General features: G+C 52.3%; 1 protein-coding gene across 1 annotated transcript; it reads right to left on the bottom strand.

Annotated features, from left to right (window-relative positions):
* Window positions 1–9,000: 9,000 nt before the first annotated feature.
* LOC100902985 (metabotropic glutamate receptor-like) lies at window positions 9,001–36,687 on the bottom strand. Its single transcript, XM_018639161.1, has 13 exons — window positions 36,481–36,687; window positions 34,715–34,981; window positions 33,598–33,768; window positions 32,500–32,646; window positions 31,771–31,931; window positions 30,701–31,025; window positions 29,094–29,247; window positions 15,420–15,612; window positions 14,856–15,284; window positions 13,646–13,808; window positions 12,470–12,763; window positions 10,511–10,724; window positions 9,001–9,287 (listed from the first exon to the last, which is right to left on the bottom strand). The coding sequence occupies exons 1-13, from the start codon at window positions 36,685–36,687 to the stop codon at window positions 9,001–9,003; spliced, it is 3,012 nt and encodes a 1,003-aa protein (XP_018494677.1).
* Window positions 36,688–71,554: the final 34,867 nt, after the last annotated feature.

Below are 71,554 nucleotides of genomic sequence, written 5' to 3' on the forward strand. Positions count from 1 at the left end.
GAACCGGCTGAATAGGGGACGTTTCGAGCCTCTCTTGAGCCAAGCTGAGCCCGAGCGCGACTGCATGATGCGATGGAATGTATCGACGAATTTCGAGTGCTCCAGGAGGCGCAACACTAGGTCCTCCCTCCATGCATAGGTGCACGCAGAGGGGTATCCGTTCGCCACCCACTCCCTCAACGAGGATGGGCCCTCATCCCGCGCTCGGTCATTGGACCGCTTCTCCATTCGAACGACCCATCGAACGAACGCCTCTCTGCATCGCTCGGTTTCACAGCTGAAGGCACCCGATGACAGCATATTATCGCAAAGCGAAGAATATTATAGACATCTGATCTGACTTCCATCGCTCGGGGTACCAATATATGCCTTTCTGTAATAGGGATCGGAATTTCCGCCGGTATAATTTTTGCTTTCGACTCTCCGGGAAGCGATTTCCGGCATCCTGCCAGGAGGAACGGAATATGAAAACTTGACGCTCGAACACTCTTCCATGCGGGCCTCCGGAGCTTCCTCGAAATCGACTCAGCGAATCCGGCCTCGGATGTAGATGAAATCCAACAATCGCCTCTGCGATCACAGATAGTCGCATGGTTTTGTTCTGAGTGAGATGAGAGATGACGTTCAGAAGACAGCCGCTCACTCTTCTTATGCGCCGCCGTAAAACGGGATGAAGTCGGACGATGCTGGACATCGCCATATATGATGTCGCACTTAATATTGACGGTAATCCACTCATGGCAAAGCTCGAATAAAATTCTCAAATAGAGACAGAAACATCTGAATTCGAGATCAAGGGTATGGGAGAACTCCCAGCGTGAGAAAATATCTTTCCCCAGGAAATTATCCACTTCGTTCCCTCAAAGGGTTCCATCAGAATCGTAAAGAGTCGACTTGGGCTTCTGCTCTCAGTATTCAACATCTTCACACGGGAAAAGGAGAAGATTTCATCATGGATAAGAAAAAGAAACGGTCTTGCATAAGATCGTGTTTGGGTGTGAAGTGAACCAGAGACGCTTTAGCGAGCCAATAACAATGAGCATCGGAACGATATCCTCTGTTTTGCTCGCAATGTCCTTTCGTGAACGAACTTCGCGCATGAGACGGTATCTTGATGCTGAGCAAGCTCTTACACTTCGATTAAATCATGCTTTGGTTCACGCGGAGTCATTGTTCGGGATTCCAAGGGGATCACGATTCCTTTATATATGACCCTTTACGACAGCTCCGACATTGCCACCGGTCCAGACACAGTGCTCATGTTGGTGAAAGGCTGCAGCTGCGTGGATTTGCGGACCCACGGCACACGTGCTGTTTATCCAATGTCCGAAAAAAGAACTTTTGCCATTAAGTATACTTCGAACTGATTAACGACATTCTTCCGGGCCGCCCCTAACATTCGCACCTCACGAGCTCTTTTCAAAGTCACAAGCGTTGACGTTCCTTCGTTCGAGGTCTTTCGTGGTGAACAATGCAAGCTCCCTGAATGCACCTGAAGCACGAACTAGCCGATCACGTAAATTGAATGTTGTCCGCCTTACCGATCGCCGCCAATAGTGGGTTTGGCGTCGGATCGTTCCCCTCAATCGGATTCCCTTAATTCCCTCGCGTCGATTCCGCTACCTCGTACACCCGACAAACCGTTGGAGCGTCGATTGGTGTCGGATGGGTGCCGGTGACTTTTTTGATTTTTCTTCCAAAAGCAGCGATGTTTCGAAGCATGGCAGGCGCAGAAAGAAAGCGGGAACCGTCGGAAATTCGTGGAAGAAAATTCCCTCGACGGATGAATCGCCTATTCAAAAAGAATCTTCCAAAAATTTCAGAACCACTGCTTCCTATATGAGTTGATGTCCCATGAGTGAGTGAGCGAGTGAGAGAACTGCTATGAGGCGTCGTTGTTGATGTTGTTGTGACTTTTCATTGTTAATGGAGTGGTAATTTAGAAAATTGAATTGACCGCCTGCGGAGACATCCATGCACTTGATGTGATTTGGGTTAATAATCGAACGTCCTCATCCATCAGAGAGCCCTCATCCTACCGACGACGGCGACAACGATGCTTTGAAGAACGTATTGTGCCGGACTTGCAGTCACGACTCTGCAAGAATGCGTCGTTACTCAGATCGGGACGAATCCCGTAGATCAAGGCGACGACGACGAATCAGCACCACCAGACGACATACGCGGTGACATTTCGAGGAATCACGGGTGAAGCCGACTATGGTCAATCTGACAGCGGACGCAGGCAGGTGACGAATCATAAGGGCCTCCGACTATTCGGTCATGCATCCCCAAGCGAAGAACATTTGACGAGGAACGGACCCTCTCTGACGACCTTTCCGGTGATTAGGGACACATAGTTGATAACCAGATTGGGCTTCGTTGTGCCGTCATCGCATGAACGCCTGCGTTATGTTTATTCTCGTTCGAAACTCGGAAATGGTCGAAAAAATGAAGGATGTGTTGACAGCAAATTCATTCGGGGAATCTACCACCTCATGTGGGCTTCCCAATCGAGAAGATTCTTTGAAGAATGTTCCCTAGACGCGCTCTGATTGTCCCGGAACAACGTTTTCACGCCGCTTTTTCTCCACTGTTTTCAATTTTACGCATCGCCAATATTGAGATCCGTTGTCGAATCCGGCGGCTCCAGTGCTGGCACAGATCCACATGGCAGTCTTCTGGGCTCTTGGAAGCGACGGACCTTTTCTTCTCCCAATCAGAGAATCTTGATAGATAAGTTCATCCGAAACAGCTCGCCGCCGCGCTGCTGCTCAGTAGCGCAGTTTGTGCCGAGAACTGATTTCCAGCCGCAATCATGAGCGACCGAAAGGAGGACCGATGGTCAACGAGAGAGTCCTAGACCCTTCTCATGTGGAGGACATGTTCCGTTTTTCTCTCGTCATAGACTCGGAATACAGTGGAGTCTCGGCAGCGTTTGCGCCCGTCCAGATGGGCCGAGAGCCCGATCGGGAGATTCTCGCATCAAAAGATAACTTCTGGCTTCACCGGAAGGAATTGGGCGGATATTGGAGATATAGGATCTCTTCATCGGAAGTCGTTGGCTTCCTAAGAGCAGCTATAGAAACTGTCACCCCGAAATGCCGAGCAGTCAGGCAGGGGCTTGACTTTAGGGCGAGCTTACTTGCACACCTCGATCATCCCGGCGATGCTCGGTGAATTTGAGAGTCCAATCGTTTTGCGTTTTCTAGCTTGAAGAGCGGGTAGCCCTTGGGAGGGTTCTGGTCGCGGAGCTCGTGGCACCGCCCCAAACGCGAGGAAGCGATGAAAGACCGGGTGGAAATATAAACATCTTTGCTCCGGCAGGAAGCGCTTGAGAGACGGGGCAATCAGTCTCGATAGCGGAATTTGAGCTTCGAAGATGCTGGATCACAGAAGAAGCTGTGCGTATCAGGAGATTATGCGGCGGCTCGGCGGTTCGGTTAGATCTGGGACCGAAATCTTGCGCAGCTTGTCATCGGTCATATTCTCCGGGAGAGCAAATCGCACAGCTTGAGCCTTCCGAGCTTTGAGGCGGGCTACGTTCTCAGGACCGGTCTCGTGCATCCGTCCAGCGAGAAGAGAAGAATTTTATTGTTTACTTTATTCTCTGCGTTGGGGAAGCTGTCGCGTCTTTGGGCTTTGTCAAAAACTCGCCCAAACACCGAGAGCTGATCCGCCATAAGTCTAAGAGAGAGCAAAACAGAAAGCGCCGCAACTCTAAGATGATTGTCTTTTCGTGTTAGGATCAAGTGCGCTTGTGATTGGTTTCCGCTGGCAGAGTTCAAGAAAGGTAACGCGCCAAGAAAAACTGAAAAGTACTTCAGTCGCTCACGAAGTCTTCACTCGATTCTGTCTCGACACAAAAGTTCAGTCGCCGGGCAATCGCGGTGTGAAGATCTGTGAGCGGCGGGAGCGAGACCGAGCAATTGTAGACCTGTTGGCAGAAGGAAACCTCTTTGCATGAGGAGCCGTTGCTGGGGCTATCCGAATCGGATGTGCGAAAAGAGTTTTCAGAAAGCTTGATCAATCGAATCGGAATCTTCGGTGGATCGGTTTATGATATATGCCATGACTCCGTCGGCTAGAGAAGAGTCTCCCTCGCTGTTATATGGGGGTGAAACATGTGCTCTTCCGCGTGTGCTCTCGGGACGGAAACTTGGGCTATTCTGAGTGGAACGGAGAATGAAATGGACGACCTCGAGGTGAGATCCGAGACGAGCGAATATCCAGCGTATTCTCAGTTGTCCCGATCGTCGCTCGTCATCTCATGTCTCGGACGCCATACCATACAGCAGCCGCAAACATCTTGGCAGCTCGATTTTCACGACATATGATCGCGAATGGTTCGGAGCGTCAACAACGGAGACGGCGCTCACGATTCCCCAAATAGATTGCCGGAATAATTATTTTCCGTTTAATTTACTACATCGTTCATGCGTCTGATGGCAATATGGGCCGAGTTACGGTCGTACGAGCAGGCCCGGTCGGCCGCTGGCCTTGCCTGGGGCGAGCGTGAAGAGCTCGCGCGGCGTCGCTCCCCTTCGTCTGCCACAGAGCTGGCTTCTTTTGTCGTGGCGCACGAAGTGATTCCCGAGGTAGTCCGCGCCCAACGATTCCCGTATGTAAGGCCAACAGAATGGCTCCTGGAAGAGAATCGTTGGCATCGTCCAACATCGTCGGAATCCATGCGTTTTCCTGTCTGTGCGCAGGGGTTCCATTGCGACCTGTCGCATCGGATTCAGGCGGTGCTGCATCCGTCCGGATTTCGGTTCCGGGAAGTGTCTAACGTGATTCGATGAATCTTTTTTGACCAATCGTTCGAACGGAGACATCTTCGTTGATTCGATCAATAAATTTGAATCACAGCGTTTGCCCGAGCGGTCCATCTGCTGTAAAATATTTGCTCGTAAAATACATGAATCGCGCCTGTGAAATTTGGTCGTTTGATCCGACCCGGTAGCTGCGAATGAAATTCCGCGGCCGGTTGGACAATCAAGATTCATTCCCTAAGAATTGAACACTGGATGAGGCCAGCACCACGCTTCGGGAGGATGGGCTCCATGCCCTTGGCGGGTTCCCCATGCCGAGAAAATCGACTCCCTCTGTCATGAGCTCACTCAGGAGGATAGACTCCCGTAAGGATAAATGTCCCAGAACGCTTTTCACCGGCCGCGCGATGTCGTGAACTAGAGGAAGCATGATGGAATCCAATTGTGCAATCCGAGCCGAGCAAGGGTGGCATATGTATGCTCGATGCAGCCGAACAATGAGGTTTGCAGTTCTTGTTCTCAAAGGAACTCGGTGTTCCGCGAGTAGGTGTTTTCCACATGCAAATGAGGAGGGACGGCTTTCGGTTTTAGAGTTTTATTATACAACAACCCTGACATTTGCTTAAATCTACGTTTGGTAATTCACCGAACTTTTCTCGTATATGTTTTCTGATGTTTGATCATCGCGACGTGTCTGTCTACACACCAGCGTTCCCGAGGATCTCTTATTCAGAACATTTATTCCGTATTTCGCTTGCTTCCTTCCTCCTTCTTCCTTTCATTCCTCCCTGGGAATTCCCGAATCGACGTGCTCCTGCGTGGTGATGAGAACCTCGACTCGAGCCTGCGATCAGCTGTTAGTCGATGGGGTTCGGAGCTTGCTGCGCGTCCGAAAACCGCCAAGTCGACCTCGCCTCTCGATCAGAAGCTTCACGCTTCAATTATGAATCTAGTGCTAGACGTCAACGTATTCTGTAGAAGGCGTACAATACCGAGGCGTACTTCGCAGCGATCTAGATTTATGGTACCCAGTTCTCCTTGAAGTTCCTGACGACTATATCCTATTTTTCCTCTACGAGCTCCAGACACTTGAGTTCTAGGATCCCCTCGCATCGGATCTCAATTTGTACCTCACTAAACCTATCTCAGCAGCAATCTTCATCACGCTAGATCTTATCTGATGAATAAAACGTAATGGAGGACATAGTTGCCGGCAAAACAGAAATCAACCCGACGTTCTCGGGTCGCATCGTACTTGAAGGTTCACGCATCAGTTTCCATCTAGTAATGTAGCAATAACAGTGTACATGTCACAAGGAATGGCACGTCCGTGAGACTCGGCGTTTTTGGTGAAACAGCCAACCTATATATGCATCCCGCGGCAGGATAACTCCGAGACCCGTCGAAAGTACTCAAATCGAATACCAATCGAGTACGGAGATTTACAAAACAATCGGTCCCCATCGTGACGCTAGAAGAAATCCATGACACAATGCTCGACCATCTCCAACCTGAGGGTTCGCATTCCGACTTCAGACTCTGACAATGAGCGTATATCTATAGTACGCTTTAGACAGAGATCTCGAGAGAAGCGCCTGACCGGCTCTCGCCGTAGCATCGAGCTCCGTATGGTTTCCCTGTCTAGGCAAACATTCATAGTGTAAGAAGCTGTACCAAGGGACCTCCCTAGATAAATTGACTGTGGCGAGTGTCAAGTTTCATCATAAAACGCAATGACGAGTCACCAGCCTTCGTGGTATCCGTGGCGATATATCCCTATAGTACAAGTCGACTAGATAAAGTCAAGGATGATGGTCAGTCATAATCCTCATTGCCCTAGTCTCGATGGGGATAATCATGATTATAATAATCAATAATTAATCAATAATGAGACTACAATGTTCTACAAGTTCTCACTATTTGTTTCTGTCTTAGCCGACAGCTCCGACGCGAGGTTTCATGATCTCAATATCTGAGGTCGGAACATTCTGACCAGAATCGAAAACTGCTTCTCTTTCACGCTGTGCACTGTCGTCATCTAGATGGGAATTCCGAAGCGACGCGATACCTAAACTGTCCAGACGTTTGACACGAAAGGTTCGAACAACAGAACCACGAAACACCGATGAACCGAATCCTCTCTTATCCAACAGCGCAGCCGAACCAACAGCGTATCCGGACAAAACAACAGATTTCGACTGCTGCTTCCCGGAAGCCTTCGGCACGCGGCGTACTCGAAGCGGGAGCCACCGAACACAGAGCGGGTAAATCGCTTCAAGGGATATAATTGCGCGGAATCGACGGCGTCGCCTCGGAAAAATTTTGGGTCGGAGGAAGTGCAGTGTTAAGTTAAGTGTTCAATGTTGAACAGTTGTGATCAGCGATGTGATCGGTTCTAGTTCGCCATTGAGGAGATGGCATGGCATCTCGATAGAGATGAGCACCCTGCGCGGGCTACTAGAGGTACGATAAGTTGCGCCTGACATCGTCGGTAACTCAGCACTCGACTATGCACGTGAGAGCCAATCTGAAGTTCGCACAATCTGTATGTTTTCGCTCAAATCCTTGAGGCACGTGTATCTGCTCTCTTCGAGTCGTTCGGGACGGGCACGATTCGAGCGGTCAAGCTCCGTCATTGAATCGAGAGGTCGCATTATCAAACCTCAGTTTGGCTTCAATATGCAAGCGACGACGATGGGACCTTACCGAGACGGTTCTCGATCGGAAAAGGCCCGGAACCAAACGAAAACGGTAAACTCAAATCTTTAAGTCTCCTTTTCTACAACTGTTCATGTTCCTCATCATCATCATCATTGTTTCCGTCCCAGCATCATGGCTTGCCGACCAGATGACAGACCACGAGAGGAAGTTTAATCGATTTTTGTTCATTGACTTCGACTACCCGAGGAATTTCAGCGACCAGGTGACTTTTCCTCAGAGTCTCCCTTCCCTTCCGGTCTAGTCTCAACACCTTGTCGACGCTCGAATCGAGGCAAGCAAGCTGACACATTCAAACATACATTAGACTCATATCTAAGAACGCTTCCAATCAGAGACTCTAACAGCGCGAGGAGCATTCGTCTACCTACAATGCCTGCTGTCTTCTTCTCATAGCCAGAGCTTCGATTATAATAATCATCTCTGTCATAACCATCTACCGTCCACATAAACAGCTCCTTCCCTTCTTTCATTCACATTAGGGGACACTGAACTCTGTACAAGTGGGTTTCGGACCCTGGCGAAGACAGATCGGGGTTGTTTCCTGGTGCTACTACGCTAGAGGAACCGGCATAGTCGTTGCTCCCGAACAACGGTAATCAGATGATGTCTCTGGTGGATATATCTGGGTCTTTACCGCATGGGAAAACAATAGAGGTTCTAGTTCTGACGCTCGGCGAATGTACAAATACATCTTACACGTTGAAAATCGCCTCCCCGCGTCGATCAGAGACCGAGTATTTAAGTATATCGTGTTCCTTGGTATGTTCGCATCACCGATGGGCGTGTGAAAATGTGTGTATGTGCGCGTGTGTGTTGTCGAGAATGTAGGTTAATCATCGCCGCGTCCTCTGTGGGATCGCATTCACATTCTTCCGCTCTCGTTCCGGCTGTTTGCTAACACTTATGCACTGACGGCTTCCCTTTTAAGGGCGGCAGGTTCGCTTTGTCTCCGGAAACGGTCAATATCTGTCCGTCAACAAATTTACTTCTCTTATCGTGTTTGCCTATTTCCTTTCGGTATGCTGGGGTAGAACATCTACGGTATAGTAGTAGTAGTAGAGGATATGAATCGGAAGACATGATTTGGGCTCGGCTGTGGTCTCGGGCCTCGTTTGGCCTGAACTGATCAGCTGTTCAGCTTCTAAGTATTAGTTCTTTGTTGTTGAACCTAAGCGACTTCCTTGGGAGGTTTTGTCTCAGTTTCTGTCTACAGGAGTGGGTAAATCACGTTTCAAGGTCTATCAGATGGGGCGATTCGATCACTATGCTCAGAGTCTAGTCACGAGTACGAGAAAGTTAGTCATATGGTTTTCATCCGTTTTCTGTGGAGGATGGCAACGATGGAAGGATGGCGGTTTCTCGATAGCGGTTCACGCTCGCGATTCGACACTTACTGGGGAGGCTGATCCAGGCTCTCGAACGTTAAAGACCCTCTTGCACTCGGCGATCAAATCGCCCCCGTGGTTTAGATAGACACTTCCAACTCCTTGTAAACTACAAGTAAATGCTAAAGACTCTGCAGCGATTCGCAGTCCCCTCCTCCGCGGTCATCGACGGCCTTAATCGTGCTGGCTGAAGCTTCTGGAGGGCTGGAAGTCGCCGGCGGACTTTTCACACTCTCGGTGCTGTTTCCGCGCGTCATGTCGACCATCACGTTCGTGGGCGGCTGAGTGGCGGGAGGTGATGGTATCGTCGCGAGACCACTCGCTGCGCCGCATTCTCCTGCCGTGTGCGAGCTAATCGTTTGAACAGCGACGAGCTTCACTGTCTCTGCGCAGGATTCCGCAGCCGTCCCTGTAAAGATTGGCGTGGTATTGAGCAATGGGGAGAGTCAGCGCACTGGACAGCACCCGGGAGAATCATCAGGGAAAACGGGGAAATTATTCTCCGGGGAAGAAGATGCTCCTCTCAGTGATTCTCCGCCTCATCAACACCGGTCAGCTGATTTTCACGTCGATTTGTTAAACATCTCATTCGCGTGGGTGGGGCAAGTGAAGGCGTTGCATGGCGCATACAAGAAACTCTACATAATTCCAATTCCTCTACCCCCTCCGGAAAAGCCCCGTATCCGCCGCAGGTGTGACGTCATCTACATGTGGGACGCCGCCGATGGAATTCCTATGCAGATCGGATATCCAAGGGACCCGCAGGATCAAGAACCCAAATGAGGTTTTCGATCGAGCTGATAATCAAAATCCGAAAAACTTCGTTAGATGCGAGCTCTCCGCAAATCGTCATCCGCTTCTATGAGCCCGTATTGCGGGAAAAATCCCTCCCGGTCGGTGATGGACGATGAGAATCACTGATAGAGGTTTGCGAAGGTTTCGATAGATAGCAGACCAGATGATCTCAGCGAGAACGCTAAACCGTCAAATGTTGCATTGCGGCTTCGCAAAGGCACGCATGCGAAATCGTTTTCCATTTTTGACCAGATGATGAGCCCGATCCTCTCGACTGGAGTGGTATGTATATGATCCAATCTAGTCGAGACAGAGGTGAGAGAAGATCCGACGGGTTGTTCGGAGGAGAGCTGTTTGTACTAGAGAAGAGAGTTTCCAAGCGTGCCCTATAGGGTTCTGAAGTGCTTTGGTGCTTAGATGGCGGCACGGAACTTACAATCTTCAAAGGAATCGGGGTTCGAGGAGATCTCGACTAATTCGACCGGGTCTGAACAATCTGAGGGAACTTCTTCCGTTGAGAAAGTGGTTGTAGCTGCCAATTTCTCCTTGGCCGAATGTCATTCGATGAGTTCATTACGGTGCATTTCTTTTGAAATCAGCGCGGCCATCTCGGATAATTTCTCTGAGAAGGCATCTTATATTGGCCACTAATTCATTCGGAGCATTGTCGATGCGCAGGCGGAAGCGTCTTAAGTTTGGGGTAGCTCCGAAAACGAGCACGGTACACAGAACGATTCGAATAAGTCAGACGCAATGCGGAATATTTTAGAGAACTGCCTAATCTCACTAATCATCAGGTTGAAGCACTATAGAATCAATCGAGGAATAGGGTCTTACCGGTCGTACATGTCGTGGGCGGCTGGTTGTTCTGGGGAGCGTGTCCCGTCGTGGACGACGTTGGAGCTTTCTTGTACGTTGCGCTGTTCATGGTAAGTTTTCGGACATTTTTGTCTGGATGGAAGAGTATGATGTATATTTTCGGCGAGAACAGACAGAAGAGGGCGACGTACGCCGACAGCGAGATAGCCACGCTGAGAGTCGTGATTTGCACCTTGAGGGGAGAGAAGAAATATTCCTTCATTTCATTGACTCGAGCTCGAGCATGCTAGTGGATATGCATGAGTCACGTCGTTTATCGAATGATTTGGCGACCCTCAACGTCTAGGGAGGTAATTTCAGTTATTTCAGAGAGGTCGGAAGCCTCATCGGGTTCGCCTGTGAGACAGCGGGCGATAGATAAGAATAAGTCAGAATCGGAGTGAATATCCCCCGAGCTGATAAGCCGGCTCCTCGGTGGACATCAACCGAACGGGAAGCGCAAACTCTGGCCGACGACCTGGCGAATTATACAGCAGGCCATCTTATTCTCCTTGCGTGTTTCCGACGGAGCAAAGGGCAGACCGGGGAAGAGAAGCGACTCGAACGAATGGACGAACGTGCGGACGAACGAGCTAACGAACCAGGCATCCTCAGTCTCTGCGTCGAATGTGATCGAGCTTTCTGACTCGGTTGATTCCGAGCCCTAGCGCCTCAACGTGGCGCCTCCGATGAACCTATCAATTCTCCTGTACTGACAACTTGCGGATCTGCGGAGTACTAGCAGTACACACGACAGGTAGATGATTACATTTGATCGAATGCCTGGAGTTAAAAAGACTTTCGCCGGCGCGCCGATGAATTCGTCGCACTGTAATCTCTGTCGTCGACGATGTCTTCCTGGGGGTACCGAACGTCTCCCTTCGCGGGGAAACCATCCGACTTTAAACGGGAGAGCGTCCATGTTTATTGGAAGAGGAAGCCACCGACAGATTTACTATGGCAGCACGACTTTTTCTCGACGGAGACATTTTTCGACGATCAACCTCCATCAGGACCTTCTCTTCTTTCTCTCGTCGGGCCGAGAAAGTGAAAGGACCCATCCGCCTCGGTTTTTCGATATCGACTCCAGAGCCATTCGGGCCAGACGACGTGAGGCCACAGAAACCGAGCAATGTGAGCGCTTCTCAACTTGAAGAGGAAGAACGCTCGTAAGTGAAAAACACTGAACAAGATCCTCACGACAATGAAGGCGCCAAGAAGCCGTCCATTCAAGTGTCGTAAATCTCCGCCAACCGTCGAGGAGACTCTCAGCGACAACCTGTGAAGAGCGAACGCTACGCGGAACCGAGATGGAAGTTGGCCTGTCACGTCTGCCGTTGCTTCTCCCTTAGCCGCTTGCGAGAAAGGAGAAATCCGGGAACTCCAAGAAACTTCCTCGCCACGAAGGCTCCAACTGCGTGGCTGACTGCTCGCCTGCTTGCTGGCTGGCTCGGATGGCTGGCTGGCAGGCAGGCAGGGAGAAAGGCAGGCAGGCGGAGAAAATCACAGGGACCCGCCTGAGCAAGCAGGATGTGTGATGGTCTGGAAAATACCCCGCAAGTTCTCCTAGCCTGTGTCTTCGGGGGATTACCTCGACGGCAGCGGCGAGAGCAGGAACGGAGAAATGGACACCGGGGAGACAAAGGTGTATGAGCTTTGTGATTTCATGGCACATCGCGTCCTGCTTCTCGTTCGCATATGCGAATGGATGGATGAGCGGATACACATCCAGTGAGTCAGATCGACCAAGTGCAGATACCTAAGTAGACAATAGAGTTTCCGTTCTCGACGGTGAGCGCTTGGCTTTCCATCGGATCCTCCCGCTTCCTGAGTCTTTTTTCAACCGGTTGAGGAACTAAGCCGTCGCATCGATCGGGAAGCATCCTGGGGCTGTTGGAGAACGTGCTCTGAATTTCGCTTGAAGCTCCTCCTACTCACCTGGAAGTTGTTCCCGGTGCCGAAATAAAGTGGAACGAATGCTAGCCATATGATACAGGTTGTGTACATGGTGAACCCGATAAACTTGGATTCGTTGAAGTTCTCGGGAATTTTGCGCGTCTTTATGGCGTATACCGTACAAGTCGTAATCAGAAACATATTGTACACAAGAGAGACCAGGAACGATGAGTCGCGTATCTTGCACTTCAAAATGACTTGGTTTCGGCGTCCTTCCGGATATTCGGTTCGAGTTGCCGGCGGTTCAAGTAGAAACCAAATCAATGTCGCGATCACCTGAAATGAATAAAATAATCCTATCTGTGGGTTTTGACCTGAGCCACCCGATGCGAACCCACGCTTGTTGGTCATCGTTCATTTTATATATTCACGCCGAATCGTTCGCTCGCGGATAAATTTCTCAGATTGTATGGAGGTTGATAAGCGCTCTGTATACGGGAATGACACGCATCCGGAGCCCCACAGTCTCCGATGAGGCTATCGTCCACCCCCTGCGACGATGGTCTGACTAAATTGGATGCGAACTTAGATGATTCCTTGGCCGGAATCCACAGCGGGCCCACCAATGCAAAATGCAAATTTCAGTCATCAACCCACGAGATCCGTTTCCATCGGATTAGTCGCTCTCGCAATAGCCCGCAAACCGTCGCATCGGACCTCCTACCTCCTATATCGACACTTCCCGAAGCTTGAATGGAAACAGGAGCGCATAGAGGTATCGACGTGGGGCTGCTGAGAAATGCGGCGATTCTACTCCGATCGACGGGAGATACGCGGAGCGATAAGGCCCAGGGGAGCAGCTCCCCGGATGTCGAGGGAGGATTCACCTTCAGTCGGGGAGCTCCGCGCGGTCTCCTTCGTATTTCAAGTACTTGTTGATCAAATACTCTTCTTGGAAAAGCTCAGAAAGGAACAATGACGTCTCCTTTCTACAAGTCGGGCCTCGTGAGCGAGAGTACAGGAGAGTATCCGCGAAATTTCCAAAAAAAGATGCATGCCAATCTTTCGCAGCTCGCGGGCTTCCCTTTTCAGCAAGACCCCGGACTTCCGGGGCAGAATATCCTCATCTGAGCGCTGACTGCACGAATAGGCTTCGAGATAGACTCACGAGTCGGATTCCCTCCCTACAGGTTTGATCTGTGGATCTTCGGATCTTACCTGCACGGATATCAGCAAACAGGTGATAATCATCTGGCTCTTTGGTGAGATGAACGAAGGCCTGCGAGCGGAACGTCTGGCAGAGTCGAAGATCCGGCTGATTCGGTTGGTTTTAGTCAGCAAAGATCCGTAAATGATTGAAAACCCTAGGCCGACCCCAAATCTGGAAGACAAGCATACAAAAGATCCTCATTAGCCTCACGTCACAGTCTCCGTCGGGTCACCGCCCCTCATCGTCACCAGAGGCATCAAAGAGAGTCAGCTTGTCGGAAACGAGACAGAAGTTTTGTCGCGAGTGAGCCGTGTAGGTACCGGCCGCTGGGATCGTCTTCCGACCAACTGGCAGAGGTCGGTTGTTATCTTATCAGAAGGCAATCGCGCGTGCACTTGTCCGGCGAACTGGAAGTGATCTTGCTTGTTGTGAACGACATGAAGAAAAATAAGGGAACGAGCAAGCGGCCATTCAGCCCCCGTGCTTGTAGGCAGCGTAGAAGCTAAACGACTTTACTGTCCGTATGAAGGGTCGTTAACGAGCTGCAGCGAGAATGACTATACGCGTGCAGGTGCACAGGGCAACAGCTGCCAACTAATATCGGCCCGTGGAAGGCGAGCCAGTCTCCCCGCTTTTGCGAGACCAGGGGAGAAATGAGTAAGGGGGGTCGGGCCCCACTGTGACTGGGCAGCGGGTTCGACCGCAAGTTTCGCAAACGTTGCATAGTATCACAAACGATTCTCGCAGACCTGTAGCTCGCCACGGCGGGTCTGTACCGCCAATGAAATTTGGTGGATGGCTATTGCGCGAGCGATGGGCTATTTCCGAGTAGATATTAGATGTAGCGGACCAAATCGGCTTGCGCTACTGTTGATCCAGGCCGCCCACCCACGACGAATCGACAGTGCTCGCGGCCCGTGTGCATAGCAGGAGTCGATATGACCATATTCTATGATGATCGCGGAGCCTCGGAATTCCCCTCGGACAATGAGGTAGCGTAGAGGTTGAAGATTCCGAGAATTCATGGGAGACACTTTCAGGACCGAGGATACATCGATTCATCTTCTGGGCTACAAGGAAGCTCCACAGGTATGCTCTCCCGGTGGGTGCATATACGGGGATCGGGCTTGTCGATGGATTTTTATCCTCAATCGAGCTCTGGAGGGAATTAGCTCAATTGATTGGGTAATTCGAGAGCGACCAGACATCATATCATACCTTTGGGCGGCACAGCTGATAGGAGTCGGTTTCAGGAGCAGTACGAACGTCATCAAAAAGCATATTAGAAGTCCGGACAGCAACATGTAGCTGAGCTCGCGTCCGGAAGCTTTGACGATTGGAGTCTCGTTGTTGCGGATGAAAACGGCGATCGTTCCACAAGTCAGGAGGATGCCTACGAGGGCGATCCCGATGGGCACAATTGCGAACAGGCTAGACCACTGCATGTACTGCAGTTCGAGATCGAAACAGGACTTCTTGTCCGTATGCGGCCATCGGGATTCACCACAATCGGCACACGTACTTTCGTTGAGGACATATTCGTGGGGCTCGCAGCGTGTGCATATCCAGCAGCAATGATCGCCAGCTTGGACTTTTTTCACTTCGCCCACGCCACATTCCGCCGAACAAACTGAGACCGGTATTAACCTGCAATCGGTATCGTTGTGTTCCTTAATTTCTCTCCAACGGTATAAAGGACGGTAGGATCGGAAATGCTCATCGACTTTGAGAGAAAACTCTTTGGATGTGATTCCTAAGGACTGCGCCGCTTATAGTTCTCACCTATCATGAGTTTCCTTGCTCCCGAAACGGATCTCTTCAGCATTGAGATGAAGACCTTCGTCTACCGCTAGCCATTTTCCAACACGTTCATAATGAAATTCACCGGTGACGTTACTTCGTCGATAATTGTAGATAATGTAGGGGGCTTGACCGTCGCCTTTCTCATCGAATCGAACGGTCGAATTAACAAGATCTGGAAAGAGAAAAATACTTCTGCTCAATTTTGAATCACGGGTGGGAGATATGAAGCTAGTGTTGAACATTAATTCGTAACCGCAGTCGAAGCGACCGGAGCTATCAATGTCTGAAATCACTCAGTGAAGCCAAGCACATCTCAGGGGCTGGTCTATAACGAGCTTCTTAGAAATTCGAGACGATATTCTGGTCGCGATCTTCCGATCGAAGATTGTCCCCTCCCCGTTCTTGTACTCGGCCCGCCTGAAGTCCTGCACCAGGCCATTGAAGCTGTCTCAGCTTCGAAGAAAGCGATGGCTTCATATCGTCGGACCGCGTCTACTGCGAGATTGAGTCTCGAATTTCATCGAGTGTTCGCGATCCCAGAGTCCAGCCCAGGGTCTGCTGTCTGTCAGTCGAGATCCTCCAGCTCTGGAGGTCTGAGTTCTCCCGGGATTTTTTTCAGAAAGAGCCAGATTTCTCATTCACGGACACGACGCAGAATCGATCGAGTCTCGAGTTGAACCCTCCGTGGAGTAGTCGGACTCGATCCGCCGCTCATCGAGATGTAAATTTCCCTGGATCTTTCCGGGCAAGCGTGAGCCCTCGAACAACTGAGAGCCGCGGCTCGAGCGGTGATAATAACAAGCGCACTACTTCCACCAAGACTCAGATGATGTAGGCGAACACAGATCCCTCGGCTTTGGGGTATGCGACATGAAATTACTCTCCCGAGGGACAAACGAGAAGGATATTTCTTATCCGCACGCCCGCGCGCCCGCCTACTGGCCCGCTAGCGACCCTCCAAGTTCCAACTGCTCGTTTTTTTCACTTTCTCTTCCTCCTCCACGACACAGTGAGATAGGCCACGTAGCACTACGATAACGCTTCGTCAGTCAATAACGACGTGGCTTGTCCGCCTCCCGCTTGTTCTTCGGGAGCCCGCCCGCGTGCCCGCTTCCCAAATTGCGCAGGGGTCCGGCCGTCCCAAATCTTGTAGATTGGGGTTGGTGTTCCCTCGGTGGACCGGTTGATTCTGTCAGTGATTCCCCGAATATGTTGAGGACCTCCTCCTGGCTCCTCAGAGCGAATTGATTCAGCTCCGGCTCAGTTCTGTGTTCTGTCTCAGTCCTCTTCTTGCGACAGCATCGAGGTCTCCTCATAATGTCTGGAGTCTGGATCACTGTCATAGTGTCGGTTGCTCTGTGGCTCTGGTTAGCCGCTGAGAGCCTGTCATGAAATCCACCCTCTCTCTCTCCCTCCCTTCCTCACAGATCCCTTCCAAATCCCATTGATGCTCATCTTTCCTCGCTGCTCAATTACCCTCTTTCGTCATCATCATCATCGTGGTCGTCGTCTTCGTCGACGTCCTTTTCCCCGCCGTCGGTCTCCTTAACCCCGTAACTCGTAACTGTGCTTAAAAGAGCGGTTACAATTCTATTCCCGTGAGAATCCTCTTCCGTCGCTTTCTTCTCGCGCAGCTGGGATACCCGAGGTTCCCGTTCCGGGACTCCAATGCTCATTTCGATCCTCGATCGATATGAGTGTTTCACTCTCGCAAAATTGACTACGTCAACGCATCGTCAGCTCTCGAAAAGCTCGATCCGCTTCTTCAATATAATGTGGAAGCAAAGGATGTTACTCGGCAATATTCATCTTCGAGGACAGGGGATTTCGGAGGCTTTACGTTGCGGAGCCGGGCGAACCCGGCAACGAATTGATCCGACGGCCACCAACAGCTGAGCGGTATAACGCGTCACTGTACGACCTTTGTTGTTCCATAGAGCTGGGAGCATCGCGCTATTGTCCGGAGTTCCGCGCTTCCGTACCCTTCTCAAACAGCGAGCGCATACTAGACAGTTTGCTCGCTCGATTCCCCGCCCAGTCCTCCAGGAAGGCGTTCCCCACCTCCAGTCCTCCAGGAAGGAGTTCCCCACCGATATTCACGGCGCGGAGCCGGAAGAAGATCGGTAGCGAAGCCGACATCAGAGAACTCGAGTGGAGCTCCGGTCCCTCGCAAGCAGAGCTGGGTCGCTTATCGTGCCCGAAATCCTCCTCTCTCGTCCTCCATTGCGATGCCCCCGAAAAATTTCTCGCATCTCTCGAGTCGGAGCAGCTAGATCATCGGTTGAATCTCTCTTTAGCTACGCCAGATGAGGGATATGCTCGGTCGCAGAAATGGCATCCACGTAAGGTGGAAATTCCTCTGCATTGGTCATGGATAAATGCGGATGATCCGCTCAGTTACAGCGGCTGCAACAGGTCCGACATGACTTCGTCTGCGCAAGTTATCTGGGTTTACGAAGGAGAGCTTTCCCAAAGGATTAACTGTATACAGAAGACGTTATGTGTCCTCGTGACCGGAGTTTGAGAGTTGTTCGGCAGTACAACATCCTCTTTCCTTCTATCCATTTAATCTTTGGATGCAGCCTCGTTGGACTACCTCAAGCAACTTGGCCCCGGGATGAGGCCTCGGATTTTACACAACTAGTGTTCAGCTACGGGTTAATCGATCTGACGAGCAGGTAAGTTAACATGGGTCCAGATGAGCTCCTCTTTGCCATAGAAGTAATTCGAAGACCTGCTTCGAGGTGCATTGCGAATACGCGACGACCGAAATACTGAACCCGCAAATGAAAATTACCCGGACGTATCGAGCGTTCCGGGGGCGAATCTGGAGTCATCCGTCCCGTGAATGGAGCAGGATCCCATAGTCCTGAGTTCGGATCCCACACAGCCTATTCCTTATCCCGCGACAGAATCAAGAGCGGGTTCGTGGCGATTCGTGGTCTTCCACAGGCTCAAACCGACTCTCGAGACGGAATCTCGTGCACGGGGAATTGATGACGCTGCCGGTAGGAACCTTTCTCGCGACTTCTGTCTCAATGGGTGCCAGGTGTTGAGCTTATCCAGCACCTTTGCTCGATTCTGATGGAAGCGTGTTTTACGGGCGGCAGAGCCATTTTCTTCCTCATGTAAATGGGGCGATACGTCTCGCTTCGAGGCAGTCGGTCTGTGGATAGGCTGGCACTGGACCGGGTGGGCAGGGGGCTCAGAACGCGACACCTGTACCAAAAGTGCAACTCCACCTCCCACCTTAACCAAGAGCTCAGGAGCTCGCTCTCGGGCTGCTTTTCGCTGAACGTGACCATCAAGACAAGACTAGCGGGGCCCCTCTCGATCGTCGGATGACTTTCCGCAGGACGGGAGGAAAAGGGAGCTATGGTATGTTCAAAACGATGAAGGCGCTCCGAAAAAAGGTGCGAATCGGACCCGCGACAACTTCATCCAGAAATGATTTTACGTTTCCTCTCAGCGAGCTTGCTCTCGCTCATGGCTGAGCTTCATCGGGAGAGAGAGAAGGAGCTTCACAGGAGAGCACTAGAAGAATCGACTCGTATCTCTCCGAGAACGCTGCGAAATTACGAGGAATGTTTCCTACTCGATATTCCGAAAGCTTTCAACATTATTCCGGTTTGTCTCGACCGGCCCGGGGCGCTCAGTACAAGCACGCCTCCGGGATATTCTAAGGAGTCGACGAGGCTTGGACCTTCCAGAGTTCAATACAAATGAGTTTATCGATTAACATCAGGTATCGATCGGCTGGAATATTGATGGACTCCCCTCCTCGAGGCGATGATCCATCACCCTATCGTCGATAGCATACACGAATAAGCACCCTATATCCCCGATCTGGTACGACCCTAATTAATTGAGGAATCGAAACATCCCGGATGAGCTTCTCCGTTAAGGAATAGTATCGGAGGTCGGCACGGGATCAAGAGACGTTGCGCATTGATTTGCGCCTCGAGCGAGCCAGCCAGGGATCCGTCCGCCGTCGTGATCACTGATCACCATCGTCGTTGTCGGCGGCGTCGTCATCGTCGACGTAGCGTTGACCTCTTATTCCAACGCCACCAGGCCTCGGATCAATATCGATCCGACGGAGCTCACTCGAGGCTCCTTATGCCCAGCAGCAGGCGGTTGGATTCTCAAGCTCTGTGTCGGGCTCCGTGTTTTTCTTCGTTTCCCTGCTTTCGGCGATTATCGGTGTTCACGGACCGTTTTCCCGTGGCCGGTCGTTTAGTTAGTTATCCATAGCCAGCCGATCGAGAGGTCTGCTTAGCCATGTCACTGGTCGGCTGTCTGGCCGCCGAGCGGTCCGCCTGCCAGCTTCGGCGATTGCGCGTTCGTTCGCCTTCCGCTTGCCCGATGCAACCGAAATGATATGTTGTCGACCGTATGCTCAGCCTCGGTGATTTGTCGGCGATTGTTCACCTCCCTATAATTCAGTCATCACCGGAAGTTGATTGGCGCTCGCCGAAACCTTTGTTCATAAATCAGTCGTACCATCTGTAGCTTCGCGCCCGGACGCTGAAATAACTGAAGGCTCGGTCTTCGAGGGATTCCCAGCGAGAAAAGAAACGACGTACGAGCTCTTCTCTCCGTCAAGTCAACAACGAGCCGATCCATCCCTTTGCGGAGCCTGCATCGAGAGCATCGTCTGATATGCATACATTTGCAGCCTGTTTTTCCGCACGACGAATATTCCCACTCTCACAACGGTTCCTTTCCCCCATCGAATTCCAATTTTACTTTGAATAAATATCGAAATCCACGAGAGGCTTCGAGTTGGTTTTCCACTGGAGGGGGAATATTATTGAAAGAAACACTTTCAAGATAGCTGTATTAGGGGTATTCCCGAGCGAGTATGTCGGGGCGCTTCTCTCGCCGAACGGAAGAATAAAGCCAGCACAGCTCGACCAGAGAGCGCTCTCTAGATTGTCTCTCCGAGTTGCGCGAGAGAAACGTGGTCGACTCATGCTCGTTGTTCGCTCTGACGTTCCTTCTTTTTTGGAACGAGCCCACCAGAAGAAAATCGATTCCACCTCCTCTCTCTGCCTTCACCGTTCTCCTACTTAGCTTTTGCTGCTGAGCATTTTCCTCAGACTGTCAATGACTGTCTCCCGTTTCGTTTCATGTGACCGCCCGAGCGCCGCACCGTCGAAGGATTCTCTGTCAGTTAATAGATCGATCGAGCTCGGACGGGAATGGTAGCGGTTAGCTCTGCACCTCAGACAGCCAGTGGATGAGAATCAGAATAGGGAACTCGGAAGGTAGATAAGGGGATCGGAGTTGCGATGAGTGCACAACAATGAAAGCACTCGGCCGAGTATTGGAGGAAACAAGAAAGGACGGGAAACGAGGACACGTAGGAATCTATCGAGCTATTCAATAAACTGGTTAGCGGGCCGGTCGGCAGGCAGGCAGGCGGTCGCCTGCTCTCTCGTCCGACATTCCTTGCGAGGCTTGTTGCCGCTTCAAAAGCAATCGATGCTGTTCCACCACTGCCGTGGCTTCATATTATGTGGGAAGCGACGAACTCCTGCAGAGTCGACCTGGATCGCCAACGTACCAACAAGCGTCTCGCACGATCGGAATAGGATCGGAAATAGCCGAGCGGTTCGCTTTGAGACAATAGGTGTTCCCGCAAAACCCAATGCCGCAGGTTTGCTTACTGGTCGTTCGGCCAGCCTCCTAGAAATCTATTGGGAGGCGTTATCGGTGTTGTATCTGTCCCCGTCATATCAATTCGAAGGTCGTTCATACGTAGAGGACTCCTGTGTGAGATATTATTAGCTCCTTCATAGATATTGAGTCTCCCCAAGGGGCTGTAATGTGCTGTCCTCATCGCTTGCTTCCTCCACGTCCGCCGGACAATGGCGGAGGCAAGCAGCCGGCAATCCAGATTTTTCTCAACGTCCGACCGCGATGAACTTTGGCCGCCAAAGATGTGTGTCACACGAATTGACCCGGGCGCTGTGACCCTGGCTCGAAGCCTGATTGATTTGCCATTAGAGATGTCGGTAATCTTGACACGGTCTCACCGTTGGAGTCAGCGCCACATCGCTCGAGTCGCAGGACTCACGAAGAATTACGTGTCTCGATTTCCTCGGCCGGAAAATCTCAAGGGGAAACAGGCGGCGAGGAGGAAAGTCTCACCGACTAGGGGTGAGTTTCGCTTAAATCGGGAGCAGCAATCGAATGGAGTTGCTGGAGCTGAGACTCTCGCCATTAGCGCCTCCGGAAACACCCTTGTGGGTTTTCTCTGAATCCAGAGCGGATCGGGCCCATCAGAGCGCTCTCGTTCCCCCAAGATTCTCCGGGTACCGCACTGTCGAAATACGAGGAATAGCAGTAGTCGGGTCGAGAGTTTTCTTTTCCTCCGGTACAGCGAAGCACGTCTTGTGAGGAGGCATTGCTCGGAATAGCCGATAAATTCTTCTTCCACAGTCGGGGCATCCTTCCCGACAAGTTTGAATGCTCGTGAAACCGAGCCAAGGTCAGAAACGATTCCTTTCGCATCGTCGCTGTGAATGCGTCTGGCGGGGGCGTCATCACTGCCTCCGCTATTATTATTACATATTATTGTTTGTTTATCGAATAATGCCAGAGAGCTTCCCCGGGCAGCTCAATTGTCCTCCGGTGTTTCCTTTGTCCCGACCTCTCGAAACTACCCTGTTTGTCGAACGCTTTCCAATTTTTCTCCTCCCGCTCCTCCTCTCCCTTGAACTCAGCGACCGTGAAACTTCCTTCTCGCGTTTTCTGCCCTCTGACGGAGCCATTCCGCGCAAAATCGACAGCTCCTCTCTCGGTTTCCCAGTCATTCTTTAATGATTTCTGGTCCTTCTCCCCCTCTGGCATCACTCGAGCTCCCGCTCAGAGTTCAGGCTCTCCGGGAGGAAACGCCACAGAGAGAAGAAGGAGAGACAGGGGCCGAGCAACAAGGATCTAGTGACTTAATCGCCGAGCAGAAAATGAGAGAACGCCGAACACAGAACAAACGGGTTGAGGGTATACCTGTCGGGATAGCTCACTGACTGCCGAGCTTGCCGTCGGGTGGCGATCGCCGTCACGGTACGGCGAACCTCTTCTTTTCCGTCGTTGAAAATTAATTCCATCGGATTACGTTGTTACCGCGCCGGAGTAGGAGCCGTCACTGCCAATCCTGCCATGGCAGCGACCGATGAGCGGGACAGGACTTGCCAAAGAATTCAATCAGTGTCGTTCCGTCTTTCACGGTGAACTCTCTTCTGAGAAAATTTGACACAATTGGTCCTCCGCCGAAAATTCGCGCTTCTCATTCAAATTTAGCGGCCAAGGTGACAGCTAATGCGTCTCATTCGTAATTCAGAGTACGTCGATTGATCGGACAAGAACTCGGTCAGGCGCGATCGGGATCCGATGGAGTCATCGTGACAGTCTCAGTTGGGCTTCCGCTCAGGTTTCGATTGATTTTGAAGGTCCCGCTCCTCGGGAGAGACGGTTTTTCGGAGCGAGAGTGGAGAACCTCAAATGAATGAATGAATGTAGTTCTGCCATCTACTGGCTTCGGGGAGCGAGGTCCATGACTCCAGCCGAGTCTCAGGTTTTGTTTGGGCTGATTGAGAACGACCAAGTACAGGAGGCGCAGGGTGGCTTCGAATGGGGCGGAGACAGTCGCGACGTCCGAGTAGAAGACACGCAAGCGGGACCCGAGGTCCAGATCACGCAAACGCTCAGAGGAACACACAAGGGATGGTCGCAACCAGTCGATGCAGCCATGAGCGAGGAATGCCAATGAATGCGCTACGTATTGGAAGCGCTTCTCCCTGCCTCGCTTGTGAATCGTTCGCCGTGTTAGTTCCGTTCTTCGCCAAGCGTTGGGTCAACGGAAGAGGTTCTTGGAGAAACTGACGGGAGCTCGAGTTCCGCATTCGGTGACTCAGCTCGCGACGTCAGCAGAACTAGGTATCCATAAAGTCAATATGAATTGCTCCGACCGCGGAATCCCTGATTAAAAATTCATTGGACCAGATAAGCGCGAATGCAAAGTTGTCGTAGCTTCTAATTTCTCCCCCCTTGAATTCCAGCCACTTCGCTACCGCTGAGAATATTTGCCAGCACACTCCCGCTTTCTTGCTAACGCGGTGTTCCGAAAATCCCCGCGGGCATTTTCCCGAGCTCGAAATGCGAACCAACAAGGATACGGATTCGCTTCCCTGACAATGAGCCCGATCGTCAGACTCGCGATCCAGTATCGTTGGCGAATGATCACCACATCCCCCCTTACATGGTAACTCTTTGAGAAGAGGTGTGTCTCGCCCTATTTAATTGTAAGATGTGAAATATTAAGTCATTGGATTAAATCTCGGAATCCTTCAGAATGATATATCCATATCCGAAATGCTCATCCGGCTAAGAGACAGCGTATCCCAGCAGTAACCGTTCATCTATTTCGCGGTGAGGGGCTGAGTGAAGGGTTTACGTGGGTCGCGACTGCGGCTGACAGAGGGCAGAGGGGGGAATCAATCGTCCGTGAAGTTTCCAACATCCCTCTCTTCGTCAACCTGAAGTGCAAAAAGCGATGCCCCATTCGGGCAATCATCGATGATCGTGGAAATCAACCGGTTGGGATGTGCGTAGTATCTTCGAAAACTCAGATATGTCTCGATGGGGAGCCGCGACTCTGGCTCTCTTATATCGGTCAGCGGGGCACCGTGTATCCTTCCGCCGACTGTCCTCTCGCTATTCTCTGCGAGAACTCTTACGACACGAACACAACCGCTGCCAACAATTGACAGAGGGCACATCACTGCTTCGAACCTTCGAACACAGGAGATCTTGGTGGGTCAAGAGACAGATACATACATCGTAGTCGATGGCCTTGTGTTTGGCGGATCGCGCATTTTTGGTATTCCCTATCCCTGCTTTCCCTTCATCCGCTCACGGTATGCTCATCTCTACGCGGATACGCAGTCGCCGGATCCATCACTGAGGCCGAGGTTGACCTCGCAACCTTGGTGCTCGACTCGCTTTCCCTCATAGATATCGTCGGTTATCCGCGGTTGGGAGCCGAGGCTCCGCGCACACTATGCGAACCGCGAGGAATAAGAGTTTTTGATGATGATGATGGTAGCGATCCTCCCGTCCACCGATTCTCGTCCGTCAGTATCCCCGTCGGCTCGTTCAACCAAGAACCAGCGAACGAGCCAGCCAGCTGGAGATCTTATTGGGTTTCAAATTATGACGGAAACTCGACCCTTCATGGAGCGGTTGATATCCGCATGAAGCACGGGAAAAAGATGAAGACCCCGCGGCTCTCCGGCTCGCCGTCTTTTCCGCAATCTCCCTTCCATCTGCTCTGTCCAACTGTCCTCCACTGCCGTCTCGCAGGCTTCGGTCGCGATTTTCCCATCAGCTCCTGGTCGGCAGCGCGTCTTTTCCTATCTGAGAGCCGTCGTTTCCCCAGCCGTTTCGGATTCGAACTCGTCGAGTGGTTTGAAGCGCAACGGACTGATAGAGAAAAATGGGGCCTGTTTCGTCATGAGCCGATGGAGAAGGATGCAGGCTGACCGACGAAACGAGATACGTGAGTGATGGAATCAAACCCAGAGAAGGCACACGGGACGGGGAAGGGGTTTGCGTTCCGAGCAGCAAAAAGTTGCCCATCGAAGAGAATAATGAGTCTCCGGCCCGGGTCTTGCAGAGAGCGAGTTCTCCAGGCGCGGAGCTCAGCCGTCTCATTATCATCATCATGGTATCGCCATCACAGCTTTTGTCTCGTCCGTGGCATGGGTTCTCCGCCCATTCCCCCTTCTCATGTCGTCATTCGCCTTCTCATGTCTGCGTGGCGTTCCACGCTGGCCGAATCCAGCGTCGGAGACTCGCGGGGATGCGGCATGTGCCCTCGAGTTCATCTTCACTCCATCCATATACTCCCGAGCTCTCCATCGCGGATGATGAACTTGAATCATAGCGAGGTGGAATCGACTGCGGACTGCAATCTACGGGGAGTGTCGAGGGCTCCTGTAGGCCGCCGAATGCCTTCTGTGTTCTTCTCGGCTCAGTCACCGGCTCTCTGTCTGTCGGCGATCCTCGTTCCGCTAAGCGACGCCGGTAATGCAGGCTTTTTGTCTGAAAATGACGCAAAAGCTCCCTGTTGAGCTCATGAGGAGCTTGATAAGTTAGCGAGGTAAGTCATTGATCTCGACCGCCCAAGTAGCCATTATTTCTCGAGCTGTCTTCATTATCCGCCGGTCGTAGAGCTTGACTGAGCGAGTCGGTTCGCCCGTGCGACATCCAGTCGGCGACTAGTCTCGTCTGAGCAGCCCGAGAGCCTGGCTCAACTCCGCATAACCGACGGGAGAACCTCGTTCCTAAGACGATGACGAGTGCAACAAGCGGCCTGTTATGTGGTGTTAATCCGCGCAGAGCTCAGGCTCCCACTCACGAGTCCGTCACAGAGCTATCATAGACCGATTACCATCCGTGGAGGAGGGAAATTGGTTCCATGTTTAGCTGTGGGCGAGCAGGAGACTCGGAATTGTGTATACGGTCGGACGTGCAATAAACTCCACCTTACGACCATCGTCGCAAGACGAGGAGAAAGGAAGGGGGCCGGTTGGGGACGAGAATGCGGAGGTTGCCTCGATCGCGGATTGGCGCGACGTCAAGCTTCTGCTTCTCAGACGCTGTAGCCTCGCCCGGTCGCTGCCTTTCTCCGCTGTCTAGCCCGCTTACATGTCGAATCCAGACAGCGAAATACCGAAACAGCGGATCGACCTCACTCCTCGCGTGGCTGCCGACCGCACGCTTGCACGTCACTCGTAACGTTAGAGAATCGTTCTTGCTCAATAAGGTGGCTCGGATGCAGCATCCCGATCAGCGAGGAATTACGCCCTGTCCCAAGCCTGAGCGATGGCTCCTTGAAGGACCGACTATAAAACCGAAAATTGTTAATCGGAATTCCGCTCTTCTTTCTCTGTATTTTGGGGAGCCTATGCGGCTCTTCGGTGCGAAGGGCGACCCGGGACCCGGATCGCTTCGTCAGGAGCGCGAATTATTGTTCCGGGTGGAAAAACGTAGACGTCCCTCGGTTTTTCCCCGACTGATTCGGTCCTCCCCCAGGAGGAGCCCCCTGTATTTATCGAAGCACCACTGTCGATCTGCCGATTCAGCCAAGGTGCGGAACAGAACCGCGGGTGCTTGTCGCAGAGACTCTCTCCGAGTCAAACACTGAGCAGGGTGATTTTCCCAGAGCGTTCAGAGATGAGTGATGAGGTAATGTCCGCGCTGGTGCGCCTGCGCGAGACGCAGGTCGAACACGGCATATGCGTTTCGCCACGGAGTTTCTTCTTAGAGAGGACGAGTGTCTCTCAACGCGACAAACGACAAATGCGCGCAATCCGTATCGAGTCTCACGATCGATGAAAATCTCAGCCACCGTCCAAGGTTTGAAGCGCGGCATCCGGACTGGCTGGGCAGACTGACACGGGATCGCTGGGGAAGCTTCGATGCATTACACATTCCGGCGATTAATGGATGCTCCACGACGCAATATTCGCCGTAAGAATCGATGCTCCGATAGCTGTCGCGGGCTCGTATCTGATTGTGAGAGTTCCGCCGTTCAGAGTCGTCTGCAGAAGATGTCTCCATCAAGCGATTCAAGAATTATTCACGTCCAGACAGCGGAAAAAGACGAAAAATCCTCCGCCGAATCGGAACAAGCTCGTATCTTTGATTACAAATGCCTCGTCCATCTGAAATCTATGAATGATCACTCCTCGGAGCGATCTCCGTCCTGTCTGTGCGCCGGATGTTTTCCTTCTGCGCCTTGATCTCTTCATTTGAAGGATTTTTCTCGTTTCCCCCTCCCGCTGCTCCTCGACCGCTCGAGATCGCGGAAGCAATTTGGCCCCGTTTTTGATTCGATATTCGGATCAGGAAAACGAGCCGAGTGGAATATCGGCCCTCCTCTCGACCCGGCGTGGAACGAGACGGTTCCTGGATTTTCCTCTGGAATTTCCCGCGCGAGCCACACACACGGGAACTAATGATGGCGCTCGTGAAGAGAAGGCTTAGCGCACGTAGGGAGCAAGTGGTTATGGGCTGAACGAGGCGGCGAGGCGAGTTGGCTTGTATTAGAATTAGCTCGCGTAGAGGGTCGAGTCCCCATGGATGAAAAAGGAGCACGAAAGAGATTTGATGCTCCCGACTCCACTGAGATGACATTCTCCGGGGCAATACAGCGGCTTGGCACGTCTGCTCCTCTTCGCGAAATTGGCTCTCTTGGGAGCTCTCCCTTGATTCTTTTCCAGCAGCTTTGGGTGGCGGTAAACATCATCAAGATACTATCTCACGGAAACAAATTTGGCACAGAGGTGAAAGGGAGCGGCGAACCACTAAATCCCGGGGAGAAAGACTAGCACAAGGAAAGAGCGACGATTTTTCCCCGCAAGAATCGAGAAGGGAAAGATTGTGACGCTTTCAACTGGAACTTTAATTTTCGAGAGGCCAGGAGCGAGGCGACAAATAGAACGGAGGCCCATGCCCATTCCGGTGAGGAAAGCCACCTCCGTTCCGGTCGACTAGCGAAGAATTTGAGGGTCGTTTCGGAGCGGGTCTTTCTAAAACGCTCCATCATCAAGCTTTTTAAGCTAATAAGCTTTATCGTTATCATCGTCGACACAGCGACGCTTCCGCTCACAGGAATAAGCAGAACAGCGGCACGCAGGGTGTGACACCTCTCCTACACAGGGGAGGAAGAGGAACTTTTGAAGCCGAGGTCAAAAAGCGAATCCGGTCGAGGGTATTTATTATGATTATGATTATTATCGTCATTATTATTATTATTATTATTATCATCATCATATCATTTGCGGCAGGCAACGCTCCTGTCGGCAGCATTCGGTTGCTCTTGGCATCGCAACGGAAGAGCTGGATATTAGGTTGTAGGGAACTCAAACGAGTCACTTGTTACCGCGGTCCAATTTGGCGCCTAGCGGACAGCTAGCTCGCATATCATGTCCGCTACGGCGGACCAAGAAGCACGTTCGGACTTTTTCACGGTTCGTAGCACGGCCGGCCATCGACGTATCAACGCTATTTCCCAGTGGGTCCGTCTTTCGAAGGACTGTCCGAGGAAGCAAGCGAGCGGCTTCCGAGCCGGTCGGCCGGGTTTCGAATTCCTTCGTCGTTCTCCCACAGACCTAACTCCGTTCGCCTTCTCCTCGACTACACCGGGGGCCCCAAAATATCAGGGGTCCAGCAAGCGGGTCTGCTCCTCGCTCGGTCACCAACTTCACGTGTTCATCATTCTCAAATATCCCAACTCCAGCCGGGGAGCCGGGAGAGCTCTGGTTCTTTGATTTTCGCGGTGTCTCGGAATCGCGAGTGTCCGATCCGCTTCGGAAACTGGCGGTGACTGAATTGCGTCGCTACCGGACCAACTAGTCCTCTAATGATATGCTAGTTATTCTCGGGCCATTACTCATTTTGTGAAGAACTTCGCGCTCGATCAGACGCTCGCGTGGAATCCAGACGGATCCGCGAGTCAGATTTCCAGAAGGGACACTCGGCTTCTCTCGAGCTCATTCGGAACGCTCGAAGACGACCTTCTCCGGAAATTGAATAGAATCCGATCTCGCAGATGTTCCTGTTGAGATTCGATGAACTTACCAACAAATGTGACGTTGAGTAGAGCTTGGTAGATGAGACCTCCATCGAGTTCCTTGAGCTTTGGACAAATACCTCTTCTCCCTTCGCAGACCTTTTTTCGAACATCATCAATTGCGTGAGCCATGGCGTACACTGCGTCCACCACAAATTGTACCTGTCGCCGGAGAACAAAACGGTGAGCTTCACACGGCCAAGAGAGGAACGAAATAAAGCAGCAACAACAACGAAAATGAGTTCAGGAGCAAGGCGGAAAAGCTTGGACCTACTCAAGCTTGTTCGGCGCCGTCCAAAACTACCGGCAATAGACGAAGTCGCCGGAGCGTCATGGCGCTAGCAACAGCGGTTTGAGAAACTTTTGTTCGAATTGAGGCTATAGGCGTCTGAGGTTGACATCGGAGATCGGGGAGAAATGACGAGGACTTCCGACAGGGATAAAAACATCTTTCACCGATTCGGCTCGAGACTTAATTTGAACCAGGTTGAAGGTCACCAAGACAACACCCGGAGCTTGACGGGCGCTCCACTGTTTGAGCTGATGAACCTCCATGTAGATAGATAGGCGGAGGGAGAGTCTTATAGCGAATGAATCTTCGGACCTCGGCGCGTTAAAAAATCCATCGCGCCCTTGTCGATCACAAAATTCACGGTTGATTGTCGGGACTCAGGGGATACTAAGATAGAATAATGGATGGAAACGAAAATGATTCGACCAACCAAAACGAGGTGGCAGAAGAAATCGATGAGAAACCTCCAAAATCCGGACCGCGACATCTGAGGTCCGCATGCTTGGACCACGCGTATCGATGCTCTCGGGGGAGAAATCGCTCCAAGCGGAAATTCGATAGCTCAAGAATCTGATCAGTGAAGCGTTCCATGACAAGAATTTGCCTGTGGTTGGCACGGCTTCTGGTCGTTGGATAACGTGGGGTACGGAGTGAGTGGATGAGAGAGCTCTACGTGACTTAAGAGCGAGGAGATCTCCGTAGAGGCTCCTTAGCCAGTCGCCTCAACCGCAGTGGTGATTCGAGAAAGGGAACTAGGACGACAGCGAGCCAAAGAGACTGAGGAGTCGTAGAAAAAACCTCGCAAGAGAAGGCGACAGGAGCGAGCTGAGTAGGAGTGACGGGGGCGAAGAAGGAGGAGACGGAAGAGGAAGACAAGGAGGGAGAGAGATCGAAGAGAGAGAAGATCGAAACTCGGTGCGCTAGGTACCAGCGAAAGAGAATGGTCGGGCGAGAGCGGAGAAGTAAGCAAGAGAAAGGAATTACCTGCGGAGTTTTCTAAGTAATGGAGCCGCAGGGGAAGGGGGAGAGGGAGCTTGAGTCATTATCGAGTCACTGGTTAAACCGAGTCATTAGACAGTCAGCGATAAAGCAGTGGTGCAAACTTTCCGCGCTAAAGAACATCCGCGATTCTGCTGGCCTTTTTTCCGTTGATGCTATGCTCCGAACGACTGCGAGGTCAGAACAGCGGTCGTTACCACAGCTCGGCACCGCTACTCGGCCGCTCGGCTCCTTGGCTACTCGACCAACATCCATGATGGACAAAGTTCATCAACGAAAGACCCACGGCTCGAAAGCTCGTTGGGGAGAAGTCGTGCTCCGCACCTTGTTCTCCTGCTTGTATCCGTCCTTGGTGGAGCTGATGTTGAGATTTTGGGAACACGTCGGCAACGAGGAATTGTCTTTCTCCGTCCGTGACGAGTCGTTTCGGATTTTGCATTCGAAGACAGCTTCCCAGTAGTCTCGGAACCAGGGATTTCTGTCATTATTTTCCACAGTGAGGCCGAGCATATATGAATCGAATTCGTCTATCCGTCGGGATTCCAGTTCTATCGTTATGGCACCTTCCGCCGCTTCTTGCATGTCTTCATTGAGCTTTCGCGCACCCCAACCGTCAGAGGCGATCCAATAAAAGTCGAAATCATTTTTTCTGTAACAGAGACAGCGTTTTGTTAATATGTGAATTCCTGTCACTGAACGATTTTCCGTCGAGCAGACAATTTTGTGGGAGAGAGTGGGGAGCTCCGGTGGTCGCGATGTGACGTTGCATGAATTCGTCGCATTCAGCGGCGAGATTCCTCTTTCCAGGGGATCCTAATTCCTGGACCTCAGTAATGATGGCTGCTTTCGAGCATTGGGTGAGCTCACTCCAGGACCTCATTCACACGGATGTCGAAAGGTTCGAGGGAGTCCCATCCTCATCTCTCGAGTCTGGACGTTCCCATCAAGCCGACTCCGCATCTAGCTCGGGATATTTTGGAATCGATCGGAGCCTACGACCGAACAGAATTCGAGTACGCAAGATGATTAGAATTTCGGACGACGGATTCTCCTGCGGCTGCGGTCCAAAAGGTACCTGGTTTCTGCGTCGTAGCGATTCCGAGCGTACTTCGCATATTAAGAGCTGCAAACTTCGCTTGACATCTCAGAACAAGGGGGCATTCCGAACATAATTGATCCGCGTCAATTAATTATCCCGCCGATAGCTCTTGGCTACCACTCATTAGGCTTAGAAGTTCAGACGTTGCTAAGCCGACGGCCATTGAAAACCACCTTCCTTCTCGCGCACACATTGTTTTTTTCTAGGAATGCCGCTCGTATCCGCTAGCGACGAAAGTCCGCGCCGAGCGACGGGATCGACAGCTCCCGGGAAGAGAGAATGAATTGAGAATGACACTTGCCTTCCATCATAACTGCGTTTGATTTCCTTGGCGGCCCTGAGAATTCCTTCGGCATCTTCTGCTCTCACGAACAAGACGACGCCCTTAGCGTTGGGCTTGTGTTTGAGCCGTGTTAAAACTTGTAGATACTGATGGTCACTGGCTGAATGAGGTATCTGTGAAAGAACGGGAATATAATTACTCCCGTACGCTTCTGGAGGGTCGGCGTCAGCCTTCCCTTTCCCGGACATTCCAAGCGCTCGAAATCAATGAATTTCACATCGACAAGAAGAGGAAAAGTTAGCATCTGGCCATCACTGAATAGAAGGCAGTAGAATGGAAGGATAGCCCACACGCAGGCACCCTGCCCGCTCAGAGTGCTCAACAAGGGAGCGAAGATCACCGAAACCATTCCCCTTGGTGAGGTTGACGTCAGTTTTCGACGAAATCGCCGTCATGCGTTAATCGCTCCCCCTCCCCTCCCCCAGTGCTTCCGCCCCCAGCCCCGTGAAGTATCACAATCCAAGAAGGTTGGACGGTCTGGGGCCCAGCTCCAGAGGGGGAGAAAGGCTCCTCTTTCACGAACACTGCAGTCGGAGATGATTCCCTTTGCAAAACAATTCCTTATCGCGCGGACGGAATTCCGCACTTCAGTTGCTCCCACGAGACTAAGCCGGAGCTCAGAGGTCGCAGTACGCCATAAATCAGCTTCAAATGGTCGAGGACATTCTTGTTTGGGCTCACCTTCTCACTGATTGCGATGCAGATGTTGTGGTGTCTCGCTTCTTTGGTGAATTGCTCCTGACCCGACTCCCCATATTGTCCTTCGGAATACACCAAACTTACGTAGGACCAATTGAATGTTTGTACAACAGCAACCATAGCTAATGCCTGGAAAATGTCGAGGATTGAGAGTCTTTTCTGCGAGAATACCAAACTTAGGAATGAGCTTAGCTGCGACGCCGGAAGGCGGAGCGGTCTTTGTGTCAGGAATCTACTCTCTCCGGAGTTAGAAGGGCTTGAAACGCGCAGATCGCACCGCAGAATGATAGCTTTCAATGGAACTACTGCTGAATCGTCTTTTTCGATCTCTCCTCGAGATTCCCTGTCAGAACGCGGCAATTTGAACCAGCTCGCAGATAGTGGGACGAAGTTTTTTCGCTTGAAAATGTTCTCTGTGCTCAGCGGAGACCCGGATCATGGAAAACCCTGACTTCGGTCAGCCACACGGGGCAGGAGGCACCCAAGGGTTCCTCGAGCTTGACCATATTGCGTCCTTCAAAGGTTTCTGAGCTCCTGCACAGCGGGTTTCAGGAGAGGGGCAGCTAGCTTCCAAAGCGATTAATGCTTGGAGCATCGTTAAGTGCAATGCGAGCAGACCAGGGCAAACATTGTCTGTCGGGGACGAGCCTACCGTGATTTGCACGGGAACGGCCTGTCTCGCCGACAACGTAATTCTATCCGTCCCTCGGGGTGCTCTCGACAGCTGCGCAGGGTCGTCCTATCTCACAGGATCCTGCATTGACGCAATATCTGCTTGTCTCATTTTGATACCCTCGGGCCGCGGGAAAGATTAAAAAAGTGGAGCATATCATTGCACCGCTTCCGGTGGGGACAATTTTCGGAAAACCTCGATTTATTGGGGCTAAAATCGTTCCTGAATTTCTATTCTTTCTTCAGCTACGCTAGGATTCGGTAAGAAGCGATCCTCCGCCCGCAGGGAGCGGAACCTACAATTCGAAGCGATTTTGCTCCGGCGAAGGCATTCGCTTGAGCATATGCGGCTTGAATATCGGGCGGAAGGAGAATGGTCCGATGAACGCAAAGAACGAAAAAACCTACCTGGAATGTATCTGGTGGAACTGTTCGCGCGAAAAAGTCGTATCTTGTTTTATCCGACAGCGCGGTACCGGTGGAGGCTGGACTTATTTGGGGGATTCTGAACAGCCGCAGGAGGTTGGCTACCTGTAAACTCACTTCACTATAGGACCCACCGATCACCCCGCTGATCGCCTGAAATTCGGGAATCATGAGTGTCTCACGTCTGTCTCGCAGATCTCTACTAATCGGAGGTCTTAGGCCACAAAGTCAGAGTATGTGGTAGTTTGTAGCTAAAGGCAGCGTTTTCTCCATGGAGATCGGTCGAGATTCTCTTCAAATTGCTCAAAGCGGTGCCTTTCAGCAGCGTGTCAATCATCGACAACAAAGCCATACGTCCGTCACGCGCGCCTTCCGGAGGTGCGATGAATGTCGATCCAAGGCGAATGTTCTCCCCCGACTACAGACCCTCCCGTTTGCCGAAAGAACACCAGGCTTCCATTTTTCCATGTTTTTTCCCGTCTGTCGAATGTCTAACAAGGATTGTCGATTGATGGGCCTCAGAGCAATTTTCAGAGGGATTCATTTTCAGCATGAAGCAGATTGAGCAGAAAGGTTGAGGTGAAAACTTCGAGGGCTTGTCACGGCGCGTGTTGCCTTCAACGACAACGGGGCGATTGGCACAAGTTCGTTGCGGGGAGCGGCGTGTTTTCGGGAAAGCATCCGGTGATGAACACGACCTGAGAGAGCTCGTCGACGGGCGGATTGAGAGGAGACCGAATCGAAATCAGTTGAACAGGAAGAGCTGCGAGGGGTTCGGGAAGATTCGCGACAAACCGGAAGTCTCCTACGCGATGTAACCGATGACACGATTTCAGCCCGACGGAATATAGGTAGCGCGTATATTGAACTCAATCTCGACTGATTCCGAATATTTTCTCATTTTCAGATCCCCGCATTGAACGCCCCAGGTGAAAATTTCCCTGACCGCAGCGACAAGTGTACCAATCGAGGGAAAAGGACACCTGTCGCAGGATACACCCAAGATCGCAACAGAATGTCGTAGAACGCTGGTAGCCCTAGCAATAAGTGAGCCAGACGATGAAGTGAGTGAGTTAAGTGATGAGGAGTTACTTACGGCACTAGCTTCTGGTTTCAATGTGAGGTTCCCGCCTCCTTCGCAGTAATAGTTGTGCGGATCGGCGGTGTTGATGGAGGCGCGGATAAACTCGAGACTTTGATTCAAGGCATACGAGTCTGAGGAGCATGTGTCCAGGATCGTGGCACCCAGTCTCACACCGTCAAGAAGCGACGGATCGGAGTTGATTTTGTCTATGGCAAACAACATGGCCTCCAACCTCTGGATGCCTCTGTCCTTGTTGATACCGCCACATTTAGCGTGTTCACCCTGCAATGGAGGAACGAATTGCGGACTGACCCTCAGCACTGAGTAGGTAACCTCATTCCCTATGCGGGGGTGCCGCAGCTCGGCGGATTCGTCAATCGAGCTTTGTGTTCATTCGAGATCAGCATATGACGGAGTTCCGACCGGTTTCCGCTGAAGTCTTCAATAGCTGAGCCGAGTTCCGCTGGTCACCGGAGCGAGCTGTGTGTGACCGTCTGTGACGGGATGCGACAATGAAGAGAGTAATCGATAAGCAATTTATATGATAACACGCCCGCTCCGCTGCGGTTGTCGCAAAGAAAGAATGTTTCAAGCATAATTCGCACTAAGCTGTCACGGAAGCCGCAATATCGGGGTCATCCGCGATTTCGGAGTGGATTCGTCCCTTATGGTCAAAGGCGGCGATACTCGCAAGGAGTTGCCAAAGGAAAAAATCCGGAAACGGAGTCCACCCTGGAAGTTCGGCGGACGAGGAGCCGGTCCCTTGATTCAGACCCGCGGTCGTCGAATCGCCAGCAATAGCAAAGCCCAGCTCTAACGGTGATGTCCATATTTTTCCCGCTTACGCCCATGGCGGCTGAACATGGCATTTCACGCAAGTCGTCTCGGGCTCGCGCAAAAGCAATAATTCCGCTCGATACCATATCACAGGGGGCAAAAGTAGAGCGGACGCAAATGTTTCCGAGGCCACTGTGTATGTATCGATGCGTCAGCGTCAAACCCAGAGCAATAAACGTTCACATGGAGGCTAACGTATCACTGTAATAAAATGACGCCTGCCCAGTACAGGTAGCCGAGGGGCGAAAGTAGCGACACCAGCAGTTCCATCGAAATATGAGCATCCCGAGCTTGTTTGAGCCGACGGACATCTCTGTGAGAGCGAAGGGAAACTTCTACTAGGTGGGATTGTTCTCCTTCCTCGAAGTGTTCATGTCGAGTCCGTTCGTCACCCGGGCCTAGCGTCGGACTCAACCTCAAAGGTTACGAGCGACTGCTCACTGTTTACGACCGACCACGATGAAGTCTGTCGGCCCCAAAAGACAGGGCTCCGTTATTCGCCGGCCAGGGCAGGCGTCTGCTGAGCTCTGAACAGACGCGAAAGAAAACAGTTGAATTCAGAGAATGGGACTTCATTCGATATTTCGTCGAGCTGCTCCGGGACTATTATGACCCGTCTCGAATCGAGACTTCTCGGGAATCGTGTTTCGCCAGTACAGGGTCGGCTTCATTTTATATGTAGAGCTCCGAGAGTATTTAAATCGATCCACGATTGAAAAACAATGGCTTCAGCCATTCTTGAAGAGGGTATGATCCCGGCCTCTACATATATATCGCCGAACGCCGGACCAGGAATTTCCCGAAAATTGGAATCTCATGGGACGGCTGCAGAATCTCAGCGGGTTGGTATATTCATTCCAGATTAGGCGCACGGGTCAACAGTCGCACGACCACGTACCAAGCAATAATAGATCGAGGTATATCAACGAAGGTCTACGCCTCACCTTGACGTGTATAGGGAAAAGTCCTCCGAGAATGATGTCCCCTGGAATGTGGGCCTTCATAGCGTGCGCCCCGCCCTGCGAGCTCGGGCCTGTGTCGCCAGACAACAGCAGGGCCCACAGCAGCAGTCGGAGACTCCATGCTAGCCAGACTCCAGGCCGACATCCCGTAGGACTACTCAGAAACGACAGGTTGTAGCTCATCTTCATGTTACCACACGCTCCGATCCGCTAGAGCCTCCACCGCGAACCACCTACGGGAGGGAGGCAGGGGAAGACGGAAAGAAGTTAATTTCGGTTTCAGTCGCTTGATAAGGTACTTCGTAGTAGTCTTCAGATCGCGATCCATCCTCTCGAACTCAGGGGCCCAAATATGAGCCCATCATTGGCAAGATGGGCGGATACAGACTCCAAGAATCCCCATGAGCGGGAAAATTCTCAGGGATGCAGGTGGCGGTCGGCAGAGCTTGCTTCCATGAGGTTCGACTGCTCAGCTCTTCCATCGGTCATTGTTATGCGACGGGGCTTTCTGAAACTACCCCAAGAGCATAGAGACGTCGCTCACCTCCTGGACGTTGGCACGCAGTGCAGGTCGTTCTCAATGTCGTCGTGATTGAGCTTGATTTCGAGTTGGGAACCCGGGCCGCCCACAGCTCCGGCCCCCTCGCTTAGGGGAGTCAGGTCGCCACGAAGGGGGTCGCGAACATCGCCTGCAAACGCATATTGATTCATTAGTTTCACAACTCATATCGAGCCGTCAGTCTACCTATTCTCCGACGCCGACAGCTGAACGCATGCACGAGATTGCCCGTCTTTTGGGACTCTGCTAGAAAGGGAAAGGGAACGTCCGCGATCGGGTGATCCGAAAACTCGATCATCTCCGACGGAGTTCGCACGTTTCCTTCCATATCGCAATGATTCTGCAAGTCTTGTGCTTATGAAGCGGTGACCGACGCGGAGCTCCTTCAATTATTGCTTATGGAGTTTTCAGATTGCCTCCTACGATCGTGGGGCGCGGGAAACAAATTTGTGCGATCAGGTCCCGTGGAGATGATATTGGGCGATTCACCACAGAATCTCTTCGCGCTCCGAGAGTATCGCTGACTACCTCCAGGCTTCTTTATAAGACATCCATGAGACTGCACCATCTACTGCGTTTTCGTCTTAGCGAAAGAACGCCCGGAAAAGCACGAATCCGAGGCTCATTTTCTCGATCCTTTCCTCGTTGACGCGAACGGGTCCACTGATGGATACCGACGGATCGAGTCTCAAATAAACAATTATCCACCATCTATGCATCGATCGATCTGCGAGCGGGTCCGCAAGTGGAGAGGCCCGTCCGGAGGTCCTCCCGGCGATCTATCGAAACGAGTGACAGGTTGTCTCAATGCGCGATCATATGATCTAGATCTCGGACGCGTCTTCCCGTCAGCTTCTCTGAACACGAAAGGTGGCCTCGAAATTCTACCGACAGAGCTCTTCATGAATTTCAATGGCTGAAATTCGAGGTCAATGACTACCCGATTTAGTGACTTTTCCGACGGGGCCTCTCTTGAAATCCGTGATTTCCATCTATCGAGAATGACTCATTCGAGGACGGATAGTCTCCGAGTCGGATCAGAGAGTGAGTTTCGATCGGGATTTGACGAGCGAAAATCGTTTCGGAGAGCTTTCTCCGAAAACCGATGAAAGCCTCGGGCGATATACGCCTTAATCATCTTCAAAATTGTGGAATACTTGAGGGGAAATGAAGGGGGACTATTAGGCGATGGTGAGAAAGAAGAGATTGAAATGCCACAGAGAGAGCTGATTCTCGGTGCTAGTCAATTTGCAAATTCACCAGCGGCACTCTTCTGAAGATACTCTCCCAATCCTCCTCGTCGTGGAAGCGGAGCTCTTGTTGAGCGCCAAGTGAGGAGAGAGCGGTGATAGAATCACGAAGAGAAATATCGGCATCGCCACCGCGTCGTTCTCGATAGAGCCCGGCGCCGTCGTCAATCCCAATTCGAGCGCCTCCGGAACACACACTATCAGTCCATTCGATCGTCTGTAATGGGATATTGAATGAAACAGAAGTCTTCTTCGTCTCCAATAGAGCATCGCTAAGGAGGAATTGCTAGCGAGGAATCGCTAGACCGAGCGTCGATCGTAGGAGTGATTCAATATCGCACCGTCGCGCGCCGGTGTCAGCGCCGACAATTCTGAGAAGTGACTCGAGCCCTCTGCACGGAAATTTCACTTTTCAAAGCCGAACGTTTCGATCGCTCCAAGGCCTTTCGACGACGCTCTCATGCTGTGAATGATTGGGGTAGATCGTGGTATTTACCGTTCTACCAAGCTCGGCGTACCTCCGCCCTCATCGATGATTCACCCCTTGAAACCTTCGCCCCGAGGATTGGGAACAAGAAACTTAGTGTTCCTCGCATATTAGTTCGAGATGATCCTTGGAGGCTTCGGTCTCCGGAGCTCCGAAAATATCGAGAATAGAATCGCTCATGAGCGTTTGCTTCCCCAGCACGATCTCCAGAATTTCCCCGTGGAGGTGCGAGACTCTCGGAGCTGCCTAAGCGTGTGCTACACCGGTTCTTGCAGCCCGTCCTACCTGTCATCTCCGGCGTCAGAGATCGATTGGAGAGCGATAAAAAAAAGGTCAAACTCAGCGAAGTGTACATATAAGGGGTCAACCTCATAAGGAAATTCACGACTCGATGGCGTGTAGAGCGCAGCTCATCACTCTAACCCATATTGACTGGCGACTGGTCTGGGTCTCGACGAAAGTCTAAGCATGCAGAGCAATTATTGGGGTTGAGACATCCTGCCGCGATAGAATTAATAAAGAAATAATTGAAACGTTTCAGTAAAATGCAATATTGGGATCGATACGATCAGACGACGTACTCGAGGGCCTGAACGTTCCGAGCATACTGTGATGCCCGCAAGGAAACTCTCACCGCCAACCCAAGCGGGTGTCAGAAACCCTCTCCATCGGAAGGCTCCGGCGGAAGGAAACCGGTGTAAGGATAGATGCACCCGGGTGACGAATGATGCTCTTCATGATGCTCGGGGCTCGCGCTAGTCTTATCTGGTCGGAATATCTAGGCAGGCAGGCTCCGGGAACAACTTGTGGTCGGAGCAGCTTTCGAAGCTGCCATACAGAATACACATCTGCTAAGCCCACAATTGTAGCAAGTCATCACGAGCCATTTGACCTTATTAGAATCCCTGCGGAGAATCTAATAGGATAGCTCGGAATGGAAGCGTGGAATGGAAGGGAACCAGAGACAGCTCTTGATTAAGCTACATACGGTGGATCACCCGAGCCGAGAAGATCTGGAGCGACATGGGCGCGTGCCGCCTTACTTGCAGCGAAGCCACTAATCGAGGATTTCCGTTTCCCGTGAGAGAATATCGACGCAACCAGAGGGTTGTCTCTGACGATGGCAATTTATAGCTACGTACATACGGACCGACCAGTCAGCTGCCGACTGAAAGAGTCGATCGGCAGTCCACCGACAGCTCGCGACAATGACTTCTCACGCCAATCGTGACGCGTTTATGGTTTTGAGCAACGTCCGATCCGACCGAAGGCATGAACGATTAATCGGTGGAAACATCTTGGACAAATGACGCGCTCGTCGCTGAGGCAATTTGCGCTATTCAGAAACCAAGCTCCTGCTACTCCCGCTGGGAATGGCTTACGTTTCATGATTTGTGATCTACCTACTGCTTTTCGCTCGAGCCTTGAACGGCTAGCAATCTCGGGCGGCGAAGCTTTCGCATCGAGTTCAGATACTTTTTGAGCTCGGGCACCAGTTCCGTGGGACCCGTCTTCGATTTTAACCAATCTAAATAGACCGAGTTTATCTTTCAACATCGTTCTTTTAGCTTTTCCTTTCAGCGCTTTAGCGTGAGCGACGGGGAGGAGGACTCGAAAGACCCTGACGACACGATCCTCTGACTAGCGATGAGCGCTGTTCTTCTAAACTCTCGGACCAACCGAGACAACTCTGTACGCAGGAAAATCCCATGCCGACGTCTCATGGAGAACGTATTATATCAATAGATTCCTCCGGAATGATTTCAAACGAACCGATTTAGAGGCTTTCGTCCCGTATGCAGACCACATGCTCCTGTGCCGATTGAGTACAAATTCGACGACCTTTCCTCAAACCTGTCCGATGAAAGTTCACAAAGATCGTTCACGTCACAGCGCATAACCCACAGTTCGTGTCTCCCACTGCAACCAAGATGCATCCGAATTCCCTCGCACGGCTGCAATCAATGGGTGGGATTCTCCTCCCGAGATTTGGGCACAAAAAGGAGGAAAACGTTCTTCGATCCGAAGCAGCATTAATATCTTTGCTCTCACTCCTTTCCGAGTGTAAAACCGGTGTCTTGTCCAGGCTTGCGCTCACTTGCGCTCTTTTGCGCCTGCTTGACCGGCTATTCGCCTCGCGCTTGCGAAGCGATTGATTCCTCGATTGGTACCTTGGTAAGTGCGTGCTCCTATGTGTTTACCACAGAAAGCCCTCGTCGGGAAGGGTTACTGTGGAGAGTGTTACTCACTTTCAATCGCCAGCCGTTTGTTAGAATCGAACTGTTCTCACACCGCCAGCTGTAGTAAACGCTCGGGACGGTTTTAAAGACTCGCATCAGATCCCGGAGTGGTCCGAAGCGACGGAACGTGCGATCGAACGAACGAACCCACGAAGTCTACTCACGCATGTAATATGGTTAGCTCGTCCGTTGTCTCCTGACAGACATCCGCTGTCTTCGGGACGCATGCACCAACACCCTTTACACTGAATCTGTGACACAGGTGCCTCGGTTGGCAGGCGGATGAACGCGTGGGTTCTTGCGACAACTGTCAAAGTCAATGCTACGGTCCGGCGCAATTGCAGGTCTCGATTGTTGTGAACAAGTTCTGTGTTTGGGATTTCTGCTCGAATTACGCTCAACTTTGGCGCTCGTTCTCGCTCGAACTGTAACAACAGGTCTTGAGTGTCGTCGCTCGGAACACGGTGCCGCTCGCCCGACGATGCGGACGTTGAACTCTATCCGTCCAAGGAGCGAACATGGACCGACGACGTAAGGATAGACCTTCCGACGGACGGAGACTCCGAGACACCAATACTTCAACTGTGTGAGCTCGCAGCAAGCGCCATCGATCGCGGTGGAATCTCGTGAGACGCAGAAAAAAAACGGCCGCCACGGAAACTCGATGAAGCTCGATAGCTGTGGAGTTGAGATTCCGAAACCTTGAGGTGTTTTCATTCGGAACACTTTGATTTGAAGGTTCGACTCCGGATAGCATCGAGAGGCTAAGATCGCGGGATCTGCGAAATGAATTCAGGAAAAATTGCGGACTGCTCGGAACGCTCTTCGGAGCGAGCCGGCGCTCTCACTGGAAGCCGCGGGACAGACGGAATCCCGTTCCGCCCCCGCGCACGAACCTATCTCCTGGTGGTTGCGGGCAGTCATCATTGCTCGAACTGCATCTTCTCTCAACGCCTATCCGAGTTTGCAGTTCATGGAGCCTGGCTCAATTTCCTCTATCCTAATCTAGACGACGGTATCTAAGCATCACTTAATCAACCTAACTGAGCTGGCTGAACGCGACAGGCTCCGCGACATCCAGTGACATTTTTGTCACATTTTCAGCCTCCAAGCAGGCCAAGGGAGGATTTCCAAGGAGTTGTGGCGAGGAAACCGAGGAATGTCGGCAAGAGACGGAGAGCTCGGAGACGCGAGCATACTGACATTGGCAATCAGAATGCTCTCGTCTAGTGCCCCGCGTAGACTCTCCTCGCGTGCACGACGGCGATTCGCGACGACAAGGGAATCTTTCGCTCCAAATGTGATGCCGTCGTCCCAGAAACGGAACTTATCCTATCCTTTAATCATCAGCGCTTGCTTTGCGAATTTTTTCCCATCGGACTAGCGCCCGCAAGGTAGCGCGTCGGTGGAAAGCCATCGATGAGACAAGTAGGCTCCATGAGAGACAAGCAGGGTTCCGCTGTTCGCCTCGAGCAAGCCCCGAGATCAAAGGCTAGCTGTTCAAGATGCGCGAAATTGCTCGCCGGGCTGGCACACTTCTTCCTCCCGCCACGCCGACCCCGGTGTACGGTCGTTGGAAGTTCAGGTCTGGTATTTTCAATCGAAAAATTCGGTGCACAGACGGAATCCCTGAAATTGCCAGCACCAAACCAGAACCGCCTCATTATAATCGTTTAGTACTCATTATCACGTCTAAATATGTTGCCTACTTTGCCGCGAATCTTTCATGACTCTCGACTTCCATTCTCCATTCATGATTGATCAATTTATTTATTATTTATTATATACCCAGACGCTGGTGGCATTCGGTGGAGCCGCGGTGACGGATTCGGGCGAGGAATATTTCCCGTTTTCACCGCCAAACGCTGATTATTTCGGGCACCACTGCAATTCGCAGGAACTCGAGTGATCTCCCTCTGATTAACCCCTAGCGGTATACGCTCTGACTACCGGGCTATGAATAATAATATTTTCTCCATCCGAGGAAAAACGTCTGGTCCCATCGACAAATCGCATGGCCTGATCCAAACGCCGACCCAGGAGCGTATCAATAAAATATGAGGATTTGGCGCGAATCGATCGGCGCTACCTCCGAATTTGATGAAGTGAGGGTTGAAGGGGGAAACCGAGTCAACTCATTTCACCCCCCCCACCGTCCTTGCCGGAAATGTGTGTTACCCGCTGCTGCGGAATTTTCATTACGGTGCCCTGCTAACATCCCTCTGAGATCTCAGAATGCCAGCGAAGATTTCGAGATAGCTGACCGATTTCCGAGCACCTGATGGCTAGTCAGTATCTCCGGAGCATGGGATCATATTCCTCCGATCGAGAATCCGCCGAAGCGGAGGCTGAAGTCGCGGTATCAGACACAGGAATCCGCGTTTCTGTGTCGGAAGGCGAAGTATCATCTACGAAGTGATCCGATACTCGAGAGAGCTATCGCGCAACCACGACTTTTGAAGGAAATAAAGTTAAGGTTTCCTGGAACGCACGCAGACTGGTTGACTCGTCGTCCGCGGAGCAACAAATCCTCTGTTGGTGAACCAGTCGAGATAAGGAAGCTTGCTTATACGCTGAAGCGCTTATACATGCTCTCGATGATATGATGAGCACCTGTGCCTTCTACGGTTCCCTGGCTCCTTCTCCGGGGGACGATTCCGAAGGACCGACTCTGTTGTAGTCGAGGGAGCACAAGATGACACGATTCATCTGCTCCAAATATTCGCGGGGAGCACGAGGCTCCGTAGGAAATGTGCTCTCTCCTTTCGGGAGTCCTCTGATCCGATGATAAAATGATTTTTTTCTCTACCCTCCATTATCATGAGTAATGATCCCTCATAGTGAAATGATCCTAAGCTCCTCAATCGGGACTCGGGACACGAATACCCAACGAAATTAGAGCACCTTTTCGAAACGGAAGAAGTTCGACAGAAAATCGTCTCCTTTCTGGCTCCCTCTGATTTCAATGAACATCTATCGGACGGAGTACGTCATTCGCCAAGGGTAACTGAAGCGATCGACCAGAGAAATCGTTCTGTCAGCGCCCTCCTCGAAGACACTCTTCGTGGCTGGTATCTGCGAGCTCGAAACTTGTCGAATCCGCATCTGCTTTATTACCTCTTAATCTCATGCGAGGTCTACTCTCACATCTTCGGGAGCTCGAAGTCCTAGTTCTCCTCGGAGACATCATTTGGATGTCGAGTGAACTCGCATAAATTACCCGGATGGGCATCTCCGCTTTTAGTTCTTTCCAGCGAGTAAACGGCGCGGCGCAGCCGGGAGGCGCTCCGACCACTTCGGCAGACAGGGATTTCCGACGAGACATCTGGCAGCTCTAGCTTGTCTAGCGAATCATTGCATGGTCGCTCTAAGACTCAGACCCAAGATCTCTCCAGAAGTTTCCTTGGAGGCTGCATCATCCTCCACGACTTTGCTGCTGCAAGCCCGTCGTACCATTGATCACAACAAAGCTGGTGACCTCAAGTCTCGCAGGAACTCCGAATCCGAGTAGAAGAACAAGAATGTGTTTTTCCCGTGATCGCCCCGGCTTCGTCGAAGATCTTTTCCCAGAGGAAGGGTTTCATTCTGTCCGGTCGATGATTCCTGATCATTCTCGCACAATTGAAGTACTCATTGTGGCCAGTTGATTATCGATTCGGGAATATCCAGGGTCTCGGACCCAAGAAGGAAGATTTCCAGCTCTCCAAAAGCAGGTCATCGAGAAATTTTCATCGCCCGGGGCTTAGAGCTCAGAATGATTTGCCAACCTCACACGATTGGCAGCCGCTGCAACAAATCATCCATGGAATAGATCTGTTTTTCCCTCCGTCTCCGAGACAAAGGCAAGGTCAGACCCTCCGAGCTATGTATAGTCGCGCGAGGCTCTTCCCCGATCCATGTCCACGCGATTACGCAATTCGATTCGACGATGGGAAGGGGATGATTTCCTGGATTTGGGTCGAAGTCCGGGGAGCGACGATTGGCTTGCGGAAAAGCATATGGTCGACACCGCTCTAAGCCAACCATTGTGGAATATTTCGAGCATCAATCATGACACCACCGCCGCGCCGTCACGAGAACGATCAGAAACGAACACTTTCGGTGTTTCGAATCGCTGAGAGGTCTGAGGAGAATCAGAATGTCTCTCCAACCTCAGTCCTTGAGCCTTGAGGATCACCCCCGATTTCTCGAGCTCTGGATAGGTGGAGCTATTTGAAAGAATCCTCATGAAGCTATCCGCGAACTGCCAACATCGCCGAAAGTTTCCTCGAAGTCTCCGCTTCCATACGAATCCCTCGGGAACCCCGAAAGCTGAGCCAAAAGTGGGATTCTCCTCGCTGGATCTCTCTCTGCTCGACGGCTTCGTTAGAAGAGTGCTCGATAGAGGAAAAAAAACATTGAGCGCAGTGCAGTCAGGCACCAGGTCGAATCGACAGCAGTCGCCGCCATTTCGTCGACACGGTCAGGCGGATAGAGAATCAGGGGGGCTCAGAGTATCTCTTGGCATGTCTTGCTCCCTCCTCATCGCACCAGCTCCCTCCGACTCCCCAATACGTATTCTGCGAAGACGTCGCCAAACAGAACCCTTTTCGTTTTTCCTCTCTCCTCCTAGCTGTTCTGCTGTCGTTACCCTCGTCGCACTTTACGTCGTAGTCAACAACAGCAGGCGGACGCGTCATTGAGAATCAATAGCTCGAATCACAATGGAGGGGCTGCGGACGGGAGAGGCGATCCTTTGTCGACGATGGACCGTAGTAGTCTCTTCTCCAGCTTTTTATTTTTGTCTTTGGCCACGTTCCCCAGAGAGAACTCGAAATGACGTCAATACCCGCACGTGCTGACCGATGTAGCAGGTCTGGAAGCATGCGTGTTACGCACTTGAGTTTCTGCGTACTTTACGTGCGTGCAAACGTCGTCGTGATTCCGGCTCGGCAGTCGACGGTTCTCCATTGAGCACGAGATCGCTTCTTGCAGACCCTCGCGCGAGCCTCGGCTGCCCCCCAGGTCGATAGGATCTACGCCGTGTGGGCTCGTTAGGATCCTTCGCGAAGAACTCGAGGATCGCTCGCAACACTTAAAAGTTGCGATTCTGTATGTTCGGAGCGAGAAGTCGCCGACCCGCTAATCCGTAACTTCTTCTCAGCACGAGCTCGAGGATTTTTGCGATGAATTTTGTGGAATTAATTCCTCGTTGCGATTCAGCATATCGCGAGCCGACGGAGCGTTTTCTCTCGATGATATGAGCAACGCCTGTTGGCCGGCGAGGAGAGAAGGCGTGCAACGGTTCCATGAATATTATATTCGAGAGTGCTGGTGAGCAAGAAAACGAAAACGCCTTTCACTCGTTCTGCGGCGCCATTCAATTCTCAAAAACTTCTCAGCGTTGGCGACGACGAGGCGATGATTTGATTCCGAGAAACCTCCGGGCGAAGTGTACGGAGCTCGAACGAGGAAACGCTTCCGTCCTCTTTCCGAGGAATGCCAAAGATGTTCGCTCGAATCACCGGGAGACAAATGAGAATATCGCGGCAAAATGTCAGGAAACTCGCGAGAAAGATATCCCCGGAGCGAATTCGATACGAGGGACCGTCTGAGAGCGAGCTGCGGTTTCGGAGCGATCCATCGCGGACGCGCGTCGTTGACGGAATCGACGGGGTCTTCAGATGGTGATTGTGCAAATCTCGCTCTCGGTCCTCTATAAATACGTTCGTCTGCCTGATTGCGTCCCGCCGGCCGACGTTGTCGAAATGTTTTACCTCTTCGTTCTTGGGAGTGCCAAACCGCGCTTCCTTGGTCCGCAGGCCGAGCAGCGCACGAGGGGGGGAGCCGTCCCTCCGGCCGACCGACCAACCGGCCAACCGAGCGAGTCAGCTACGACGAGGAACACAACGTTCGACGCTAGGACCTCGCGGAGCTCCTTCGATGTAGGAAGCCGGCGAGTGAGGAGCAAAAGAGCTTCCCGTCAAATCAGTCGTCAGAGCTGCTGAGTCAGCGCGTAGTAAGAGTTCCTTCCCCGGCCACCGTCGACAACGACGAAACGACGGAGTCATGACAACCTCTTCTTTTCCCTGAGACGCTGGCGCCTCGAATTTCTTCCCGCCATTACCTAAACTTCCCTGACCGATATGCAGCGCCAGAATTCGCTGTTTCCAGAAGACTAGGCAGTTCTTCCCGTTCCCCTCCGGAAGTGTTCCTCCACAATCCAGGACACCTCTCCATCGGGAAGCTTTCGCGGAGAGTCATAATCGTCGCGGCAGATCGAGGAAAACAGTATGATGTAAAATTTAGAGGGTTCTGTGGAACGTCTCGAGCCGCTAGATGAGATTTAAGTACCGCCGACGACGCCCGGCGAAACTGTGCGCGGGAACGGCCGTAGCGGGCGGGACATCCCGGTTCCGTGCAACTTGTCATTAACACGGCTGAATCGTGCGTTGAGATAGAGAGATCGAGGCGGGAGAAAGTGGAGGTTGGCGATGTGGGAGGGGAGAACGATTAGGAGGGAAGGCCGGGGACTTCGATCAGCGCCGTCCAAATTGAGTGGGACGACGGAGAAGATTGGATCGTCGCGACAAGGCAGAAATTCCAAAAAATAACACCGAAAACCATCACCCGCCCCCTCGAGGGTTTTTCGTTGCGTCGCCTTCTCGCCTTTCTCGTCAGGTGACTGCCCCTCGGTTTGAGTGCAGGCGGCGGCGGCGGCGGCTTCCATCGGCATAAGAAGAGCACTTCTTCATCTCTATTGATAATCATAGCAATAAAGACGTCTGGAGCAGCAGCAGCAACAACGATGGTAGCAAGATGGCTACGCAGCAAGGCTTGATTGTTTGCTGGAGGCATTTCCTTCTATTAGGGTCGCCTACTACTAGCACTCACTCAGTACGCTAATGTGTGTTCATCACTGGACGAGAAGAACCGTCCCGGTTTCAAGGCTTACGCCTAAGCCCCGTCCAAAGAGAAGTGGATGAGCTTGAGAGCGCTGGCTCGTCCCGAGGAGCGGAGAGCGGCATACAACATTTTCGGCAGCGTCTTCCTCCTTTGTGATTTATGGTCAACGATACGAGGAGGAACAACGCAAAATAATGAGAAGGAGGAAAAAAGGCGCGGGGAAGTGCGCGGCCAGCATTGGCGTAGCAGAGGGAAACAAGGAATGTTTGCTGCGCTTTCCGAAAACTTTCTAATCTCACTTGACCGTCATTGAAACGGAAGGAGAGCGAAATTTTTGGATCATGGGAGTTTGCGCCGAGCTTCAGTCTCAATCCAATGGCCTTGGGCCGTGGTGGAAAAATCATGAGCTTGCCGGGTGTCCTTCTGATTTCAACAAGATTTCACCGTCCAAAGATCTTTGGCGGAGGAAATAAGTCACAACCAGGGGGTAGTTTCATCCCTGAAGAAAATTATAGGCTTTTTTCACGTCTTCGTGAGTCGAGCTCGTTACGCTGATTCACTCGCACCCACAGGTTACGCTCTCGGTATCCCACACGTCAATCTGAGTGAGTCCCTTGAAAAGCCCTTAGCTCCGTCAAGGACGCCGTAGACTGACGACGGGCAAGGCAATATTCGATTCCGACAAGGACGGGCAATATTCAAAAATGATTGCACTCGCTCTTCGGGGGGTCTCTCGGAGTACAGCATCATAGGTGTTCCCGTCCCAGGTGCAACACTTTCCGCGACTGAATCGAAACATACCGACATTCTGAGAGAGAGAGGAAGGTTATCGTTATCGGATACCAACTCGTAAAATACATACGCGTCATCCACAGTGAGAGGACAATGTATCTCAAGCTCTTCTGAGTGAGAGATGAACTCAACAATGGGGGAGGCCAAAGTTCCAGTCATCAAGGAATGAAGAGATTTCTTCGAACAGTTTCTATGGGAGAATCAAAATTCTCCGAGAATGGAATCATCCCGGAAGGCGTCGATTTCTTGAACTGGGTCGGCTGGCTCCATTGCTCGTCGATACGAGGCACGTACAATTCGCATAGGGTTCCCATCGGGGAAATTTAAACTCGGTGCTGCCCGACGGAGAACGTGAGCCACCGGACAAAGGGTGATGATTTTCAGATGGGTTATGTCGAGAACGAAGTGGTCCACCAGCATGGTTCCCTTCTAAGCCGTTTGGAGGAAAATCAAAGAGCCGTCGCCCCGAGTCCACACAGGTCACCCCGAGAAATAATAAATTGATCAGCGTCTACTAGACGAATGACCGAGGCATCCGCCGTTAGTGTTTTGTATACGCACATCCGCGTCTACCACACGGACGTAATCGCGTGCCACCAGTTGCCGGCGATAATTCGAATCCAACAGTCGGCCGTTTTCTTCCCTCCGAACTCAGCAGCCCCGTTGTTCACGTCGAGTGTATTTCTCGGCTCCGGATCGATCACTGCTCTACCCCTGCCCTGGGTCACTGCTCCATGGGAGACCTCCTCCAGGAGCCGAGGCCAGGACGGAGGAGGGAATGTATGTACACGAGTACATTCGCCACGCGGACGGATATTTCCGGGAATAAGCATGACAACCCCTCCTGTTTCCCCGCGGGAGGATTCCCCAGCATCCCTCACTACCGGGAAGATTGAAAAACAAGGCAATAAGAATTAGCTCCTTCAGATGTGAAGTGTTACGCAATTTTTTCGAGGTGCGTCGAGAGCGTGACGAAGAAACTCATCATAGAGTTAAGGCGCTCTCGTCCACTCGAGGGCGGAGGAAGTCGTCCGTTGGGGGAATTCCCCCTCCTTTGAACCTCGGGGAAAAATCGGGAAGGGTGATTGATTCACTCAGAAGCGATCTTTGAGAACGTCGAGAGTCTTCCACGACTCGGAGCAAAGCTCCTCTCAAGTCATTTCGAGGGGTCCCGTAACGAGCCCCGTGACTGCCAAGCCCATCTGGATACCTGCTCGACCCAATGTCGCGGCGCGCGCCGAGAGCATCTGTCGCCAGCTACCTTCGACGAAGACATCAACTTGTTACAGTATTTGCGTTCCTCTGGGGCCGAACACCAGTGAACGCGGAGTGGGGCATCCACAGGGAAAGCTCAACGTATACCCCCAGATGATCGGAAATTCGAGTTTCGGAGTCTGACGGGCAATCCCGAGAAACGTGGACGAGGGAACAGGGGCACAATGACCTTTGGATATAGCATTGCGTAATGAGCCTATTTTTCGGTGAGGGTTGTCTCGATCACCTCTGGCTTCTCATGAAACGCTTAATGTTAGGAGAATTCCCACAAGACCCTACCGGAGCGATGGTGTTCGAACTCTTTGTTTTCCGGTGTTGAGCCCTCGCGGAACCCGGGGATAGCTCCCCCCTCTCGAATAATTCAAACGCACTCTCTCGAGAGGCTCGCGAACGATTGTGGTGGCGGGGGTCGGGTTCCTGAGATCCGTCCCCTCATCGAACTGCTGTCGGGGCGACGCATTTTGAAATATGCGTTAATTGCATGAAGTGACTCAGCCAGCCAGCCAGCCAGCCTGCACGCAAACATCCGCTCGTCGTGCCCGGAGCCAGCCACTAGGAGCTGGCTGTCGATTCGAGCGGTCCCGAAATTTTCTCAAGAGATCTCTTATCGGATCTGAGGGAAAACCCCGTCTCCTCTCACGGAAGACGCTCCCATAGATGGATGGGAGCCCTCAATCTGCCGACTGCTTGCTTTCGGTCAGCAATCCCGGAGGGACACAGCGAAGACAGGAGCTCCATCAAGGAAAGTCAGCTCCCAAGCTAGTTTGTTGGCGATTACCATGCTTGTTGTGGGGGAATTCTCCGGAGGGAACGAAGCTTGGGAACCCGGAGGGATGGGGGAAAGTTTTCAACTCAACTTGAGGATTAGCCCCGGGCCAAACACCATTCGAATTAGTCAAATTCACCTCATCCGCGAGGGACCAATCGCCCGCCTGATCCGCGAGGGAGCGACCAAATTGTCACTATGTGTTGTGGTGCATAGAGGTACGCTCAGACTCTGCGAGCTCGATGCCGACATCACACGGAAGGAGCATCGATTAGGATGCGAAGAAATGTTCCAAGAAAGATTCAAATGCTCAGGGCCGCCTATCCCAACCTCTGACAACGAGGGTGTACAAGAAATTGCGGTACATGTTCTCCCGCGACGAGAGGCCGTGTTCAAGGCGCAGCAATGACAATTAAAAAATGAAAAATTCAGGAATTGCGTGCTCGACCTAGGCTTCCGTCTGAGAAATTATGTCCTCGTGTCCTTGTTCTCGTTGCTCTCCCAGCAGTGGGTTCGACAAGCTCCGATTGGACCCGAGACTCGACGGTCGGGCGTCTAGGCATCCAGCCCGTACCCATCCGCCCTGTACAGCAGAACGCGAACGGAACCCGCTTCTTCGCCGCGACTGAATGAGCGCCCGGCCGGCCGCCGGTACAAGTGGCTCTGTGTGTATCTTCGTTCCCCATAGGGCACGGGGCGCCGGAGGAATTGCCGAACGGAGGGGGAAAAGAAGTATTTCTTAATTAGACGGTTCGCAAGAGCGGAAACCGTTTTTCAACGGACTTCGAAACCGCCGACTCCGTCGGTAGGGCAGACGAGCAGAGCTCCACGGCGCGGCGTCAAGGGCCAAGGTAACAGTTCCCTTGCTCTAAAGCAGCTAATGGTCTCCGCATCGGTCCGAAAGGACTCTACCTGCGGTTGACAAGCATGTAATCTAAAGACCTATGTCTCCCCGCTGACTCCGCCTGTCCGTGGCGTGGAGGAGCCGTGTCCTTGTTTGCGGCGATTGACTCCGCCATCTGTTGAAGCTCGTGTTTGGGCCTCGCATCAGAGCGGAATCATCAGCTATCTCCTTCGAGCGATCGAGGCACGATCATGGAAAGCAGGAGAGCTCCGGTTCCGAACATCGGAATCGGAGTTCCGTTCAGATTCGACGCATCCGCGAGGATCCTGCTCGAGGAGAGTGATGCTTCGAAGCTTCCGGGCTCATTCCTCGTCTCCATCGTCAGTCGATCACAGAGTAAAGTTGTTGCTTCGAGCTGATTGACTGTGGTGCCGCTTAAGTTGAATGATCCGCTTTTCGATTCACTAACTCCCGTTGAGTCCCTTAATGCTGCTTCCCGCACACTCTTCCGAAATCAACTTGTTCGTTTGCCAGTCGGCCGGGCCGGACAGATTTGCTCTCGCAGCCGCGGCGGGTGAGTGTATGTTTGGTAATGAAGCCAAACGCCGAATCAGCAGCTCTCCAATGAAGGTTCACCGCTTCTTCAACTTCAGGCTTTGCTTGTCGCGAGCGGTTTCTGTTTATTCTTCTCTAGGACACTCTCCTAAGGCTCCTGTCGCTGTTCTTGGCGGGAGGGAATCGGTACTACTCGGGGGAGCGCGGGGATTTCGTAAGCGAAATTCACGAGCGCCGTCCGCGTCACCAAGCAATTCTCCGGTCTCATCCCGATGAAAATGTTCTAAACATATCTGTACAGGGTATATCATCGATCGCTCTCTCCCCGAATCGGTGGTCCGCATCGCCTATTTAGCAGCTTGGACCGTAGATTCGAATCAAAACTTCAAAAATCCTACTTTTTCGTCCCTCCAGGCCCACCACCTCATTGATGCTCACAGAGATTCCCTCTCGGGCTAAATCCCAATTGGAGAAATTCGCAGCGACGTCAGCCTCCGACGGAAATCCTTTGCGAGGAATCTGAGGAGACGCCATCCGAGAGCTCAACTACGGAGCGCTACGGACTTGAGTGCGTTATGTCAACTCTTGTGATGCTGTGCTTTCGTGAATTATGGGAATGACGGCTATCTTCTCCGAGAGACCAATGCTTCCGATGGAAACCTCCACGCGCAAACAATCCGCGGAAAAAGATCGAATTTGCGGAAACAAGAACTCTGAGGCGAGTCGGACCTCTCGGAAGCGAAAAAAATGCTTGGAGGCCGCCTATGAAGTCTAGAAGTCGGAAGACTCGCCAAAAAGCTCCAGACCTCGACCACGTATGCATAGGTATCATACTTACTTACAAAAGAGAGAAAGAGTCGGCACATGGGTAGCAGGAGGAGGGATGCGAAGCGCCGGAAAATAGCCACAGACCGAAGATTGATAAAAATGAGTGGCCTCTCGCGAGGCGGAGTCCCAGCCTCTATGTCCTTGTATGTCTAGTCGCCTCTAGCCGCGTTCACGCCCTGGACAGAGGCTAGAGGGTGTTCGAGGAGGAAAACTGCGGTGCTCACGGCGAACGCTCCCGTCTCTTCTTCCCCTCCTTACTGTTTTCCGTAAAAAGCTTGCGTCGTGTAGCCGCATTTTCAAGCACTCTACCCCGGGGAGGGTTCGACCGAGTGCGCGAAGCTTACCTGGAAGAAAGGAAGATAAATCGTAAGATGCACGTTCGCTTTCAATTTTTCTTGCAGCCGAGAGGCTCCTCCGCGGTCATATGAGATCCGCGCCCTACTCGAAGAGGATACCCACTTCATTATGTCGTAAACGCTTAATCAGAAACTTTTCACGGAGCCTCAGAATTCATGGTCATCCCTGTTAAGTTTCTGTCTCCCATGCTCAGGCGTGAAACTTCTCATGCCCACTGATCTTTCCGATCAGAGTCGAGTTTCGAGTGAGTACCTAAACTTGCGAGCGACACATGCTGCTGATGAGTGCGCGGCGATTGACAAAACGGCGGTCCTCCATCTTGGGAGCATCTTGTCCGGTGGCGCGCTTTGTCTACCGGACACTGAGGAGAATTCCGAGCCGTCGAAGGGTCATCCGAGGCTCAAGCGAGATAGGCCTTCGGAGCCTGAAGTGAGCCGAGGATCATCAGAACTAATGATGAACGAGCGCGGAGCATAGTGGCGGTTGCTTCGCTGCCTGGCTGGTCGACCACCGAGTATCGCAGGAAAGAACTCATGGTCGAATAAGCCGAGGGGAACAAGTTCGCAGCAACAATGTTTCGATCACTTTTTCCCTTTCTGTCTGTTCTCTCATCCCTCCCATGCTCAGTGTCTATGCTCGTTCTCGTTTTCCTTCGTCGTCCATCTATCTCATCAACTCATTGAAACGGAGCCCAAACTGCATCGTCTCGGCTACTCCCCGGTTGGTCTCCTCCTGGGCGCTCGTTTATCCATTCTCCTCCGATCCCATCTCGTTCATCCCCGGTCGACCCTAGCCCGAATCCCTCGCAGTCTCGACCCAGTCGTGGGAGGTCGCGACTCCAGTCGGCCTTTGTTCTCTGGCTCCCTCTTGCCTTCTCTGTCGGCTCCGGACCCTCTGGCCGCGAACGTTTTCTGAGCGAGCGAGTGAGCGAGTGAGTGACTGCATGCATGCTTTGGTAGAGTGACTACGCTTCAAGGGCTCTCTCGTCCTCTTCCCAGATCCCGGAGAGTGAGCTCACAAGCGCCAGTGCACGATGTTAAACGGTTTAGGCTTGACTCGAGTTCGAGACCCGGGATTCGAGATACAGCTGGGGGAGGGTGAGACAACTTGGAGACTGAAATTCAATTTTGTGCGATGAGAGTGGGGGGCGATGTAATTGTTTGATTACGGCAATTGTACTTCTGGACGATGTATGAGACGTCGCATACGACGCGGCGGTCGTTTTCGTACGCGCGCTCGACAGGGTGACCCGGGACAAAAGATGCAGGAAACCCCTCGCTCTGGTTCGATTCAAGTACCGCGAGTCAAGGCCTTCTGTGTTAACGACTTGCAAACGATCATGAAGCTTTTCTGAATCCTTTTCGCGGAATCCCGCAGCGAGCGGCGGCGCAGAGATCTGCCAACGATGTAGCCATACGGGGCTGGTACCAAGACTCATACCGAGACCTTGTCCTAAATCACGAGGGGAGACGAAACTTCAGCGATGATTCGGACCCGTGTCTCATTCGGGTCCTGGGACCTGGCTCGGGAGGTTCCCGGGTCCTCCGGGGCTGGTTGAGGCCCCGCGATGAGACTCACCCACCAAGGCCACAGAAAACACCGGCGCGATTTTCGGAAACCAGCCGCTTATTTCGGTACCGGTTTTTTCGGTCGCGCGAAGTTTGTCCCCATCCGATTCTCCGCGCGAATCGCTCGGGATCCCTCTGCGTAGGACCCGGGAAGCATTCGGTCATCGTCGAACGACGAAATATTCCGGCCGATAGAGAACGAAAGCCCCGTGGTCGCATATCCGCAGCCAGCGCCGCCCCCCGTGTGTCTCCTAGGATCGCTTTGGCTTGACGAGCGCGGAGGTCACTAGCATAAAACGCTCGGCCGATGCGCTCGGCCAGGCGGTGTACGCCGCAGCCGAGACTTTCAAATGTGATAGATTCATGTCCTCCGCGACAAGTCCGCTCGCTTTTGCCAAACTTTTGTCTCTCTATCCCAGCTCTTTTCAGAGAGAACGAATCGTTTGTCGAAGAGAAAAACAGCGTCTACCTCCGAGACCGCATAGCTCTCATGACTTGAAGGAGGCTCTGCACGGTTGTGGGGCAGGCGGGGATCACGCGAAACGCGTCCTTGTGGTTGGATGGCTTCATCGGAGTCACGATGGATCCGCGGCGAATCTCGCTCCGCTGCTCTCTAATGAAACCTCGGAGCGTGTGGGTAGCGATGTTGACGGTGGATCCATGCAGGGACTGGCCGAGTGCTATATTTAGTCAGATGCCAACTGTGTGCTTTCTATTCACAACGAAACGATCTCGTTACCGCAGCGGCAGTCGCACTGGTCAACCTGTCCGAGCACAGGAGCCGACACGCTAATCAAACAGATTATTACATTTCGACAGCGCGGCGTCCGGATTTTTTTCTCCGTAGCGATGGCTGTGTTCACAATATCATGACCTTTTCTCGTGCGGTCGAAATCGATTTCTTCCCCTCGTAAAGTAAGCAGCGTGGGATCTCCCAGATTATTCTTTCTGACTCACCTCTGGCCACTTGGGAAGGTCCCCCCACTGGAGAGGAGGAGAAACCGTGGGAAGGGAGCGGAGTTGTCTTTACTCGCTCGTCATACTCGGCGAGCGACCTCCGTACACGCGAATTGTGGACACCGTCTTCGGCTCGCTCACGCAGACTTTCGGTCCATCTCGCCTCGAATTCCATGATCTCGGATCCAGGGGGGAAAGAGATCATTTCAGAAGGACGTGGATGATCGACCGTGGCGGTGAGTACGTCCCGCCGAGCTTCCAGTCACAGAAATGCAAAAGGGTGAAACGGAGTAGAAGATGAGGACCCGAAAGTTTGTAGATTGAGCGCAGCCCAACTCTGAACTGACGACCGACTCGGCAGACTGCCAGCGGGAGGTTGAGTCACTTCCTACCGGGCTGCCTGTCCCGGCAGTGGAGGCAACTCAAACAGAGGGACTGTTAATGTATATTTGTTCAACACAGTCTAATAAGACGCTAAGTGTGTGCTTCCGACTCGTCCCGTAGACAATTCAAACATACGGTCTTTTCTTCTCCTATCCGATGGTAGACAAATAATGATCATAGTGATGATCAAAGTCTGAAAGAGCCCTCCGAGAAGAGCTAATCTCTCAAAACGAAACACCCTGGAATCGCGACGGGGGGTGCGACGAAGTATTCTTCTGGGAATTCGCGAAATTCTGGATGCGCAAGCCTCGGGATTCCTTTCCCGGAGCGAAAAAAAACAGAGATTTTTCTCATGACGGTTCCATGAAACGCGGGAAAAAATCGACCCCGGACGCCCCCCGATCCCCCCCTATATAATAAAGCAGCTATCTCCGTCCGTCAGTACGCTCTACTGCTAGCGTCCTCGATTCGATGTCGAGGATTTGACAATTGCGACCAATGAGGACACTCATCGACCATAATCGCCGTCAGTTTGCTTCCGTTTCGATGCGCCGTTCTCCGGTAAACCTCGAAAAACAGATACATCGTCCTCTCATTGGCTGCGAACGAGATTGGCTTCTGACTCATGATCAGAAGCGAGATTGCTCAAGAACGATGTGCTATGCCCCCTACAGGTTTTCATTAAGCAGGGGTGATTTATTTACCCGGAGAACGATGTCAACACTTTCACATACCATCCCGCTGTCAGGGTAGGAGTACTCATGAGCTGCTCGTGAAATTAGTTCTCGCATACGTCATGCCGAAATCGAGTAAGATCTCTCGTGGTAATCAGTGACGGCGACAGCTAGAAAGCTACAGAATTCGAAGATATAGAGAAAATCGCTCAGCCGAAGAAACACAAGCCGCAGGATAAGCTGATGTTTCTCAACAGCGACGAACTCGAGCTAATCCAACGGCAACACAGATTGCAGAAGTATATTACTCCAAAGTCATGCGCCAAAGTCTCTCACATGGAGATTCCTATGAATGCCTGTAGATACAGCAACATAAAGATTGGCGCGAAGCGCCCGCACGGCTGGTATTGAATATTTAGTGTCGTTCGACCCGATTCCCCAAACTCGAAAGACACTGTTTCTCGAGGATCCTTGTGTTTTCACGATACCGTCGCAGAACATCGTAAGAAGAGCCCGCTTCTGTGAAACATATTTCCCAAGCCCGGGGGAGTGCCGCGCCGTCATTCTGTTTTCTCAAGGAAGTTCCAATGGCTACAGCCGCACACATTTCATTGGCGCTCATCCAATGAAGAACACAAGAAATTCGATTAACGACTCTGACAAGGAACTCTCGCTTGTTTTCTTCTCAGCATTCATCTCTCTCCATCTATCACTTGCATCGCTCGCAAACTCCCTCCGCTCACTGCTTATATACGCCCTATTAAAAACTTCAGCTCGCTGCGAACTTCATCGCTAGAGGGTCGAGAGTAAACAAAGTGATCGAGTCCATGGCCCGATGGCTTAACAGCGGATACGGTTACATCGACTCATTCTTGATTCCTCTTATCGGGAACTCGTGGAACGAAGAACAGCAGAGAGAACATCCACAAACATCATTCTATCGTTTAACGCGATCGCGAGCCCCGATCGATGCTCCTTGATTATAAACCGAGGATTTGCATTTGATCCGAAGAGCTATTGAACAAGTGGATTCCACTGCGGATCGAAGCTCACGACACTCGCGTTAGTCGCCCATGCTACTGATCAAGCCTCGTAATCAAGCAGGAATCCCGGCACTTCCTCTCGAGCCCGGGTGGATTGGAAAGAAGCATTCGTTGAACCCCCATTCGGCGTAAACCGTCACATTCAAGTGTGTATGAACGAGTCAACAGGGAAACGTTGCTCCGTGTTTCCGAATCGAACCGGAGAGGAAATTTCAAATAAGCAGATACAGTCGCCTCTCCAGACGCTTGGCTCGCAGACACCGTCCGACGGGAAACCTGACGGAAAAACTGATGCGAAATCCGACGGAAAATCCTGCGGAGAATCCGACGAACTCGACGGGGACCTCAACGGACCCTCCAGCACCAAAGACACGGAAGTGAGCTGCCGAGGGCGGGCGCTCTGTGACTCCGAAGCTGACTGACTGAGCCTCTCGGTGGCACGGGCACAGCCCGATACCAAGAGTGCTGCTACGATCCAGGCTCCTTCGGTTTCAAACAGAGCTTGCAGTCGGCTGAGACCATTCTGTTCATCGCTCGAGTGCGTCTGACAGCAATCAGTGGCAGAGGGACAGTATGCCCGAATAGCTTTTGACTGCAGCTCGAAAGCCTTTTTTGTTTATTTTTTCCATTTCTCCAGAAAACACGCCAGAGCACTCAGGGGAATGCTTTGAGCGACATCCGTTGAACGCTCAAACAAAAAGAAAGCACGCCAACTCCACTAGACCGGCTGTTCACGCTGCCTTACTAGGAACGGATCACGCTTTGAGCGCGCCGATGTGGGCAGAACTCGACGGGAGAGTAGGCTACTTCCCGACGAAAGGGGAAGTTGGCCTCTCTGGACACACAGGCGTGGGGGTGGTTAGGAAGCACGCTGAGTGCATCTCATGCCCCGATGCTTCGCCCGGAAACCTCGTCCGGCTCGATCTTTCCGTTGGGGATCCCACCGAGTATGTGTAGGCAACCGATCAAAACCGCAAAGCAGCCCATCAAGCGACGCCGTGTGGCTGGCCTCGTCAATGTATGCGGGCATCACGAGCATGCAATCCAAACACACTAGCCATCATGGAGATGAGTAGACAGTTTCGCACCAGGCTGCCCAGGCCGGCGCACGGAAATCAATTCCTCGATGGATCACATGGATACGATCACGGAAATATTTTGGAGCTGACCTCACCGACGAGCCTCATCTTAACTGAAAACAGCAATGTCGAGGGAATTCCCGAGACGAATCGCCCGATCTTTCGCGCGAGAGTCAGATGTCGGTCCCGTCAGAATTCCGCGCAAGGTGTGAGCTGAGGGAGAACTCTTACGGTTCCGAATTTCGTGGTAACTGGATAATTCAAGGCCAGCGTCAGACTCGCTGGAGCGGGCGAGCTCCTCTAGTCAGACTTGTCGGCCGCAGCAAGGCCACCTGATTTCCCCGACAGCTGCTTCTGCCGTCGCCACGGCTATTTGGAGGTTGCCGACCGAGAATACATTGTGCTTAACAAGAGAAGCGTATCAGTAAAAGCAAAGGACGCAATCATGTGAGAGCCGCCACGTTAGCTGCCCAACAATTCCGACAAACCGACCGACGGGTCGACCAACCAATCAACGAACCGATCCAGTCAGTGAGCGGGCATCTAACCGGTGAGCCGGATCCTGGCGGGCACTCATCCAGCTAGCCATCCAGGTCTTATCGCAGGCATCGAATCATTCTGGTGGTGACGATTCTTTTGAGCAGCGATGCTGAGGTCTATTTCGTATAAGAAAGCCACAATGAACGTGCGCACGGTTGCCCCGACCGGAACAATGCGACCATCGGAGGGAGAGGTCTCATTTTCCGGAAGGAGTCCTCGAGATACAGTCCGTTCATCCACCCTCGAGTCTAGCAGTTGCCGAGCCGTACACAGAATATCGTTTCCGCCCGCGTGTACGTCATCGCAGCGCCCGATTCCATGAGCTTGTCGTAAGACCACGAGAGCTCTTCCGGAGCTCTACCTGACAGCGAGATTCGGCTGTCGTTCCCGTCGGCCGGCTTTTGCGGAGCTCCGCGAGGGGTTTTAATTGAAATATATCCTCGAGGAACTGGAAACAAACATCTAGAGAGTCCACGGAGCTCTGAGGGAAATGTCACGTCAAAAGCGCCGCACAGCACCGCCAACAGTCCATCCTCATGTGTCGGAGTGAGCTGAGAAGGAACTTACAAATCACACCGGACAGCATTGAGAGTTCGTGCCGGTGGAGGTATTTATGTACGGTGTCGTCGGTCTTAGTTCTGAGTTGAAAGCCGCTGAAGTCGTGGACACCTCATTAGAGAAGGCGTCTCTGCTCGACAGACCGGTAAACTTAGCGTCACCGATCAAGCGAGCGCCTCGTTCTAGATTTAGTTGGCGTCAGGTTAATAACCGGGAACTGGACGGGCGATGCATGCCTCATAAATCTGCAAGGTGTCCGATGCACGTCGTCGCAGCGGAGCTCGGCAGCACCCAGCGCGGAACTAAATTCTCCTCAATGGATCGGATACGGCGGCGCTGGTCGCGGGGCATAGACTCGCCGGAATGCTCCGAATGCCACCTCTGAAGGAATACTGCGAAGGATGTTCACGCGACCTGTGTGTATGAGTCGATGTCGGCGTACGCCAGGCAAACGTGTTCTGCGTGCGAAATGCCGGAGATGTCGAATCGCAAAAACCGATATATGCCGAGGTGATCTGCGACGACCTTGTCCCGTGGTCAGGACCCCGGCTGGATCGACATCCGTCTCGAAGGAGACGGGACTTAACCGCGATGATATCCCGTCCACTATGGGCATTGGTATCTTTTGGCTCTGCTTCCATTTCTGGTCTGCTCGCGTCTAGTATTCGACACGTCCCATTCGACACAAGAGCTCGGACTTCCTCTGGGAAGGGTCGAACCATGACCCCTCGGATGCCGAATTCCATTGGAGGAGGATCCCGACTCAACACATCGGTTTCGACGTGAGACAAACACATCGGCTCCCGGGAGGATGATCGACCTGTGATGATGAGTAAAAATCTCGACATGGACCAAGCTGCCGCTATTGCTGTTGCAACATCGCTACAAGGATTCAATTCATCATCCAACCCCCCGGCTCGCGGCCAGGTGCTGGCAGTAGCAGCAGCAGCAGCTTTCAATAAAACTAGGCGAAGGGCAGGTTGCTCTTAATGAGTCTCATTCATTAGTCGCACCTTGCAGTTTCACCCGGTTGGCAGACGTCATCGCCTACTCCAAAATTTCGGCGAAGCCTATCACGTTTTAACATAGAACATTCGAGTGAATACCTCCCGTGCTGGAGAATTCCCCCATTAGTCCGCACATAACGCATGCCAGCATCGTTTCCTTTCTCCGGGGCATTCCCTTTCGGTACCCATCAAAACAGGAAACTCACTGTGGCAGGAAGCTAGCGTTGGGCTGGCGCAGCCACGCTTTGACGGTATGGTTCGCAAGACGCTCCGTTCGGGAAAAACAAAAAGCAAGACTAGTGCGAGTTTGCGCGCTCGTCGGGAGAACGTGCCTTTATGTGCCTTTCCCGTGAACTTCCGTTGGACCCGTGGATGGCCATGGGCCATAGTTTGGACGGAAGTCTCGACTCTGGAACACGGCGTTCGTCGAAGCGGTCCATAGACGTCGAAGGAGTCGTTGTGGACGGTGGTGGGAGCAAGCTCCGGCCGGCTGCGTGAATGGTGATCCGGGCGCTCCCTGAGTTGATGAGAATGGCGTCTTCATTCATCTGGACTGAAGGGAAAACTTAAGCGAGTCTCGACTTGCGCCGCTCCGGAAGGCAGGCAGGCAGCCATCCGACGACTTGCTTTCGGCTGCGCCCGTGGTCGCAGCTTGCGGGACCATCCTGAATATTTTTTCGCTCTCTTTCTCTCCTTTTCTTTTCTCCACGACGGGCAGGCGACCGGCTCGGCTGCGTACCGGTCAGTCGAACAGGCCGCAACCCATAAGAACATCCTTCGCGTGTAATGAAGGAGCCGCGACGGTATGCCGGCCGTTCAGTCGAGCGCTTATGCTTGAGACGCAACAGGATATCATCCCCGTTCCCTCGAAACCGCCTCGTACCCTCTCTCCGTCCTGGTTTGCGAGTCGACAGCTGTTCCTCTAAACGGTGGCTCTCAGCCCCATCAGCTCCACCGTCGTCAGACAAAGTAGTCACCGCTCTGTCGAACCGAAGTTCTCTCGGCTTCGCGATCCGCCTGCCTCCGTGGCCGCGAAAATGACCTCGACGACGGTATCGTCATCATCGTCAAACAAGTTGAATTTTTCAGCTGAAGCAATCACTTTGCCGCCAACGACGTGCGTGACCCATCACCTTGGAATGAAGAACACTCTGCGCTACGAGCAACGGAAAGAGCTTCCGGACGGAACTACGTACAGACTCGGAATGAGAAGATGGTGGAGTGAGCGAAGATCGGGAATCGCGACGCTAATGGGATGGCTCCGATCGAGGAACAAGCTCGCTTCAGACGTGCGGATTTCAAGTTGAGTGAGATCACGAAAGCGGCACAGAAGCGCTCCTCGGATATTGGAGGTCGCATGCGAAGCAGATCGCTTTTGGGGCAGAGTTGAAAGGAAGGGAGAGGGGCCACCGCCGGAAAACGAGGCGGACCGCTCTCCGCGTAAGGCGCGGCGCAAAAGTAACGACTGATGTGCTAATTAGACTGCATGCAATTATACCCTTGGGAGCAAAAGGCCAAAGGTATCCGATCGTTCGCGCTCCCGTCTGGCCCCATCGATGGACGACAGAGGAGTGGAGCAGCAACGACCAGCGTAGTATCTCTGCGCTCACTGAGGCTGACGGCCGCGTGGCTGGTTATAGATACGTTTGTCGGGGTGTTTTCCTCTCTGCCGATCGATCTCCCAGCCGATCAATCGACCCTCTGCTTACCCACCTGGGCTTAGACGAAATGTGGCATCACCCCCGGGAGAGAGAAAGTCCGCGCATCCACTCGGAGGTCTCTCCGTCCGTCTGTCCGACTGTCTGTCTGTTCGTCCGTCTCTCAGTCGAACGCTCCGTGCGCCGGCGCCGTCCCGAGCATCCCAACAGCAGCATCATCCGAAAGCTCTGGCAAATACAGCGGCGGTGGGCGAGCAACCCACCAACCAACCACCGACTCGAATCTGAGAACATACAAAGGACAGACGTTGTCGTCCGCAGGAGCACAGTCACTTTCGGTGCAAGGAATCGGCTTTCCAAAGCGACAGAAGCAACATCCATCCTATTTCGAGAATGAACCTTGCTAGGGTCGGTTGGTTCGGAGCCGGCTGCTGCCGTCGCTCTGAGTCGCTTTCTCTGAAGCAAAAGAGATTGCATCGTACTTCATCTGCGCTCTGAGGATAAGGATGAGCCGACTCAAAGGACGACGACGCTTTCCCACGAGACTTGCTGGCTCGATCCCCTAAGAGATCTACGTGCCTCATCTCGCGCTCGGCAAATCCGTATGTCGCTACGATTCTCGCCAGGAACCACTTGAGCAACTCCATTCGGCGAATCTTTCCTCCTCGTCGTCAGGTAGCTGGGCGAGTTCGTTTTCGGACTGCGTTCCCTCAAACTGTTGACCGAAAATCCCCTCGAATATGTCACATGAAGTTCTCTAAGATAAGTTCTCGCATAGGATACAAGATACCGAAAAAACCCTCGGGGGTCAAATGTAAATATCCACGAAATACGATGTGCAACGACGGTTCTTAAAGACGGAAAGTCCGCCGTCAGAACGATCATCCATCAGCCCCGGGAGTTGATTCAGGAAATCACCATGCAGATGATCGAGGGTTGTATGCTCCCTTTTCTTCCGCTTCCGGTCGGGTTCCGAAGCTCAGACACTAGGACCCCGATTCGGGCTCTTTCGGGGACCCACAGCTCCTACGGTCTCGAAACATGCGGGATGTGGTCTCACTCAGATATCAATACGATCCCAGAGAACGGAATCGGAGAATGACGTAGGTACTTGCGAGGTACTGCGGCATGAACGATTACTCCCTTCACGTCTTGCAGCGTCACAAGTGCGCGTGTAAGCCCGTAGATGAGCGGATTCGAGGCCGCGACCGCATCGCGACCTGAGTTCCTCGAACTTCCTCTCTTCCGTACAATCGAGTGCACTACACAACGCCCTGTATTGGATGAGGAGCGGTCGTCACATTGGCCGCTGTGTGCGTGGTGGAGCTATGCTAACACTACAGTTTCAACAGTACTACAAGGAACGAGCGTTCTGCATTCGGTGTGTACGCGTGGGAAACTCCCCATCGTGTGGGATGGATGTTTTCTCCTCAGTGGTCACCACGAAGCGCCCGCTGCAAGAGATTAGGTTTATTAATCTCCCTAGCAAAGACGTTCCCGTCGTGGTCATAGAACTGCGTCGGCGTATTTGAATATTATTCCGAGAACTCTCGTGTCCTCTTTGATTGCGACGTCCGGAAGGAGGTCTTGCGGTTTTCCTCAGCCGCACCCGCCACTTTTTTCGCCTGGGAGTTTCTCCCGCGGATCAGGAGAAAAAAGCAGGAGCTCCGTGCCGAACTTCTCTCCGGGATCGCTCTTCAAAATTAGGTGCGCTAAAAAATTAAGATTCAATGGGGATTTAGCTCGCTGTCTAGCGCTGGGATTGTAGCATTAGGTTTTCCCTCGCTCTCAATTATCAGGAGGAAACGCAGAAAACGAAAGAGAAAGCCTACCGAATAAACTTCGGAGCGCCGTGCCTCTCGACGTTTTTTCTCTCTCCATGCTTGAAGCCGGTCGAGCTGTTGCGCGGTCGTCGTCAGATCAGGGAGATTTTCCGAGCGAATGAATTAATTATTACTTCGGCAAAATATATAATTCCGAAGAACGACTCTACTTGACTCGGTATCGAGAACAACCGGAACGAAATGGAATAGCTTCGAGGTCGGCCGCGCTGAATCGGTGTCGTCCGATACTCCGCTACCGTCTCGCACTAACGGAGCGTTTCTTGGGACTGATCGCACCCAAACTGAGCATTATAATTCCTCTCAGAGGTCCCGTCCCGAATTTCGGCACTTAAGCTTTACACTCGCTCTCATAGAGACTCCGGGAGCCGTCGAATCTTTCACAGCCGGGCGACCTCGAAGAAAAAGGAGGAATTCATCTTCGTAGTGAACTGAGGGAAGACAGTGTTCGACAGTTGTGTATCTCCATGGGAGACGGAAGGCACGGCGTTCCGATGGTACATGATATTATCTATGTACTTGGTTTCTAGTGAGATTTCGTTTTTCACTCTCCACCTCAAGCCCCGTCAGCTGAGCAAGTGTCACACTGTTGAAGCTTGGCTGTTTGACCAGGGACGACTTGTTCGAGCAAATTAGATCACTCGGATTCTCTACGTCAGCAAACCGGGTTTCGCTGCGGGTGACATGCACTTTTTCCACAAGCCCAGAAGCTCCTTCCCTTCTCGCTCTCAGATAGGTTGTTGACAAACCTCGGTTTAGATTGAAAACAGCTCCCTCCCCGATCGAGGAGACGAGTGTTCGATTCAGCGGGCTCCATACGGATTGGCTGACCCGCCTAATAATAACGATGATGATTCTCCCATTCCATGATGCTGGTGACGGGCTCATGCGGTGGGGGGGGGGTTTGATCGCGGGGAAATTCGACACGATTAGCCAGTCGGAAAAGTAGCCCGCAACTGCGATGGAAGAGCAGGGGTGCATAGGCGGCGCCGACGTGGGTGTCTACGGAGCGGAATCATTTCCTACGCATTGTATATGTCTAGGTGCAACCAATATGTTCTCCTTAGTGCGGCGGGAGCGGAAAAGAATGACTTGCTTGGGCTAGTGTGTTCCAAAAGCATTGTTGTACTTGAATGGCAGCTTGGATTGTGTTCTTTCAATCTGTTTCTTTTTTCTGCCGTCGCTTCCCCTCATGCTCGATCGACATGAACTGCCCAACGTTTCAGTGGAGCGAGAATGGCAGCTGTTGCCTCAACCATACGGACGGCTGCTGGCTTCTAGTTAACTTGTGCTGCGGAGGCGGCAGGCTCCTCTTTCGGCTCAGTTCACGATGTCCGAGTGAGTCGCGGCTTCGCTCCGGGCATCAAGCTGAACGATGAAGACTCACTGTCAGAACTTTGTCTCGTCGCGGCTGCTGCTGCAGCGTCTCCTTTCTCTCATATTGTGATCAATGATCTGGAAAGAGCCGTCAGCCGAGCCAGTACGCTCGGTCAACACGTTCGCTGCATCCTGTGGACGGAGAAGACTCCCACAAGATCCGTTGCACCTCAGAATTCGAGATTGGACGCCCTGAGCAGCTCTCCTAGAATCTCACTGGAGCAGCCTCAGTCCAGGCAGTGAGGACAGGGAGGAGAGCGGGGCGAGAAAAAAAGAAACCGCGTTCTGCAAGCCTGCGCTGCGCTATCAGCGGCATCGAAGAATTCGAAATAGGAGTGCAGCATCGGTATAAACTAGTTAGGGATTCAGCATCCGTGTGGTTGGAGGGACGACGTACGTTTAAGGACGCACGAGTCTGGGCTCGCATTAAGCGCTGGTGCTCTTCTGACCTCCGGGAACGCTTGACCACCTCAGGCTCTCTGCCTTGAGCCTCAATCCAGGGTAAACTGCGAGTAAAAATTGAGCGATTTGTACGGTGCGCTCTCACTTCTCATTATGACCTCCAGCCTCATTGAAAGACCCTGAGGCTGTTGCAGGAGCCGACGCCGACAGCGTAATCTACCGGCTGCGGATTTGACTCCGGAGGTGGGCGCTCAGATCATTGTCGTCGTAAGGACGTAATCATAATAATTGCGAGTGTTCGTCATGAGTTCTGACCCTTATGCTTATTTTAAATCGGTGGGAGCTTTCTACCCACTTTTTCTTCTTTTCCTCCCATTTCGACTCTAGAGTCACGTTTCACATGATCCGCAATGAACACATCGAACATGGAGTGAGAAGGAGTGAAATTTCCGTCTACAACTCCGCATCGTGTAATTCCGGGTGCTCAGGGTTCTTCGCCGAGACATCGGAGCGGTGGGATAGCGAGCTCCCGGCGCCGACGGCCGCCTGCGCTGCATGATACCGTCGAGGGGAAGCGCTCAAGAACTTTTTCGATGTCACCGCTGGCACGGAGCGCGAAACTCGAATCGGCACTTATTGCCGAAATCTCAGGTCAAGTATCGAACATAGGGAGAACGCTCTCTGAGAACGGTGAAGTTCATTTCGAGAGGTCCTTCAGCGGGTTCTCGTTTCTTGTTCTCTCCCATTCTGCTTTCCGTCGTCTCCTCTCTTCTTTAGTGTTCCCCAAGAGTCCTGGTTCCCCTGCTCGCTTCCGCCCGCGTTATCCCCCTTGGAGTCGGCCTCAAAACTTCATGAATTAGAACTACAGGAATCAGTTTTGCCCTGAGTCGTCATCTTTCATGTTTTTTCTTCCCGGCTCGGCGAATTTCTCCCGCAAGAGCTTATCCCGTTTCCCGATAACAAGCTTTCTTCATAAATAATCTTCAGGGAGCTTCGAAAATAAGCCGCTGGCCGAGAGCATCTCCTCCGCTAATGTATTCTCTTATTCCGACTGCCTAATGCGTAGGTCGCATTCAGTCATACAGTAAGAGGTGGTTCCGAAGCGGAGTTCGGTTGGATAGTAGCTAAACATTTGATCGATCGAACTTCAGAAAGCTCCTCACTCACTACGATACCGCTGCTCGCCCGTGCCGAAAGGGAATTAGGTGTCTCCTCAGACTAGGTTGATGTCTCTTCCTCAGCAGGAGTGTGTCCTTCCCACGTCAGAGCGAACGACTCCGAATCCACTTGCCTTACAGCGCGCGTCAACAGCATCAACAGCGCGCGTGAATTGGCTTCCCTCCTCGCCCACACCCTACTCCCGCTCCCTGGGGGAAACCCGGTCTGATCGATTTCGTGGGCTAGAAAAATACTCGCGAGACAAATTGATCCCCGTTACTCGACTTCTCAAGAAACTGGCACAAGGATTCTAATTGAATCAGTCCACGTGTAAAGTCATCATGTGGCTGGCGTTCGATTCGAGGCGCTTAAAGAATAATTGCGCTGCATTGGAGCGGCCCATATCTCGAAAGGAGCTCCTGAGTGTCGGTACGAAATTGAAACACGCGACGATGGAAAACTGCTCACTGCACGAATGGCGCTCGGATTCTTTCGAGAAGCCAACAGTCGAGTCCGATGTGTCTCTCGTTCGAGCAGCGGGCTCATCGGATCCGGACGACGATGGCATCGACTTGAAAATGGAGCGTGCAGGGGATAACGGATCGATTCAAGTGATAGACGATGACTGTTTCACATACGTCTCTGTTGCCAACGATCTGGGCGGCCATTCTTCACACTGATGAGCCCATGAGAGCCACGTTGTGCGCATCGTCAACGGGACGTATTTGAGTGCGCAGCCGGCGGGGTATATCATCACGAAGATTTCGACTCAATGAGACGGACCGAGTAACTGACACTCCCGGTTCGAAGGATCGATTGAATCATGACAACCTTCATTTCGTCATCCTGTCGAGGGATGGGGTCACGGTAGGAAATATTCCAAGGAAGAGTGTCGCCAATAGATAACGGAGGAGGACTTCCAGCACGGCAGGAGGAAGAAACAACCGAATCTTGCTGCGCTCGAGGACGCACCTGGTTGATGTCTGTTGGTGGGAAAAGAAGGCTCCGCGAAAGCAGGAATGGCGTGAACGAGCCGAGAATGGGACAGAGAGAGGAGAAGTCCGCAAGAGGGCCAAGACAAGAAGGAACATCCTGTGACGTCCAAATTGCGGCCCACCCGCTCGACAACGCGACTGAAGAGTCTCGAACTGAAAGCGACGAGCAAGCACGGCGGCCGCGGTAACGCAGGAAGAGACAGACAAGAGAATGAGTGCCGGCCGGTCGGTCGGTCGGTCGTGACATACGAAAAGAGACACGGTGATAAAAATTGTCTCTCTTCTCTCCGAGAAGACGCCGGCTGCGGGGTACTGGATGCGGGGAAAACCGCTCGGGCGAGGGTCGTACTCGGAGACTGCGTCACGCTGAAAAGAAAACATGCTGTCGGGTCGCACGATCGCAGCGCCGCCAGAAGGAAGCGTCGTAACATTCGGTTCCTCGGGAATGTTTGTAAATTATGTTCTTCGATCGGCTTTTGCTCAGTTGCTCGAAAGCAGATGCTCTCGGGCTCGAATTCATGTTCGATTCATCGCGGGAAGAGAATTACTATGCGTGGGTTCATCGGATCCCGACCGAGATGGAATCTTCTGGACAAGACTCACGACTCACGACAGAATCGTTCATTCATTCAAAATATTCCTAAGAAGGTAGAGAGAGGGTTGAGACGTTGGGATATGGCGCCGTCTCAAAATCGACCTCGAACCCTTCCCATTGGAGTCGATCAGTTTAAACGTGCGTATTCTGCTCTCCCAGCGTTCAGATTTCTACCTCCCCTCGTCGAGCGCTCAGAGCTGCGCTAATTCCGGGCGGACTCGCACGACTGAGAATTCGCTCCATTCTTCGTGCTGATAACGAACGCGCGAATATTCACAAGATTACGAAGCCTTCGGCCGAGTCGCTGCGCACGTCCCAGTCCTTCGCCAACACCTCTCCTCTATTTGCGTTTTGTTATGTTTTCGCACCTGATTCTCGTCGCGCCCGAGTTTTTCTCATACGTCCGCTTTTCTCAGACGCCGCCGCGGGACAAGTCGAGCAAGCTGACATTCTCGTCGAACATCGACGACTTAACAACCTGTTCGCGCTCCGTTGCGCTAGTCTCCGTCTCGTCCCCTATTTTTGCTCCCTCTCTTGAGTTCTGACGAAGCCGTCACGTTCTGTCACGCACACCTCGCTCCCACATATTCTTCGATCATCAAGCTTGTTGGTGCTGAGTCATGCAGCTTGTAGTCGACGTCGGGAAAAAACTCGCGTCGTCGTCGGGGAGCGGCTACGGCGAGGATGATGACAGCAACAAGCGGAGCCAGCTCGTTTGTGTTCTCTCCAAGTAGCGAGCGCAAACGCCTGTTTCCTGAACTGACTTCCTCAAGCGCTTCCGCGTAGCCAACGGAGACTCTGTTGTTGTTCCGCACTTGACATCAAAGTCGTTCTTGTTCTACCTTTTGTGGAGCTCTGCCACTCCGGGCCCTCGCAGCAGGGTCAGTCTGGAGCACAGCTCTCAGACTTTCCATATCTTCTGGATCTGACCCTGATTCAGTCCATGATTCCTCTGAAAGAGAGGTCTCTCCCTTGTGAGGGAGATACTCGGTGATCTCGTGGGGTAGGACGAATCGCAAAGAAGGGAATGACTTGGCTGAATCTCCATTCTGAATTAGACTAGATCGATTTCCGAGCCTTGGGGGCCGTGGACTGCCTGCAAAGTGTTTTTTCCTCGCCCGATGCACTCATCCTCCTCGAATGGGCGCAGAGCAACATCGGAGTGAGTGCAACAAGCTTGGGGCTTGCTTCTGTCAAATCGGATCAAGGCAGTCGACCGAACCACGCCCGAGATTGGATTAGTTCCGTGTAGTTTAGGCTTATAATGGGAAAAGAGAGAGGTGCCAGCTGAAGTAAAGGCAGCTGCTGCTTCCTCTCCTCTGGCATCGGCCCCTGCTGGCCGGGAGAGGTCAAGGTAGAGAAGAGATGCAGCAAGGAATTATGCTCCGGGCAATACGACAAGTAGAGAAAGACGGTCTTCCACACCGGCCTTTATTTGTGAGCTCTCGTGAGCCTTGTGCTCCATTATAAGGTCCCAGTCATGCTTCAGCATCGAGTCCCCTCCGGGTCGCTTAAGTCATTGCCGCTGAGACTTCGTTCCTCCGCGCTGACATCGTGAGTCGAACGGGGGACCTGCTGTGGGCCGAGAGCGGCCGAGCAGAGAGAGCTCGACGATCATCCTCATCATCTACGCCTCGCTCGAGAAATGAGATGCCGCTCTCCGGATTCGAGATGAAGTATGCTTTCAATAAACAGCGTGGAGTGCTTGTTCGCAAATTGCGCGAAGTCTCCGCTCGAGAATCTCGCTGCGATCCCGTTGACTAGTTCCTCACTCATTCTCGTATTTGCCGGGTACAGCGCTTCGCAGCGACGAATTCCGGGTTTGTCGATTCTCTCGTCGTTGAGGGGAGGGGTACTCCGGCGGTGGGGAGAACTTCGCGAGTGCTCGCCCGAGACGAGATGAAATAAAATGTTTCGAGTCGGGTGACGGCTTCGCAAACACTGCCAAGCGAGGGAACATCCGGAGTATTTACCTAAGCGATGGGCTCATCGGCGCGACAGCTCAACTACAGAAAGCATCGTCTCGATAGACGAACAGCACGTCTCGAAGAGTCGAAACACAGAAAGTGTGAGGGCCAGCGAGCAGGCGGGAAAGGCAATCGGTAAGGGGCGAGGGAGAAGAAAGAGATAACAGTCTACGAAAATTCCGGGAGTGCGCTGTCGTCGCTGCCATATGAAGCGTGGTAGGCGGCGGCGGCGGTGGTGGCTTATCAGACGCGGAGCCTTTTTTCCTCTGCCGTATTCGTGTCTCTGTGTCAATGGTTATCTCGGTCGAAGAGACTCCGAAAAGTCCCGCGACTGCGTTCAGTGGGCCCGTGAATACATACAATTTCTGAGAAAATTCCGATTGCCTGATCGCACGTGAGCGACTTTCGTCCATGT

This window comes from Galendromus occidentalis, unplaced genomic scaffold, assembly GCF_000255335.2.
Source record: "Galendromus occidentalis unplaced genomic scaffold, Mocc_1.1 scf7180000077384, whole genome shotgun sequence".
Lineage (NCBI taxonomy): Eukaryota > Metazoa > Arthropoda > Arachnida > Mesostigmata > Phytoseiidae > Galendromus > Galendromus occidentalis.

Excerpts from the sequence above, each read along its gene's own strand:
- LOC100902985 (XM_018639161.1), bottom strand. The coding sequence starts at position 36,687 with ATGAAGATGAGCTACAACCTGTCGTTTCTGAGTAGTCCTACGGGATGT. Across the intron at positions 33,769-34,714 it reads CATTGAAACCAGAAGCTAGT|GCGATCAGCGGGGTGATCGG; the intron begins GCCGTAAGTAAC and ends CCCGAATTTCAG. Across the intron at positions 13,809-14,855 it reads ATCAGCTGTGCCGCCCAAAG|ATTTGGGGTCGGCCTAGGGT; the intron begins GTATGATATGAT and ends CTTGTCTTCCAG.